The sequence below is a fragment of the Buteo buteo genome, chromosome 13 (genome assembly GCF_964188355.1).
Source record: "Buteo buteo chromosome 13, bButBut1.hap1.1, whole genome shotgun sequence".
NCBI classification, from domain to species: Eukaryota; Metazoa; Chordata; class Aves; order Accipitriformes; family Accipitridae; genus Buteo; species Buteo buteo.
Genome location: NC_134183.1, coordinates 13,023,988 through 13,095,433, shown reverse-complemented (window position 1 = coordinate 13,095,433; position 71,446 = coordinate 13,023,988). Strand labels below are relative to the sequence as shown.

At 41.7% G+C, this 71,446-nt stretch overlaps 2 protein-coding genes across 2 annotated transcripts; both read left to right on the top strand.

Moving 5' to 3' along the window:
- The first annotated feature begins 15,436 nt into the window (after positions 1-15,436).
- Positions 15,437-35,462, top strand: LOC142038890 (myosin heavy chain, skeletal muscle, adult-like). Its single transcript, XM_075044815.1, has 39 exons — positions 15,437-15,536; positions 16,445-16,682; positions 16,771-16,914; positions 17,008-17,164; positions 19,188-19,215; positions 19,314-19,428; positions 19,508-19,600; positions 19,714-19,777; positions 19,860-19,958; positions 20,064-20,167; positions 20,249-20,387; positions 22,247-22,365; positions 22,455-22,604; positions 23,242-23,412; positions 23,661-23,967; positions 24,323-24,399; positions 25,696-25,783; positions 25,879-25,996; positions 26,721-26,844; positions 26,930-27,066; positions 27,168-27,423; positions 28,410-28,652; positions 28,874-29,050; positions 29,136-29,281; positions 29,369-29,459; positions 29,549-29,938; positions 30,061-30,187; positions 30,418-30,536; positions 30,862-31,058; positions 31,470-31,653; positions 31,740-31,905; positions 32,077-32,201; positions 32,470-32,778; positions 32,879-33,082; positions 33,765-33,890; positions 33,986-34,156; positions 34,243-34,347; positions 34,582-34,677; positions 35,190-35,462. Exons 2-39 carry the CDS (start codon positions 16,479-16,481, stop codon positions 35,340-35,342), a joined length of 5,823 nt encoding a protein of 1,940 aa, XP_074900916.1. The 5' UTR covers positions 15,437-15,536; positions 16,445-16,478; the 3' UTR covers positions 35,343-35,462.
- A 13,673-nt stretch (positions 35,463-49,135) lies between these two features.
- Positions 49,136-68,955, top strand: LOC142038891 (myosin-1B). The gene is made up of 38 exons (XM_075044816.1): positions 49,136-49,354; positions 49,446-49,589; positions 49,934-50,090; positions 50,665-50,692; positions 50,791-50,905; positions 50,985-51,077; positions 51,191-51,254; positions 51,337-51,435; positions 51,541-51,644; positions 51,726-51,864; positions 53,537-53,655; positions 53,749-53,898; positions 54,543-54,713; positions 54,962-55,271; positions 55,898-55,971; positions 56,243-56,330; positions 56,417-56,534; positions 57,334-57,457; positions 57,534-57,670; positions 58,397-58,652; positions 60,188-60,430; positions 60,524-60,700; positions 60,782-60,927; positions 61,015-61,105; positions 61,195-61,584; positions 62,224-62,350; positions 63,273-63,391; positions 63,717-63,913; positions 64,325-64,508; positions 64,595-64,760; positions 64,932-65,056; positions 65,256-65,564; positions 65,666-65,869; positions 66,768-66,893; positions 66,989-67,159; positions 67,246-67,350; positions 67,634-67,729; positions 68,387-68,955. Exons 1-38 carry the CDS (start codon positions 49,151-49,153, stop codon positions 68,537-68,539), a joined length of 5,823 nt encoding a protein of 1,940 aa, XP_074900917.1. The 5' UTR covers positions 49,136-49,150; the 3' UTR covers positions 68,540-68,955.
- Positions 68,956-71,446: the final 2,491 nt, after the last annotated feature.

Here is a 71,446-nt window from a genome sequence, read left to right as displayed (position 1 = left end):
CTGTTCATCAAAGCTGATGGAGATGGAGAAGGGACAGGACCCAAAGCCAGGTTAAGTCAGCAGCAGCAGTAAGGCTGGAAGTTTCTGTTTTGCTGTGGTGGAAGCAGAGAAGCCAGCCAGCCCAGAAAAGATTCAGCCTGGGCAATGACTAGCATTGCCCACTCAGACTGGGCAGAGTAGAGAAGCTTCAGACCATACCAGTAAAGGGCGGGATCAGAATTTACAGCCTGGGACAAAAAGCCACAGAGGGAAACTCTAGGAGTCCAACAATAACATCAGACGTGGGAAAAAAGGAAAAAGCACTTAATACATTAACCAAAGAGAGCTTAATATAAGCTAGAACCCAAACACCAAAATGCCTCAGTGAGAATTTTACAGTTACAGAAAGTATTACTGTGGGCATACCAGAGCCTGCATGAGTTATTGTATTGCACTTACATATCATTAACCTTCACAGATTTCTTGCAGGTATTACAGTAATGCTGACTTTTCTGTCTTTGACGATCTAGTGTGCTACCTTAAAATCAGTGGGCAGTATTGGATGAGGAAGGTTGTATTGCTTATAAGTAAATGCTCCTTTCAGAACAATGCATTATTTGTATCAGTTATTCCTACTTCAAATGTAAACGTCACCTCCACAGCAGAATGAACAGGGGGAATATAATTTCTCTCAGGGGTCTTGGAAGGGGCAGGCCATAAACTGAGAATTTTGAGATAATTCAACTTTACTTTATCTGAACTGCTGAATTTACCTCTCTGTCCTTTCTGGCCCCTCTCAGCATGGGGGAAGGGAAGTCATATCATCGGAGCTCAGATAAAGTGAGGCAGCTGCCTGATCTCCATCTCAAGAAGGATCTATTTTCAGCATACCCAAACCCCCCCTCCTCTGTAGGGAATGTCAGCACTCCAGTGCCTTGCTCACACTGCATTTCTGTGCAGGATATTCAATATCCAGAGATGGCTTTCAATCAACCACTTTTTGGCTGTGCTGTGTTTTGCCTCTAGTGCCAGTGGAGTCCAACCCTGCACAGACAGAAACAGAAATGGCAGAAAGTTAATTATTGGCAGGACCCTGCTTGTTTCTCTTTTTGCATCCAAACATTGCTAGCTTTTTCAGGACTGTCCGCATCATCTAGCTGAATGTTGATTAGATATGGCACGTGGATTGTAAATTTCAGAGGCCATTCTGTATTTCTGTTCGTAATCGCCTTCTCTTCTGTAGGAACACTTTTTGTGTTTTGTGTTTTATTTTGTGGTTTGGGGTTTTTTGGTTAAAACACACAAACATATACATCCCCTCCTCTCTCCTAGGTTTGTCAACTTCCCTTGGATTGTACCTACCTGACACTAACCTGTGCACATTATTTTCACTTCCCTTTGTTGAATATCATAAGATTCCTGTCTTTCCATTTCTTCAGCTTGTCAAGGTCCTTCTGAATAGAAGCACACAATAAGAATATTCAATAATAACAATTCAAGCAACAGTCTGTGAGACCGATCAACAAACCCCCACAACAGAAGAAGGCTCAGAGATGGTAAGCAAGGATGATGTGCTCAAGAAGCTCAGAAAAGAATGTAGGAAGTGATCACAGCTATCCTAAAGGGAGCTGAACATATCTTAACACAAAGGGGACCTTTGTTTTAGATATACAGTTGTATCAGTTGAGCGGCACTACTGTTAAAGTAAATTATTTTTCCTAAAACAACCAGTAGAAAGTATAATCCTTCTGTGTCAGTCAGACCAGGCAGGAGGGGAGAAGGGGTGTGGGGGGTGTGGGGGAAGCCTGTATGTCGCTCAGGCCAACACAGAGTACAAAAATCATACAATAAGCAAAATGAACTTTGAAAAGAGCAATGGGCTTGGGTTGGCTTCAACCCACATATTCCTTCCCAGTAACTGGGGATGCCCAGCATCATGATACTGAGCATCTAGAGACTGGTAATGGGAATCACGTTTGTACTGTGATTCAGCTGTATATTGTAATTGCTGTATTATGTTTGTGTTGTGATTTCCATATTTTGCAGTATCACTCTGCTAAAACAAAATACTGTGTAATGTCAAATATCTTCAAATAGCTAAATCTGGTATTAAAACTTTAAACCCTCTTTGTCTGGAATATCCAAAAGAGCCTGGCCACAGAGCATTGGAACCTGACGGTCTGGAAATTTCCCTTTAAAACACTTTATTTAACAAAAGGGAAATTATACTTATTAAAGTGCTAAAGTAAAAAAAAAAAAGGCTAAAATTAGTCCTAAATGCCTTATCAAATTAACCTTCTTTTCAGGTTTGTTTAAAAAAGTGTTTCTGAATACTGGCTGTGATAGCAGAGCTAACAGAATCAAGCAGGTACATAGCATAGCATTCGGTGTGATACTCCCCTGGTGCTGGAACACAGTAACTGTTTTGCAGTTTTCCAGTTTTCCAGTTCATAGACCTCAGTACGATAAGGACTAAACTGCAGCTCACTACAGTGATGTGTATAGCATAATGAGGAAAGCATGTGTTGCTCTATGCTGCATTAGGATATAGGTGGTCTATTAAGTAGCTATATTGTCTGTCTGGAACAGATCCTGGGGCAAACTAATGTATCACATTCTGTCATAGCTGCCAGGCAGAGAGAACCACCTGGTGTGCTCCAGATTGGATTCTGTGAGCGAAGTATTGTGTCTCTATGTGTAGTCACATTGGAACAAAACAATGAGACATGCTGACAGTAACAACAATTTCAAAGAATTCCTCATCACGTCTGCTTGGCCCTGCAAAGAATAATGTGCATCTCCTCTAAAGTATTCGTCAGGTGTTGATGTGAAAGGTTTAGTATTTCCAGAGAGGAAAGACGTGATTGTGCCATGCTCCAGACTGAGATGAGATGTATAAGGATCCTAGGGATCCAAGGAGTGGAAAATAACATTGTAAAGATGGGAGTAAAGATGTGGTTTAACCCCAGCCAGCAACTAAACACCACTCAGCCGTTCACTCACTTCCCCCCGCCCCCCCAGTAGGATGCGGGACAGAATTGGGAAGAGAAGTAAAACTCATGGGTTGAGATAAGAATGGTTTAATAGAACAGAAAAGAAGAAACTAATAATGATAATGACAACACTAATAAAATGACAATAGTAATAACAAAAGAATTGGAATATACAAAAGATGCACAATGGAATTGCTCACCACCTGCTGATTGATGCCCAGTTAGTCCCTGAGCAGCGATGCCTCCACCCGCACTCCCGCCCGTTTATATACTGGGTGTGATGTCACATGGTATGGAATACCCCGTTGGCCAGTTTGCATCAGCTGCCCTGGCTGTGTCCCCTCCCAACTTCTTGTGCCCCTCCAGCCTTCTTGTTGTTTGGGCATCAGAAGCTGAAAAATCCTTGACTTTAGACTAAACATGACTTAGCAACAACTGAAAACATCAGTGTTATCAACATTCTTCTCATACCTAACCCAAAAACATAGCACTGTACCAGCTACTAGGAAGACAGTTAACTCTATCCCAGCTGAAACCAGGACAGGAGCTAACTGCAGGCTGGTTTAGATTGGCAGGCAAGATGGCATCCTGATGCTCCCACAGAAGAATCATTAGCACCAGCTCTGAATAGTCCCATGTTATGCATGATACCATTCTACGATTCTATGATATGCAGTGACATCCCTGAGATACAGAAGTTTGTCTGGGATACCCTAGTTTAACAAAAAACATTGGCACAACTGACAAAACTGCAAACAATATGCAATACAGGAAATACAGAAAAGATAGGTTTGATAGCATTTATCATCATCATTAACAAACTGGATAATGGACAGAACACACTCTCAGCAAGTTTGCACAAAATACAAAATTGGGAGGAGTAGCTGATAGGGACCTCGGCAGCAGACTGGAGGAAAGGGCTGACATGAAGTTCAGCAATGGAAAGCTTGAAGTTCTGTACCCTGGAAAGAATAGTCACATGCACCAGCACAGGCTGAGAACCAACCGTCTGGAAAGCAGCTTTGCAGAGAAGGACCAAGCAGTCCTGGTGGATAGCAATATGCCCTTGCAGCAAAGGTAGCCAAGAATCCTGAGCTGCATCAGGAAGAACTTCACCAGCAGATCGAGGGAGGTGATCCTTCCCCTCTGCTCAGCACTGGTAAAAGGGTAAAATAAACTGCAGAAAATATCAGAAAAGGGAATAGAGAGAAAAACAAAACAAGTCCTCAGATTTTTGCTGCATTGCAATATAAGTCTGTAACACCTGAATACAGTGGCTGTTCTTATCCATCATCTCAAAGAGGAGATAGCAGAACTGGATAAGGTCAAGAGAGACCAAAATAGTGGTTTAGAGATTTGAACAGGATGGTCCACCTGGACTAGTATGAATAATTGCTTCTGATGGACATATTCTCAAAAAATTAGTCTAAAGTTTTACAAAATTTAAAAAGAAAAACCAAACCACAAAAAACCTTGTTAATACTTTTTAACTCATTTACCCTTTGACCTTCATGGTGTTCTGTGGAAATTATTTCTAAGTTCAGTTGTGCACTCTAAGAAAAACTATTTCATTGGTACCGGGTGTTCCTTAGCTACTTTCCCATATTCACCTTTGCATGCCTGTCATTATTTTCTAGATTTTTTGAGACTTAGGTGTAATCAGCCACTTCCATTCCAGAGAAGAAGGTTCCTGTCCTATGTAGTGTCCTTTATGTGCAGGCCACTCCTGATCACTGATCACTCTCCTTTTTTGTTGTTGTTTCTACTAAATGCATAGGGTTTTAAGTGGAGTAATGACATAGACTCCTAGGCGAGGTGTGGGCCCAATCAATTTAATGGCATAGCATAGCAATGTTTCCTGGTTTTATATTCTATTAGTCAATTATTGAGTGCTGCCAAGTTCTGAGCTATTTTTTTCTTTTTTGAGTACCACATTTTTTACTTCCTTTTTCTAAAGTTTCTGACATGTCTGATTATGCAAGGACCCTGAACTAATAAAAATTTTGCAGCTGATCTGCACAAATCATTTTTGTAAGATGATGGAGTCAACACTATTATAGCACTATTATACCCCCAAACCTGATCCTACTATGAAGGACAGTTTGTAAGAACACAAAAACTTCAGAAACACACAGATCAGAAGCACAAAGATTTTATAAATATATGTCCACTATCCTTTACATCCCAGCCAGCTGCTTCTCCCATTTAGTGATTTTCAGATTTGCTGTGAACTCTCTGCAATCTGCTATAAGAACATGGGAAAAATACATCCAGAGTCAACAATCGTTTCATATACTGCAATAATTTACAACCTTGAGTGAAAGAAGCCTGGATAAAGAAGGGACATCGGAGTATTTGGGAAGTTTCTTCAGCAAGGACTACTTGTGGTCATGCTGAGGAGGGGATATCAGAGAAAGCTGTAGAGCTATTAAAGAGAAACTTTGAAGGAGCTGTGAGGACTATTTGTGGCCAGGTACAGTTAACAGGATGGCCACCAGTGTGGAGCTGCTGCAAGGGACCGTGAGCAAAGAACACTGGCCTGTAAATTGCTCACACATGTGGGTATTCATGTCCTAAACTCTGACTCCAAGAAATGCGGAGTCAAGTAATAGCCAGTCTCAAAAGAAAAAGGACACTAGTGACCAATTGTGCCCTTTCATGTATTACTCTGTTTTCCTATTATCTTTCCAATGATGCAGTCTTTAATTAAGCCTATTTCTTAATACGCTAGCAACAGAAAATAGAGGGTGCTCAGAGCAGCTGATCAAAGTTTCATAGGCTTCTGGGTAGGTCTTTGAGCTGGTGTTTTAATAAAGGTTCTTAGAACTCAAAGTTCATCTTTTTCCGCCAGTCAAGTCATGATGATAGGGCTATTGTTGCCTTTATCTATCCTTGGAGTTGCAGCTGAGCAAGAAAGTTTAATTAAAGACATTTTCCAGCAATTCTTATGGCCAAGGTATACTGATTTGCCTGCCTACCTCCAACTAGCAGGGAGTCAGTAACTACCTTACCAAAAATAAAAATTTATAGACTTCTTAAATTAAAGATTGAGACAATGTAGAAGAGCATGTAATTTGGGGTGAAGTCCTGCTGTCCTCTTTTCTGAAATGTCAGTAGATCTCCCAGCTGTCTTCACAAGCATCTGTTTTTAGACCAGATTATGTACTTCATTGGAAGGCATTGAGCATAACAAGAAAAGGTAAAAGAACTGTTCCAAAAACAATGTCTCACATGTAGTACATACAGTAACTGTGCACCTAAGGTTTGCCAGAAATTCAGCCCACCTGACAGAGTATACAGAGGCATACAGACAGCTGCAGAGTGCTGAAAACTAAGAAATATTGGGCAGGGTCTTCTTTGGGTAGAATATATGTAAATATGGCTATAAGGCGGAGATAGAGAAATGTAAATGATGGAGGTGGATGTAAGAAAGACATAAGGGTGAGAACACACACCTGAATTTCCTGAATTCTCATGATAGTTCATCCCCAATAAATGTCAGTGATGGATTCAAGCAGTTAATGATGCTGGGAATATAAGTACAGGTTCAAGGAACTAAGAAAAAGGTCACATATGCGCCAAGGAAAAGCACCAGGAGCAGAGGTCTGTGTCCTGCCTTCTCCACACAGCTAAAGGAAAGCCCTGTGAGAGACATAGAGACTGCCATCTCTCCCCCCAACCCCCCCCCCGCCCAGCACTTCCAGCTCTGGGAAGCAGCCAGGGAGCCAGGAGATCCAACAAAGGCATGGCACTGGGAAGGATATGGTCCAAGTGTCCCTAGCAAAATACATCAGTACACAGGATGGATGGTCATGTTTCCACATGCTGCAAAGGGCCCCATCCAGAATGCAACACCCATTGTCTCAGTTCCTCATTCCTCTCCCCTTAGAGCTCCCCAGAGGTGTAAAATGCCCATCAACATTTCTCACCTTTCTCTGTACCCCCATTATCTGTTTTTGTTATATATCACCCAGTTTTCTTAATTTACCTGCCCATCTGTTATGCTGTGGATGTTCTAATATACAACATCAGCCCTGTGGACAATCAGACATGCCTGTCTTGAGACAGTGTCAAGTCTGGCACGCCCATGATAGTGAAAAAATAGGATCACACAGTTGAGTAACAGGGAATATCTGACATTAATAAAAAAAACCTCACAGATTCCTGTCCTCAGGTATGTTGGAATAAAGCTCTCTAAGTACCTCTCTCCAGTCCTTCCTCTCTCAGACCCACCATTGCAGAAGAGAGGTCCTTGCTACTTAACACAGCATCAAAGAGCAAACTGCTACATAAAATGAATGAGGAGCACCATTTTCTAATACTGCACTTGATGCTTCACAGCTACTCCCACATCTGTGAAAGCAATTTTCCAACATGACAGAAAAAAAGCCTCAGGAGTATTTTCTGCAGACTCCTGGAGAGTAGGAGTATACAGCTTCACACTCTTTCCCCACTCCACACTCAAAAGCAGCATGGCAGAGATGTCTGACTGGTCTGTGGAATTCTGTGCAGGAATAAGAGGGGGCCTGACATTTCTGTTTACTGGACCTGACCAGTTTCCAGTCTGCAAACTGTTTACATTGGGTTGGCTTATCAAATTAAAATCAAAATCTGACAGTTAAGTAGCCTGTCTGTCTAGATTCCAAAGAACATCAATGTTCCCTGTTACTGAACATTCCGTGCTTCTTTAGGATTTTCCAGCTTTAGTTTGGAAATTCCTTAATCGTGCATTGCTTTGCCCTTGTCTGCCGTATAATGCAAATAATTAGTATACAAGGAAATACTTGAAAGTGCACTGTAGCAATGTTTTAACTTACAGCATTATCCACCCTTACATGTCGTTTGCTTAGTTTTCTTTCTAGAGTGTAACAGGTTAGCCCTGGCTAGCAGCCAAATGCCCACCCAGGCACTCACTCCCACACACATACACACACTCCCAGTGGGACATGGGGAGAAAACTCCACTTTCTTTGACCTTGATGTTCCCTCTGCTGTTTCTCGCTCCTTTTGGTCCTGCCTTCTCTCTCTTTCCAACATTTTCTACACTTTTTAAAATACATTTCCACAGAGCCACCACCAGCTTCACCGATGGGCTCAGCTGTGTCCTATGGTATGTCCATTGCAGAGCTGGCTGGAACTGTGTCCAGCAGGGAGGCAGCTCCTGGTCTGTTCTCACAGAGGCCATCCCTGCAACCCCTGCTACCAAAACCTTGCCACAGACACCCAATACACAGAATTACGTCACTCACCACGCTTTTTTTTCTTGCAGTAGAAAATGTGTGCTGTACATTTAAATAAAGATCATAACAAGAACCTAGAGAAGAGAGCTGGCATAAAGTTAATGGGGGATTTTAACCACCCTGATATCTACCAGAAGGGCAATACAACAGTGCACAAGCAGCCCAGAAGATTTGAAGTTATTTATGATAACTTCCTGACACAGGTGATAGAGGCACTAAAAAGGGAAGGTGCTCTGCTGTATCTGATACTTAGAAACTGGGAAGACTGGAATGTGGAGGTCAGGGGCACCTCTGGATGCAGTGACCCTGAGACGCTGGTGTTCAGGAGCCTGGGAGGAGGGAAAAAAAAAGCAAATTGTAGGATCACAACCCTGGCCTTCAGAAGAGCAGATTTTCACCTGCTTGGGAATCTACTTGGAAAAATCTCATGGGAGACTGCCCTGGAGAGAAGGAGGGTCCAGGACAGCTGGATGATTTTCAAGGATCACCTCCTCCAAGCTCAAGAGTAGTTTATCCTGAAATGCAGAAATTCAGGGAAAAATGGTAGTGGCATGGATAAGCAAGGAACTCCGGACTAAAATCAAACAGAAAAGAGCAGGCATACAAGAGATGGAGGCAAAGTCATGTGTCCCAGAAGGAATATAAAGCCAGTGTATAAATGCAGAAGTTTGGTTAGGAAAGCCAAAGCTGATCTCGAGTTGAATCTGGCAAAGGGATGTGAAGAGCACAAAGGGCTTCTACAGGTATATGAGCAGCAGAAAGACAACTAGGGAAAATGTGGGTCTGCTGATGAATAGGGCAGGGTACATGGTGGCAGGAGACATAGACAAGGCCGAGGTGCTGAAAGCCTTTCACTTTCATTTTCACTGGTAAGACATGTTTTCAGAAATCTTGGAATCCTAAGCCCAGTGGAAAAGTATGGAGCAATGAAGATATACCCTTGGTAGAGTACAATCAAATTAGACAACAATTAAAGAATTCAGACACAGTCAAATCCATGTGACCTTATGGTACGCATACACAAGTGCTGAAGGGGTTGGCTGATGTTATTGCAAAGTCATTATTGATTATCTTTGAAAGGTCATGGTGACTGGGGAGGTTCCATAACGTCAGGGAAGGAGGGGGAGGAGCTGCTCCAGGCACTGGGGCAGAGACTCCCCTACAGCCCATGGAGAGGACCATGGTAGAGCAGATATCCACACTTCAGCTTATAAGGGCCCCAACCTGGAGCAGGTGGAAATTTCCTCAAGGAACTGCAGCCCATGGAGAGACTATGCTGGAGTAAGGGAAAAGTGTAAAGAGGAAGGAGCAGCAGAAAGGAACTGTTACGGACTGACTGCAACCCCCCTTCCCCATCTACCTGCACCTATTGGAGGTGGGGGCAGAGGATACGTGAATGAAGAAGTAAAGTTGAATCTGGGAAGTGTTGGTGAGAAGGTGTTGTTTAATTTTTGTTCTTGTTTCACACTAACCCAATCTATTTTAATTGGCAAAAATTAAATAAATTTTCCTCAAGTTGAGTCTGTTTTGCCTGTGACAGTAACTGGTAAGCAGCCTCCCCGTCTTTATCTTGACCCATGATCTTTTCCATCCTATTGTTTTACCTTGTCCTGTCAAGGAGGGGAGTCAGAGATCAGCAACATATCATACCATATCAATGACTTTTCTCTGTGGTATGCTGTGAAGAGGCAATGGGCACAAATTGAAATACTGGGAAACCCACTTAAACATAAGAAAAAAGAATTTAACTGAGGGCATTCAAGTGCTGGAACACATTGCTGAGACAGGCAAAACCTGCAACAAAGTCCAGACTCTTATTTATTCCATGCAATACTATAACCTGTAGTTGCAACTCCAAGAAAATTTAAGTTACAAATTTTTTTATTATTTCAGGTATGACTTATCTGTTTCATCATTTTATTTCCGCAAGATGAAAATCACTTAAATCAGATTTTTAGAAAACAGAACATGACAAAATGAATATTAACCAGAAAATGTAATGAACCATGTAGTTGTTCCAATCTGTGTGAATTTCACTCCTCTACATCTAAGCAACATGAAAAACAATACAAAGTGGTGACTAGATTAAAAGTAGTTTCAATAATAATTTATAAATTACTTTCACTTCAAAATCGAATTAATTTTCAATTGTTGGTTATATGTTCCCCTCTTCTGCCTGTGGTTTTTTTTGTCCTCTGATCATTGCAATGTAGGGAGAATGAGTAGAGAAGCAGGTTTTTTATTCTTTTCTAGGTTTTTTTTACTTAATTTCTCTTTTTCCTCTCTGTAACTTTTAAAAACTTGAGAAGCCTTGAAAAGTTACAGGACACCTAGTGAAGTGAAGAAAGGAAGGAAGGAAAAATAATTGTGCTGGAAGAGATTGCTGCTATGATTAAATAAATAGATAGGGGAATGAGGGAAAAAAAAAGTGAACTTTAGTAAGGATTTTGACATTGTATCCTACAGCAATCTTATTCAGAAGAATGTATTTGACAGTTGGACTATTAGGTTTGTTGAAAATTGGCTGGACCCTTGAGTTCAAAGGATAATAATGAATGGTTTGATATTCAGTTAGCTGTCAATAACAAGGACAGTGGTTCAACACTGTGACGCATATTGTTCAATATTTTCATCAGCAACTTGGACAATGATGATATGGAGTGTATCCTTGGCAAATCTTCAGACGACAAATGCAAATATGAGGCACTTTTATTGTGAAGAAAAAAAAAACATATATTAGGCTACGTTAGGAAGAGTGCCACCATCAGATTGAAGGAAGTTATTATTTTCCCTCTATACAAGAAGGTTGTGGAGAAACTGGAGAGTGCAGTGATAGGCTACCAAGTTGGTCAGCACACACAACCTACAAGGAGTTTAGTCTGGCAAAGAGGCTGGGGAGTGATATAGCAGTCTATAACTACTTGACAATGCCATTAAAATTGATGAAGGCAAACTCTTCTTGGTAGTGTCTGATGATAAAACACAAGTGGCAGCTTGGAAGGTTCAGCCTGGACATTGTTTTTCAGTAAGAGGATAGTGCACCACAGAAACAGATTTTTGAGAGGTGGGAGGTTTTCATGACTTGAAAACATGGCTACGGACCTCCAGAGGTCCTTTACCACCAACAGTTCTGTGGTTCTATGAAGTTATTATTCTTTTTCTACTCCAGATAAATAAATTTGGGCAGCAAAAACCTGCAAAGCATCAAGCAGTAACTAGCAAAGGAGAAAGGTGAGTTGAAGATTGAGATCAATGACTTGGCCAGTAGCATGAAGTCCAACTCTACAGTCAATCACAGGAGAAGTAGAACCATCACTCCTTTGTATCAATTAATCTTTTTTCCATCCACAAGTGAAAAATTTTTACACAATCTTTTTCAAAACTTGAAAACAGCAGGAAGTGGCTGAAGTGCAAGTTGGCACTATACCATATGATTTTAATAAATTCTGTAAAAAGTCTTGAGTTTAACAGGAGCATGAGAATGTCACAAACATGAAAAATCACTCAGAAAATTCACAGAACATTAAATTGTCACTTTTTTTGGTCATAATAACTTGCTGTTTTCTTCTTTTCCACACATTGAAGATTACAGAAATTACTGCAAGCAATAAAAATCCAAATTTGAGGGTATACTGTGGATTGGGCCACTTTGACTTAGATTCTACAGATACTTGCATTATGATGTTGTCTACTATTGCCATAACATTTGTTCATTCTCTATTGCACCATTATGTTATTGACTGTGGGAAAAACTTCAATGTGCCACAAAAATAAAAAAGATGCTTGAGCTTGAAAAATTCCCAGACAGACTTTTGATAGTTGTGCCTTTCCACTTCACCAACTGTTTTAAACCCAGAAAGTATTGAGTGTAGGGTAGTGATATTGTTTAGGAAAGTGTTTATCTGACAATATCCTTGCTTCTCTAAGAGTCTCTTCAAGAGCAGGAAATTTGATATTGAAGACCAGAGCAGTGATTCCTGGCTGGGACTGAAGATGCCTTCTGTGACTGTCTTTCTTTGGTGTGTTCTGACCTGGTGTTAAGACCCCAGGCAGAATCATTTTCACTCAGCAGATGGCACAGGGAGTTTCAGGCCAAATCATCCTATGCAAAGGAGGAACAGCTCACTTACTGCTCTTTATCCCCTCAGCAGGCTGAGGATCAGGATAAGGGTAAGAGGAGCACCTCATCTCTTATACAGCAAAGTGAAGATAAATGCTTCTGCCTTGGCAAGACCTTTTTCCACACAGGTAATGGATAGAACCTCTTTCTAGACTTGTTAGTATCCCCATTCTCACTTTTCCAAGCTAGATGGAGAAGCAAGGCAATCCACAAGAACTTGGGGCCCCAGTATGGTTTTGGGACCTCATGGTGTACCCACTGTGGGGAGAATTTGTGTCAGGTCCTAATTCCTGAACTAGGCAGATAAAAGCCATGCATTGTAGAAGGTGGTCCTTTATTACCAGGTTTCTAGCAAGGGAAGTTAAAGACACAGGGAACAGAAAAACAAGTCATCTATCATTCCCTCTCAATCTACTGCCTTCCCAGATGATTCCTATTACCCTAAGAGGTGAAACACAATACAAGACATCAAACTGTCAGGGAGGATGATATACTGCAAGTATGATCTTTGAACCAGTGTACTGGAATCCAAGTCATCCTCTTTAATTAACATGTGCAGAGGACCCAAGAAGGAAGCTGAAACATAAAGAATCATTTTGCAGCTACTACTAAACAGACACATAAACACAGTAGTGACTGTAAAAGTGGATATTGCCAGTCACAGAGACTCTTAATCAGAATTAAATGGATTAGAGGTTTCTTACAGTTTTATGGGTTTCAGCTGCTAAGCTTTCAGTTCCTGCACAGCTTGGAAGTCACTATGTCAACAGAGACAAGTTTATCAAAAAACTACAGATCCAACTTAGAGCTAATTTCATGTGTCATATAAAGAACAGTCAAGTCTGTTCTTTGTTAAACAATCATATAACGTATTAAAAGAATAGGGGAAAATCTATCCTTTGTTTCTCTCCCTTTATCCTCTTTTGCACGCTGGAGGATTAATAAGACCTTTCCATTTTCTTCAATGATATTTCTACAAGTACTCAGTATTATTTTTCAAACAGAAATGATAAAATCTCTACATTTATTGTTCAGAAAGACATTGGCAGCCTCATAAAATAACACTTGATCTCAGATATTTCAGTTGTACATGCAGTGTTGGAAACATAAGAAAGTTCTTTAAAGCAGTGAGTTGAGAAGACTGGTCATCATCTCTGACCCTTCTTACAGTACTTCACCTCCCAGACTTTTGAGGGAGAGAGTGAGCCTCCAGAATATGGTACAGAATCACAGCACGTCATCCTAGCTCCATAGAAGAGCTTCAAATAGCAGATCATACCTAACTCTTTGCAAAGGAAATGACAGCTCTCTAGGACCCAGAAGGTATTCCCAGACACCTCATGAATCTCAAATTTTTATTATATAGAGCAGCTCAAGTGTTCTACTTGTGCCTTTTCTCCCTAAATCCTTCCCACAAAAGATGATACAAATTTTCTGCTGTCCAATGTGTATCTGTAGCACCAGAGGATAAGGCCACACCACGTTCCCTAAAGTGGCCATATCCTTAAAATTCCCTATGAATTGCTAAAAGCCATGTGAGTGGCTTTTTTTTCCAATTACTTAATGCATCTCTTCCCAGGTTTACCTAATGCTCACCTTCACCTGGAACCATCATGTTTAGTTTAAAAGCTATCTGCGCAGCTAAACTTATTTGTACATAGATAAATAACGTGCCTGTCTTAAGACACAATGCATTATCATTGATGTATCAGAACAAGTCAAGTGCTCTTCTTCCTCTATGTAAACAGCATCCAAAACCTTTGTGAATTTTGCTTAAACTAATGATTCTTTTTTGGTTTGGTTGGTTTAGAAATTACAAGGCATTTTAAGATTAAGAAAAAACTTCCTTATTGATCTAGATTTGTATTCTTAGGGTGAGGTTTAGGTTACTTTTGTTAATACTTTCTGTTGAACGAGGCTTCTGGCAGAATAAATGTACCTAGAATACCTAGGATTTGTACTGGGTTGCTGGGGGGGGCGGGGGGGGAAGTTGTGTCTACTTCCACAGGTTAGACATGTTAAGACCCAGAGCCTCCCAGGAGTTCTCTAAATTTCCGTGGAGATTGTGTTTGTGCTTGGGAAGGCTGGAGGAGGTATGTTTGTGGTCTAACCCCCATTCTTGCATTTGGTAACTATAGCCACTGTCCAAGGTCTCTACAATAGCAGCAAATTGGTGAGTTAAAACTGCCTAAACAATGAAAGACAGAAAATGCCAGTAATCACTGCTAATCTGACCTTACCGAAACTTCTGCTAGACATACATCAAGCAACTAGCACAGTCAGATGTAGAGAACAGCAAAACAATACCTTTAAAAGCCAGTTTCAAATTGTAGCCAATTGGCAATACTTCAGAAGAATGTAAAAGATGTAATTAAATGTATGAATCAAGGGTGATAAACAGTCTTCTCTGATCTTTTTAAAATAGCCAGCAAAAAGCTAAGGAGTTGTCAATAGGTGCAGTAACACAAGCACAATATTGCTGTCCAAACTTTTGGAATTAATATACTATACTAGAGTATACTAGATTGTTCCTATTCTTTATTTCCAGAATATTTCAGAATAGAGTCTCCCCAAAGCTCTTTGTAATAGTAATCCTTCTCAGTACTGCTGAGTCCTGAGGCACACAAATCTTATATGTCAAGCAGAAATTCACAGTCAGGAGGAGAGAAGCCAACAATTCCAAGTCCCAGTGTCCTGCTCAATTTGCTGGACAGCACTTCCTCCTTTCAGATTCCTAGTCAAAATATTTATAGGAGATTTATTCACATAGCTAGTAAGACTTCAAATATTTCTAAATATATCCACAAGCACGAATGGGAATCATGCAGTCAGTCAAGTTTGCCAAACAATGCTTTGCCAAAATTTTTTTTGCCTAAGAAAGAAGAGGAGGGAGTTGTATGTGCAAACCAGAACCTATAAAAGTGCTGGTAGGACAAGTCTGTTCTGTCTTCACGGAAAGATTCAAGGTAAGAGTATGGAGGGCTGGGTGCTGGCGAAATCCCACTGCATTCCTGCTACTTGTGGAAATGCTTTCCTCAAAGGACTGTCTGTATCAACAGATTTTCTTTCTGCTTTCAAGTCACTGGCATTTTTTTGCCCTGTGACTTATCTTTGGAATTCTGTGCAAAAATATGAAGGAAGCTGTCATTTCTGTTTTTCAGTATTGACCAGCTTCCGTCCTGAAAGCCAGCTGATATCAGAAGAGGTAAGACTCTGATTTACCTACTCCATAGGAATAGACTCTCCAAGATGGTCTTTTTATGCAGCTGTACGGGCACTTCCCATATCCCTTCAAATCCGTACATACTAATGCAGTGCAATTCTACTCGAGCTGTGCTGTCTAAACCAGCAAATTCCCTTTCATAACTGAATTGGACACATTTGTTTGGTACCTGCTGGGAAATAGTTGATCTCTTACCACACAGAACTGTTAACAGGAGATTGCCTGTAAACAGAAATCCATGAAAGTGAAGATGAATGAACAGCACATATATAGTTAAGAATTTGTCAAATCCCTCCAAGTGTATTTTAATGAGAAGATTTCCTCTTTTGGTAAAAGTTAATTTTAAAGGATCAGCTTGAACTGGAAAAGGGAGAACAACTGGAGAAGATAAACTTATTTCTAACTGAGGAAAAATCTTAGCACAGACAATTCACACCTGTGCTTCTGCTTACTCCACTCCTTTTTTCTTATCTTGCTCCTTCTCTACAGTTGATAAAAATTACATGGTTAAAATGTGCAAAAGAGAAAGGATGTAAGCGGGCTTTTGTAATTTTGATGACTTCCCTTGCTATCTCTGCTGCTTCATATAGAAAATGTTTATATTGTGCCAATCAATCCAATTTTTCTGTATAGCCTACTAAAACACTACTAGATCTAAAGAACGGAACATGTAAACTGGAATAAGGGAGAGAAAGTTAAAATAATCTAAATCAAAGACACCTATCTTCTTTAGGACCTAAATAAATTAAAAATTACCTAGGGTGAAAAGCAGATAAGACAGAGAGGAAGACTATAATAATAGGTAGAGCAGAACACTATAGAGAGTTAGGTGTGTGGTACAAAGGAATTCCTTCCTGCACTTAGCACTGTAGTGTGTCTCTCCACTTCAGCCCTGTGCTGTGCTGCACTCCATAAACTGCAGCCATGTCATCGGACGCTGAGATGGCCATCTTTGGGGAGGCAGCTCCTTACCTCCGAAAGTCAGAAAAGGAGAGAATTGAGGCCCAGAACAAGCCTTTCGATGCCAAGACATCCGTCTTTGTGTCCCATCCTAAAGAATCCTATGTGAAAGGTACAATCCAGAGCAAAGAATCAGGGAAGATCACTGTCAAGACTGAAGCAGGAGAGGTGAGTAAAATGCAAGATTTACAAACAGCATTTAATTCCCACTCCGGGCGCTTAGCTGACATGCATGTACCTTTCTTTCCTCTAACAGAGCCTGACCGTGAAGGAAGATCAAATCTTCTCCATGAACCCTCCCAAGTACGATAAAATTGAGGACATGGCCATGATGACCCACCTCCATGAACCCGCTGTGCTGTACAACCTCAAAGAGCGTTATGCAGCCTGGATGATCTACGTAAGTAGCAGCAGCAGTCTTCCTCTGAGTAGCTAGGAGGAACTGCTCTGCCAGGCTAAGTGGAAGCCAACGTGCTGTCTCCCTTCCTCGCAGACCTACTCGGGTCTCTTCTGCGTCACTGTCAACCCCTACAAGTGGCTGCCGGTGTACAACCCGGAGGTGGTGTTGGCCTACCGAGGCAAGAAGCGCCAGGAGGCCCCTCCACACATCTTCTCCATCTCTGACAATGCCTATCAGTTCATGCTGACTGGTGAGTGGCTGTCACAGTGATTCCATCAAAAAAGACATTTTAGAAGTAATCAGTTTCCCTGATTAATATGCTGATATTTTCTTAACACATCATTAGAGTTTTATTTCAGTCATAGCATTAATCACTGCTGATTTAAACAGGGTTTTTTCACATCAGTATTTCTAAAAAGGACGTATAGTACCACAGATAGTTAGTGTGTCAGGAAAAACAATAAGCCAAATGGACTTGGTGGAGCAAGGGATGTAATTATGTCTGTAATGAAATGGTGAACGTGAACAAGGTACGAAATCTATATGTGATGTGAAAATTCTGCCTAACAATGTGAAGTTAGTTTGTCAAAGGGCTACAGGAAACATCAATATCACAGATATTCAGATTTGTCTCGATAAATCCATGATGTGAAAACATGAAATAGAATTATATATTGCTGCTAGTTTTGCTTCTAACTTTTCATTCCTTTCTTTCTCTGTGCCACTGAGTTCAGAACTACTACCCGTGCTCAGGATTTCTTTGTCATGTGTCCTTACTATCCCTTTCTCTACTTCTGATCTAAACACAGTCTGTGTAGCAGAAAAATTAAAAAAAAAAAAAAAAAACAAAAACACCAAAACCAGAAACAATTTACTGTATGCAGGATAAAAAAGACCATAGAGTGCAGTAAGGAAGAAGCATATGGTCGTTCAAAGGATTTCAATGTTCATAGAAAAGCATTATAGAATCATAGAATGGTTGGGGCTGGAAGGGCCCTTTAAAAATCATGTTGTTCTTCCCTCTAGCATTGGGAGGGACATCTTCCACTAGATTCGGTTGCTCAAAGCTCTGTCCAGCCTGACCTGGATCACTTCTAATGATGGGACATTCACAACTTTTCTAGGCAATGTGTTCCATTGGCTCACCACCTTCATCATAAAATATTTCTTCTTTATATCCAATCTAAATCTACCCTTTTTTCAGTTTAAAACTGTTGCTCCTTGTCCTGTCACTACAGGCCCTAGTAAAAAGTCTTACTCTGCCTTTCTTATAAGGCCCCTTCAAGTATTGAAAGGCTGCAATAATGTGTCCCTGGAGCCTTCTCTTCTCCAGGCTGAACAACCCCAACTGTCTCAGCCTTTCTTCATAGGAGAAGTGTTCCAGACCTCAGATCATTTTCACAGCCCTCCTCTGGACCTGCTCTAACAGGTCCATGTCTTTCTTGTACTGGAGACCCCAGAGGTGGAGGGAGTATTCCAGGTGGGGTCTCACAAGAGTGGAGTGGAGGGGCAGAATCACCTGCTTTGCCTTGCTGACCATGCAACTTTTCATGCAGCCCAGTACCTGATTGGCTTTCTGGGCTGTAACTGCACATTGCCAGCCCATATCCAACTTTGCATCCACCAGTACACTCAAGTCCTTCTCTGCCGGGCTGCTCTCAAGCCTATCATCCCCCAGTCTGCACTGATATTGGGGATTGCCCCAACCCAGGTGCAGGACTTTGCACTTGGCCTTATTGAACTTCATGACGTTTCCATGGGCCACTCCTCAAGCCTGTCAAGGTCCCTGTGGATGGTATACTTTCCCAGTGGTGTATCAAATGCACCATTCAGCTTGGTGTCATCTGCAAACTTGCTGATGGTGCACTCAGTCCCACTATGTATGTTATTAGTGGAGGTATTAAATAGTATTTGTCCCAGCACAAACCCTTGAGAGACACGACTCATTAATCATTTGCACATTGAGCCTTTGACTGTAACTCTTTGGATACTGCCATCCACCTAATCCCTTAACCATCTAACAGCCCACTTATCAAATCCATATCTCTCTAAAATTTAGAGGCAAGACTGTTGCGGGTATCTTCAGAGGTAAGAATGTGGGGCAATTTGCTTTGCAAGGAATTGAAACTTAAAAAAAAAATTATTAGGAGTAAACAAAGGGAAAAAAAACATGCAGAATTTTTTTCTTGTCATAACTTACATTTACTGCATTAATTTTCAGTCTTTTTGTGTTCTTCATTTACAAAGTCTATTTGTTTCCACCTCCTTCACAGATCGCGAGAACCAGTCGATCCTGATCACGTACGTACACTCCCTGCTCGGGTCCCCGCTGGGCTGCCCTGTGCCAGGGGACCTCCTGCTTGACCACATGCTCTCTGCTTCTGTCTTTGGTTTGACAGCGGAGAATCTGGTGCAGGGAAGACTGTGAACACAAAGCGTGTCATCCAGTACTTTGCAACAATTGCAGCGAGTGGGGAGAAGAAGAAGGAGGAGCAGCAGGCTGGCAAAATGCAGGTGAGGTCCTAGGGGTAGGAACCTGCAGCTGTCAGATTTATTTATGAGCTATATCATGATAATAAGATTTCTGGTTTAGGGGACACTTGAGGATCAAATCATCAGTGCCAACCCACTGCTGGAGGCTTTTGGTAATGCCAAGACGGTGAGGAACGACAACTCCTCACGCTTTGTAAGTTGTTGTCTGGGACAAAATTACTTTTTTTGTATCAGCAGACTGACTCAAAAATTCTTGCAGTCAGGACTGGTAAAATAGATCTTGAGTTACTTTTCTGCTTCTTTCAGGGTAAATTCATCAGAATCCATTTTGGTGCCACGGGCAAACTGGCTTCTGCTGACATTGAAACATGTAAGTGACCCTCCTGGCCTGACCCCTTTCCTTCCAGCCTTCCTCAGTTCTTGTGCTAACTCTGTCCTACCATCCTTGCTAGATCTTCTGGAGAAGTCCAGAGTCACTTTCCAGCTCAAGGCAGAAAGAAGCTACCACATATTCTATCAGATCATGTCCAACAAGAAGCCGGAGCTAATTGGTAGGAAAGATCACTAACTTCTCCAGACAAAGGTCACGGAACAACATTTAATTCCTTTACGTGCCAATTACATTTGATCTGTATGTGTTTTGTCCTTCTTTTCAGAGATGTTACTGATCACCACCAACCCGTATGACTATCACTATGTGAGTCAAGGTGAGATCACGGTTCCCAGCATTAACGACCAGGAAGAGCTGATGGCCACGGATGTAAGTACAGCACAGACGTTTTCTTAGGCGGACTCTGACCTTTAACAGGCATGGTACTTACTCCAATGATTCTTTTGTTAGAGTGCCATTGACATCCTGGGCTTCACTGCTGATGAAAAAACAGCCATTTACAAGCTGACAGGGGCTGTCATGCACTATGGCAACCTGAAGTTTAAGCAGAAGCAGCGTGAGGAGCAGGCGGAACCGGATGGCACAGAAGGTACCAGCGCGATATATACCGGAGCGCAGTATACTCTGGAACGCTCACTAATACAGGCAGTAATTCAGGGTCAGAATCATTGACTCAGCCTGCACATTTCTCCAGATGCTAGTATTGTAGAATATAAGTGTGTCCTAACCAGACGACTTTGCTGGAAGAACACACCCCAGTGGAAAATGCAGATTATTTTGAACTATGTCAAGTATAAGGTCCAGTGAATCCTAAGGCACTGCTATACTGCATGGCAGCTTCCCAGACCTGGGACAGAACCGGGGGCCACTCTGCCCACTGACTTAAGTTTATGTACCCAGGTAGCTACTACCATTTACCATCAGCTGTAGCCACCTCCTAATGGTATTGTTTCCAGGTGACAAGAAGCCAGAATCCTGAAGCTGCTCTGCTTCAAAGCCCATATTCTGGAGACAACTCATAATGCCTGAACTGAGAGCATTGTTCTACTTCATTTTGCATGGGGGGGTAAAAAGGAGCATCAATTAATACTGCAGCTGTGGCTCTTATGTTCTACATTTTCTGTACAGTCTCAGCATATCTCCAGGACTTCTGTTTGAAAAATAGTCATCTAAGATATGTCTATTGCATTTGCTTTGCCTAGAATTGTTCAAAAATGCATTCCTTTAAAAGCTCATGGAATTATTTCCATGAAACCAGTTAGTCGCATCTATCATAAACTTGTACTATTACGGGCTTTTTTTCTGGAGTTGTTTTTGTGTGTGTGTGGTTTGGTTTTTTTTAGGAAAGTTAAGACATAAATGAAAATGACTGCAAGGAATACAACTGCAAGGAATCTGATAATGATGAATACTAATAGTAGAACAGGCTACAAATAATAGTCGTAACTTTACTTAAGTGATGGTATTTTGCTGACCAAATCTTGGAAACATTTGGAGCACTGTACATTAACACTGATTCCATTGAAATCAGTTCTGTTGCACTGACACTGTTATCCTCTTCTGAGGATTACTCTGAACCTGTGAACAAATTTCTCAGTGTGGCAAAGTCATCTTCTTTTTGCTAATTTTATTTGCTTATAAAGCTGGGAGAGGACTGTGGCACTTCATCTTCTCCACCTCCTGTGGACTCCATTCACTGTGCAATCTTTCTTTCTTTATCTATTCCAGTACTTCACTATCCTTACTCATTGGAATTTTTTCGCTGATTTCTAGCCTAAATATCTCTTGACACAATTTCAGACTGTTAGATCATGTCTAATATTCATGCAGCAATCTGCTATACTTTTTTGTCATGATTCCATATGAATTAAATAAGTGTTCTTGAACAAATAATTTTGTATACTGTGCCTGCTGGCAGAGTTTGAATTCAGTAGTAAAAGCAATAGCAGAAGGTAAAATGCTAAGCTTTTTGTTTGAGGATGCTCTTCTAAAAATAACACTTCAACTCATAAATTTAGCCATAGATTCGTTAAGGCATAATTTACACTTATGCATTGTGCTCTCTTGAGTTTAAAGTTTCCCTACCACAAGTCACTGAAACAAATTGCACTGTGTTTGCCTGAGAGGCTCTGTAATTGTCTGCTGCCTGATGATCATCCCAGGCTTATGTTTTCTTTTCAGCATTTATTACTGAGAAGTCTGCACCTAAATGTCTCTAAACTGAAATTTCATTCAAAACTCAAAATAAACTAAGAATAAGTGAAGAAAAAATAGCCAAAATAAATGCTTCATAATTACTGGGCAATGTTGCTTATGATGAACTACAAAAACCTTACTTTTTTATCTTAACTACTTTTGTTATCTTTACTAGAATTGCCTTTTGATACTTGTTTTAAAGGAACACTAATGCCTGCTAGTACCTTAACAACTGATTTTTTTGATCTTTAGTGGCTGACAAGGCTGCCTACCTCATGGGTCTGAACTCAGCAGATCTGCTCAAAGCCCTCTGCTACCCCCGAGTCAAGGTTGGGAATGAATACGTGACCAAGGGTCAAACTGTGCAGCAGGTAACAAAAATCCCTGTTTTGTTGACAGATCTCTGGACTTCCTCTTTTGCTCTGCATGATAACTACAAGCCTTCTGGTTTTTGTTTTAGGTATACAATTCAGTAGGTGCCTTAGCAAAGGCTGTCTTTGAGAAGATGTTCTTGTGGATGGTTATTCGCATCAACCAACAGCTGGATACCAAGCAACCAAGACAGTACTTCATTGGTGTCCTGGACATTGCTGGCTTTGAGATCTTTGATGTAAGAACAGTGTTTTATTACCATGTTTTTAGAGGTAACTCTACTGTGTGCCTAACTGCTTAAGACGGAATGATTCCTTTTATTTATTTATTTATTTTTTTTACCAAAATGGTTTGATCCTTTCAGATTGCAACTAAAGCATCATAATTCCCACAGGTTTTTAGTTGGGAACAGATTTTTGTGTTGCACATATGACAATGGAAATCCATAAATTTAGTTTTTTGACTGATTACAAACAGTAGACTAACATGGTATTTGGTATCTAATGCAGGGACACCAGTTCCATAGACACAATTTGTGCTAAAAAGGCTTTGGACATGTTTTGAAATCAGCATTTGGAAATGTTGGATAAACTGTTGCATTGTGGACTCTCCTGTAACTGAATTAGCCCAGTCTAGCAGATATCAAAACTGACAAGTCTGAAATATTAAAGTGGCCTAAGCTTCTAGGGGACATAAACATATGCATAAAGTTTAGTTTGACAAAAGAGACACTGAATGAAGTTCCAAGCCCCTGGCTGAGTAAAGGAGGAACACTCTCAGATCATCCTGCAATTTGGTACAAAAAGCCAGCACTCTTCTTTATCCCTAGCTTTCTAAATTTACATTAATAATAATCTCTATTTGTAATTCTGCAGTTCAACAGCCTGGAGCAGCTGTGCATCAACTTCACCAATGAGAAACTGCAACAGTTCTTCAACCACCACATGTTCGTGCTGGAGCAGGAAGAGTACAAGAAAGAAGGAATTGAATGGGAGTTCATTGACTTTGGGATGGACCTGGCTGCCTGCATTGAGCTCATTGAGAAGGTATTTGTGTAAATCACAATGTCTAATCTTTTCAGAAATGCATTAATTTTTTATATATTTATAAATGTTGCTTGAAAGGGTAAATGTGACATTGTAAATACATAAGTTCAGATTATTTTACAATTTACTCTGCTGAGCAGAAGAACAATCCCTGAGAGAGTTAGTATTGTCTCACTCAGGAAGCTATTTCTTTATCTGTGATTCTTTCTGCCTTTTCACCTCTTCCTCCTTCCTTCTGCTTCTTCCAGCCCATGGGCATCTTCTCCATCCTGGAAGAGGAGTGCATGTTCCCCAAGGCAACTGACACCTCTTTCAAGAACAAGCTCTATGACCAGCATCTGGGCAAGTCCAGCAACTTCCAGAAGCCCAAGCCTGCCAAAGGCAAGGCTGAGGCCCACTTCTCCCTGGTGCACTATGCTGGCACGGTGGACTACAACATCAGTGGCTGGCTTGACAAGAACAAGGACCCCCTGAATGAAACTGTTGTGGGGCTGTACCAGAAATCATCTATGAAGACACTGGCCTTACTCTTTGCCTCTGCTGGCGGAGAGGCAGGTCAGTTCTGTGAAATTCATATTTTCATTTTTATTTACTGGCTCTGCCAGAGCCATGAATATCAGCTCAAGTGTTCTAAAGAAACTGCATGTTGTGCAGAGTGTCCCATGGCTTGAATTTATTAATAAAGGAAAAGATCACATGTATTTCAGGCCTTCCACTCAGCCACGATAATCCCTTGGATTATCACACACTTTTGGTCCTGTGTTCCTTTAGACTGAGTGTTGACTCTCTTTCCCACTGCATCTTAGGTACCTTTCTTAGCCTGATACATATGAAAAAGCTTCTTGCAGTCTCATAGAGAAAAATTTTACAAATCAAAGTTGTAAAACCATCTTTTTTTGGTGTTCTTCAGAGAGTGGTGGTGGTGGTGGCAAGAAGGGTGGCAAGAAGAAGGGTTCTTCTTTCCAGACAGTATCTGCTCTTTTCAGGGTAAGTACAGAAGTCATTCTCTCTATTTTTTTCCTCTTTTCTTTTAAGTTGAAGATTATTAAACCTCACACTAACTCCAACAAGGCCATTTTACTGCACCTATTAACATTTTTCTGCATCAAGAACATCTCTTCAGTTATTCATAAAAGAGCTGACTGCAAGTCAGCTGAGGCCAGCTGAGGAAGTTACATCTTGATCTCGCTTTTCTTTGGGTGTTGTAAGAAGTACTTAGGTCAGGCTAGTTTCATTTACTCATGAGTACACCAGCTGGAAGGATCAAGCTCTTCCCTCTCTCCCTCTGCCTTGGGAGGACAATGGTGGATGTGGCTACCTGCCTCTGGGAACCTCAAGTCTGGATCAGCACATATATATATGTGCGTTTGCACATGATAATACATAACACATAATTGTTTGCACATGATTATACATATGAAGACAAGGCAATAGGGAAATGCCAAGGCCAGTTTCTTTTCCACCAATGGACAGAGCTTAAGGCAGATGGAAACACTCTTGTTTCAGAACCTGTGGCATCTAGCTACCATCTGGTATCCTGAACAGTTTTTCACACTGTGAAAGAGATAGCTGTCTGAGCAGCTTTGCCCTGCTCCAAACCAGGGCTGAACTGAGAACTGTTAGGACCTCACTAGTAAAAATGATTGCTAAAATCAGAGCTAGTTCATGGGATTGCTTTTAAAAACAATTCTAGAAAGGGGTGCTGTCAGACCTGCCACTCATGCCTTTTTTTTTTTTTTTTTTTTTTTGGTAAAGAAATCTACAACTTGTGACCCCCATACTCAGTGAATAGGGAGTCTTTCTTGTCTTCCTGTGCTCGACTGTTGTCAAATATATCCTCACAAGCAGCATTTAATGCCATTAAGCTTCCCTTTCCCAGCATTCTCTGCAAACTTGGTCCTTGGCCCTCTTCCCTTTTGTCCTATTTTTGGTTTTGCTTCTGTTCTCATCAATAGTCAGTGTCTTCCATAGCGTGAGAATCAGGTTATTACAAAGAATCATCTTTCACTCAGAATTACGCCTTTTGCCAGGAGCTTCTGGTCACCATTCTCCATAGGTGTCCTGTCTGAGTGGATGTATCCCTCAGTCTCATGAAAACACATTACACAGTTTTGTGACTTTCTCTCATGCTCAAGACTGAAAGGCAGAAGAAAACTCAAATTGGGATGGCTATAGGTGGGAATAATAAATTCATTATTTCTTTCCAACACTTTTCTAACATCTGACAGTATAACTGCAGAGGTACCATTTGTTAATGAAAAATCTTTGCTCATGAACCCACAGGAGAACCTCAACAAACTGATGACCAATCTACGGAGCACTCACCCCCATTTTGTCCGTTGCATCATCCCTAATGAAACAAAAACACCTGGTAAGAACCTCAAGTAGAGAGAAATCATAGTGTGATGCATCCATTATTCTCTATGCTTTATCATGAAGTATCAAATAATTGTCTTATTCACTCAGGTGCTATGGAGCATGAACTGGTGCTACACCAGCTGCGGTGTAACGGCGTGCTGGAAGGCATCAGAATTTGCAGGAAAGGTTTCCCAAGCAGAATCCTCTATGCAGACTTCAAACAGAGGTCAATCTCCTTTCTGCTCTCCATCCTGTCTTTATGGCATAAGTTGTACATCTTCAGTTTTTTAACATTTGTGGTTATTTTTTGATGCCAACTCTATCTGATTATAACTGAAAGAAGGGGAAAATGCTGGAATGCATAACCAAAGGCAACATGTACGGCTAGCAAAAAAGAACTTGTTGAGAAATGAAGAGATAAGTCAGGTGTCCTCACTGGCTGCTGTTCATCAAACAGTCAAACTTTGCCAGTGTCTCTGAATATGGAAGCACAATAGAGCTACCCAAGCCAATGCTTACAAGATTAAAAAAATGCAAATTGGGATGTGGGTACAACACATTCTCAGACAAAAATGACAAACTCAGATAGAGTGCTTTGGCCATTGTATCAGTTGCAAGTTTCAGGGGAAGATGCTTTCCTCCTATACACAAAGTGGCGATGTTCCTCTCTAGCAACTTTCTACAGCATAGTTTAAGTGAAGAAGGCATCGGACTGAAATGGCTGGAGATCAGTGCCCTCTCTTCATCTATGACTGATCACCTGAAGACAGTAAAAGTTTCCTTAATTTTGTTATCAGATTAGGACTTCATTGTAACGGTGTCTCTAAACAAGGGATGAAATTCCAACTTCCTCAGCCTCATTCTGCTGCAAAGACTGTGGTTAGTCTCAATAAACAGTGTTGACTTATGACCTGAGATTGCCTTCATTCATAGTTCCTCTCACTCCACAGATACAAGGTGCTTAATGCCAGTGCTATCCCAGAGGGACAGTTCATTGATAGCAAGAAGGCTTCTGAGAAGCTTCTTGGGTCAATCGATGTGGACCACACCCAGTACAAATTTGGCCACACCAAGGTACAAACCCTCCTTGACTCACTCACTGCATGTCTGTGCTTTGCGCTACGTGACAGTGATGGGCTGCAACATTCCCTTTCGCAAGGTGTTCTTCAAAGCTGGGCTGCTGGGACTCCTGGAGGAGATGAGGGATGAGAAGCTGGCACAGCTCATCACCCGCACACAAGCCATGTGCAGGGGCTTCCTGATGAGAGTGGAGTACCGGAGAATGGTGGAGAGGAGGTAGACATTCCTCATCCTCAGTCAAAGTCACTGTACTTGGGGGAAAGTGCTGGCACTTGTCATACTGAAAAAATTCAATGTACATTGTAATTATGCTTCAGGGAGTCCATCTTTTGCATCCAGTACAATATTCGTGCATTCATGAACGTCAAGCACTGGCCCTGGATGAAGCTGTTCTTCAAGATCAAGCCCTTGCTGAAGAGTGCAGAATCTGAGAAGGAGATGGCCAACATGAAGGAAGAGTTTGAGAAAACCAAGGAAGAGCTTGCAAAGTCTGAGGCAAAGAGGAAGGAGCTGGAGGAGAAAATGGTGAAACTGGTGCAGGAGAAAAACGATCTGCAGCTCCAAGTGCAGGCTGTGAGTAACATTATTCTACGTGTTTGGTTGGTTGGTTTTTATAGGGGAAATGAGTAAATAAGATCTAACTCTTCTCTCATACTACAGAACTCTCACACTGCACACTAAACTGCCTTACAAAATATTTTAAGCTGAATACCATGTAACTAGAGGTAAAATTCAGGCCACATTCTTTCCCCACTCAGTCTCAGTATTACAAAGTGGAGATCAAGCTAAAGAATGACTTTTTAGTCTTAATGCCTACATGTACATGTCTCCGTGTGAGTTCATGACATAAAGCCTGTTATAGTCACTGTAGTGTATTTAGTGGAGTAGGGACAGTGATTCAATTGACCAGCTACTCTGCCTTAGTTCAGTGGTCAAAATGAAGAGTCTAGTGCCATTTCTTATGGCATATCTCACCTGAGCTCCTGTAGCTACTGCTCCCAGAAGATGCAGATGCCCATTACGTCCTACAACACAAGTGCCAGCCTTGTACGCTTGTCTACAATGCCATTTGGCCTCTCAGAAACTCAGGCAACATTTAGGCAATACCCTGGAGTTGAAGTGTCCATTTCAGGGAAAGATGAATCTTGTTCTAGCCTCCACTGACTGTATTGGCTGGGTATAAATCAGGAATGGGAGCTTCAAATATTTCCTCAGCGGTAGAATTATTTACCTTTCTCAATACTTCCACATAAATTTGAATATGGCACGTTATAAAATACACTCACTTTCCAAAGGAGAAAAGGAAAACATCGATTAAATCCAAGTAACCCACCGACATACCTGAAATAAGCAAGGTAAAACGTAGCGGAGCTAGACACAGTATCTGATGACAAAAAAGGTCATAAAAAAATAAACCTGATTAAAAACATATTCTAAATTTGTAATTTTTAATGTAATTGTGCAGTAACCTTTTCCCCAAAAAGTAATCTCCAGAAAGGTCTTACTGATGCACACCTGTTCCTTAGCACTAAATAAGCTTTCCTGTATTTTCCCACCAGGAAGCTGATGCTCTAGCTGATGCTGAGGAAAGGTGTGACCAGCTCATCAAAACCAAAATCCAGCTGGAAGCCAAAGTAAAGGAGGTGACTGAGAGGGCTGAGGACGAAGAAGAAATTAATGCTGAGCTGACAGCCAAGAAGAGAAAACTGGAGGATGAATGTTCAGAGCTGAAGAAAGACATTGATGACCTTGAATTAACACTAGCCAAGGTTGAGAAGGAAAAACATGCCACCGAAAACAAGGTACACACATGGGGAGTCACATAAAGGGCCAAGACATCACTGACTCTCAGAGTTAGAGCCTGCTACCGTAAGACACCTTGGCTTTGGACAATTCTGAGATGGGCCTTGTCTGAGCATCCAAAGGATAAATGAAAGACTTGGCAAAACAATGCAAAGTGAAAATGTCACCATGCCAGTGAACCTGTTTTCTACCAAATTTTGACTCTTGCTCATATTTGTAGGTGAAAAACCTTACAGAGGAGATGGCAGCCCTGGACGAGACCATTGCCAAGCTGACAAAAGAGAAGAAAGCCCTCCAAGAGGCCCATCAGCAGACACTGGATGACCTGCAGGCAGAAGAGGACAAAGTCAATATGCTGACCAAAGCTAAGACCAAGCTGGAGCAGCAAGTGGACGATGTAAGCACACAGGCATACCTCAAGAACAGGACAGGTACGGAGTTAAACCTGGCTGACGGAGCGCTGATGGTCTTGTTTGTTTTAGCTGGAAGGGTCCCTGGAGCAAGAGAAGAAACTGCGCATGGACCTTGAGAGAGCTAAGAGGAAACTCGAGGGAGACCTGAAGCTGGCCCATGACAGCATAATGGATTTGGAAAATGATAAGCAGCAGCTGGATGAGAAGCTGAAGAAGTAAGTGGGGCTGTGGCGCACCTGAGCACTGTGCTGGTGCACCTGTCTTTTTGCTTTGAGCTCTGACATGGTTTGCTTTGCCCAAAGGAAAGACTTTGAAATCAGCCAGATCCAGAGCAAAACTGAGGATGAGCAAGCCCTGGGCATGCAATTACAGAAGAAGATCAAGGAGTTGCAGGCAAGTCTTTGTTCCTTCCCCTCTCTCACCCAGTCTCAGGTCAGGTAGGAGGAGGGCATGGGTGTGAAGGGTCTCCTAATGTTCCCCAGGCTCGTACTGAGGAACTGGAGGAGGAAATTGAGGCTGAACGTGCCTCTCGGGCAAAAGCAGAGAAGCATCGGGCTGACCTCTCGAGGGAGCTAGAGGAGATCAGCGAGCGCCTGGAAGAAGCAGGAGGGGCTACCGCAGCTCAGATTGAGATGAACAAGAAGCGTGAGGCAGAATTTCAGAAGATGCGCCGTGACCTCGAAGAGGCCACGCTGCAGCACGAAGCCACAGCTGCCACCCTGCGGAAGAAGCACGCGGACAGCACAGCTGAGCTTGGGGAGCAGATCGACAACCTGCAGCGAGTGAAGCAGAAGCTGGAGAAGGAGAAGAGTGAGCTGAAGATGGAGATTGATGACTTGGCCAGTAACATGGAGTCTGTCTCCAAAGCCAAGGTACACAAATACCTTATATGTATTTCTGCCCCAATGGAATTCTATAAAATGCAACTTCTTGCACCTGCTATTGTTAAGAGTGTGGACAGTTAACCCCTCACCTTCTGTATGTTGACACAAAGGCAAATCTGGAGAAAATGTGTCGTGCACTGGAAGACCAGCTAAATGAGGTTAAGACAAAAGAAGAAGAGCATCAGCGCATGATCAATGACCTCAATGCTCAAAGAGCTCGTCTGCAGACAGAGTCAGGTAAGACATACACATCTGTGACGTGCATATGAATAATGTCAGAGAGTTAATGCAGAAGTGACCCTTCTGGGCACATGGTCTGTCCAACGTGCTTTCTCTCCCCTGTAATGCATGAAACAGGATCATAAAGTTCTGCAAGGTCTGCCAAATACCTAGTTTTACAGCCCTAAATGTCTACAACACTGTCATCAATGGCTGTAAAAGGCTTGTGTATCTGCAAACTTTCCCAGGTGAATATTCACGCCAGGTGGAGGAGAAAGATGCTCTGATTTCTCAGCTGTCAAGAGGCAAGCAGGCTTTCACCCAACAGATTGAGGAACTCAAGAGGCACCTAGAGGAAGAGATAAAGGTGAGAAGGCTTTCCAAATTCTGTCTTATCCATTGGAATCCTCCTGTCTAGGAGGAGCTTCAGGTACATATGAAATCACAGAATCAAAAAGGTGAGAGGGAGAGAAAAAATGCTTAGGTAATTCAGTGCAAGTCTTCCCATATTAGCTTTGCTCCCCGTTCCCTGCAGTCTATCCATTAACTCTTTTACAGATTCCTGGCTCTTCCTTTCTCATTCAGTAGCTTGCCATCACCCACAGCAGAATAATCCAGTGTCCATCAACATTTCAGTCAGGAGATTTCCCAGGGTATTTCCATTCATTTTCACACTACTATTTTTCCCCCAGGCCAAGAGCGCCCTGGCCCATGGCTTGCAGTCTGCTCGCCACGACTGTGACTTGCTCCGGGAACAATATGAGGAGGAGCAGGAAGCCAAGGGGGAGCTGCAGCGTGCCCTGTCCAAGGCCAACAGCGAAGTGGCCCAGTGGAGAACCAAATACGAGACGGACGCTATTCAGCGCACGGAGGAGCTGGAGGAGGCCAAGTATGTGGGGAAAGTGGGGAAGACAAAAAAAGGGGTAGACTAACAAGGGAAATTTGAAGACACAACAGCAATATTGTCATAAAAAGTTAAAGCTGTGCTTTGTGGCAGGGTAAGGACTGATGTCAAGTACATCCACCAAAGGGTGTGGTTTAGAAAATGTAGAGGAGAATATTCCCCTGAATGAGAGAATGTTTGCACTTGTGGACAGTAGAGACAGAAGGCACAGTGGTTGTTCAAGGCTGGGAATCAGAACTGGGAAAACAGTGACTGGCTGGGAGAGGGTCTTCACTGTCTGTGCGTAGGATACATACTCAATGAATGGGTAAAACGTCCTGTTGTGAAAGGCCCATCAGCCACACACCACACCTCCCCTTTGCTCTCAAACCATGAGCTGTGCTTACCGCCTCCCAGGAAGAAGCTGGCACAGCGCCTGCAAGATGCAGAGGAACATGTCGAAGCTGTAAATGCCAAATGTGCCTCCCTGGAAAAGACAAAGCAGAGGCTGCAGAATGAAGTGGAGGACCTGATGATTGACGTGGAGCGATCAAATGCTGCCTGCGCAGCTCTGGATAAGAAGCAGAAGAACTTTGACAAGGTCTTTTGGTCTCCGGGCCTGGGGTTCCTGGGCAGAGCATCCTCTCCTGATTGCCACATCCACACTGAGGTCCTGTTTCTCTTCAGATCCTGGCAGAATGGAAGCAGAAATATGAGGAAACGCAGGCTGAGCTGGAAGCCTCCCAGAAGGAGTCTCGGTCTCTCAGCACAGAGCTGTTTAAGATGAAGAATGCCTATGAGGAGTCCTTGGACCACCTGGAAACGCTGAAGCGTGAGAACAAGAACTTGCAGCGTAAGTCCCTGGCCCTCTGCTCCTGGCTGGGCTTTCTCACTATCCAGCACTACCACCTTTCCGTATGGGTCTGTGCCTGCAGGTTGGCAAAGCTGCCTGTCACCTTGGTGTGGCAGGGCCCTGTGCATTCTGCTCTGTGCCTGACCATGCTGTTGCTCTTTGTTCCCACAGAGGAGATTGCTGACCTCACGGAGCAGATTGCCGAGGGAGGAAAGGCGATTCATGAGCTGGAGAAAGTCAAGAAGCAGATTGAGCAGGAGAAATCTGAACTCCAAGCCTCCCTGGAGGAAGCTGAGGTACAGCCTTCTGTTCTTAATTGTTTACTTACAACACAGTTTAGCTACCTCAGATACCATTTATGAAATTTATGCATTAAAAATAAACTGCAGGCACAGGAAAAAGGGATTTGGGACATCACTGAAGTCTTTGGATACAGAGCAATCCTTTTATGTCCTTTCTTGTAGTCTCAGATTTCATGCTGTACATTATTCTTCAAGAGAATAGTTCATGTAAGGTTAATGACATTGTTATTTATATAATTAACTGATTTTTATATTTTTTCAGGCTTCCCTTGAACATGAAGAGGGGAAGATCCTGCGCCTCCAGCTTGAACTCAACCAGGTGAAGTCTGAGATTGACAGGAAGATAGCAGAGAAAGATGAGGAGATCGACCAGATGAAGAGAAACCACCTCAGAATTGTGGAGTCCATGCAGAGCACCCTGGATGCTGAGATCAGGAGCAGGAATGAAGCCCTGCGACTGAAGAAGAAGATGGAGGGGGACCTGAATGAAATGGAGATCCAGCTGAGCCATGCCAACCGTGTGGCTGCAGAGGCACAAAAGAACCTGAGAAACACACAGGCAGTGCTCAAGGTCTGTTCGGCAAAGCTACAGAAAGAGAAGAGCCTTCGCTGACATTTTTGGCACCCAAGCACACACTGCCACCTTGCAAATTCTCTTGCCTCTTTTACAGGATACCCAGATACACTTGGACGATGCTCTCAGGACACAGGAGGACCTGAAGGAGCAGGTGGCCATGGTGGAGCGCAGAGCAAACCTGTTGCAGGCTGAAATTGAGGAACTACGGGCAGCCCTGGAGCAGACGGAGCGGTCGAGAAAAGTGGCTGAGCAGGAACTGATGGATGCAAGTGAGCGTGTGCAGCTTCTCCATACCCAGGTCAGTGTATAAATATATTTCGTATTTATACTTTTGCTCCATGCATATAAAATAACTCAAGACTGGCTGAACTGTAACAGTATTCTGTAAAATGCATTGTAATTTTCACAATATGGATAACAAATATTAAAAGTGACTTTTTTACTGCAGATATAATATGAATTTCACAAGACTATAGTGGGCATACCTTAAAAGTGATAAATTCAGAGAGATAAGTGATGTTCTTACTCTACAACTTAAATTGAGTTCAACAGCTTTCACATTTACATTTGAGACTGCAAAGTCAAACTTAGGTTGATCATTAACAAAATAGGAATACACTAATACTGTCATTAACATAATTTATCAATGTCATTATAAGTGTTCTATAGCACCATTTAAAATTTTTACTGCCACTAGATTGAAAATGGTAAGGAAAGATTATGTCTTTTTTCCTTATAAGTCTAAATTCCTTCTCTGGTGACTGAGAAACAGTGAGGAAAGACTTTATGGAGGATGTTCTTGAAATATGGAAGCACTTCATAGCTGAGAAACTAACAGCTACCACAGCAGTTCCTTTAGAACAGAATCCCATGTGACCTGATGGCACAATTTACATTAAAAACCAACATTTATGCAATGTTCTTGATATGATATTGCAAGCTAACAAAAAAAAAATTGTTATATTGATGCTTTTCAACAGAACACCAGCTTGATCAACACCAAGAAGAAGCTAGAAACAGACATTGCCCAAATTCAGGGTGAAATGGAGGACACGATCCAGGAGGCCCGCAATGCTGAAGAGAAGGCCAAGAAGGCCATCACAGATGTGAGTTAGGGGCTCCTTTCACTGCTTAAGATATGTGCCTTCCCCCCCAGAACATCTCCAGCCTGAAAATGGCTTTGACCTTTTGCTCTCATCAGGCGGCCATGATGGCAGAAGAGCTGAAGAAGGAGCAGGACACCAGCGCCCACCTGGAGAGGATGAAGAAGAACCTGGACCAGACGGTGAAGGACCTGCAGCACCGTCTGGATGAAGCCGAGCAGTTGGCCCTGAAGGGAGGCAAGAAGCAAATCCAGAAGCTGGAGGCCAGAGTGCGTGGGACTTTTCTTTGTGCATGAGTGAGCATGTCCCTTGGAGAGATACCAGGGAAGCTCCAAAGATGGGCTTCTCATTGCAGGTGCGGGAGCTGGAAGCGGAGGTTGATGCTGAGCAGAAGCGCAGTGCTGAAGCCGTGAAGGGTGTGCGCAAGTACGAGAGGAGGGTGAAGGAGCTGACCTACCAGGTAAGGCAGGTTTCTTTGTGTTGACACACTCTTCTTCCAGGAAGTCAAAATGTTGGCACATTGCCTTCCAAAGGGCTTTCTTTCTATACTTCAGTAAGTGACACAGTCAACAGGATTTTGGCCTCTGTCCTTTTGGACAGCAATGCTCCATAAGGAAAGTCACTCTGTTTCACATATATGAAATTCAGAGAAAAAAGGCAAACAAGGGTTTCTATTACTTGCCATTCTCTGTAGTCTGAGGAAGACCGGAAGAATATTCTCAGGCTCCAAGATCTAGTGGACAAGCTGCAAATGAAAGTGAAGTCCTACAAGAGGCAAGCTGAGGAGGCTGTAAGTACCACTCTGATTAAGCTCAGACTTCCTTCTGGTCGAGGTGGAATTCCGTGCTGGTGTTTAATTCTGTCCCAAGTTTTTGAAACCTTGACTGTTCTGATGCATTTGCTGCTACATGACAATGGGGAGTGTAAGAGTAAGAATTGCTGGGTTTGGGAGGAACTATACTTCCCCAGATCTATTTGTTTTGCTCTAAGCCTCAGTTCCTGCCTGTATTTCTTCCTTCCTACCCTACCCTGGGTGTCAGAAGCAGCTGCTAGTATGTCTGTTGAGGACTCTGCCATGAATTTCACCTACACAATGCTCTGTGTCATGTGGCCATGGCCTTTTTGACACTCTGATGTTCTTTCCTCTACTGGAACACTTAGCACCCTGAGCAGCTTCTTACCTTGGTTTTGAGCCTTACGTGCTTGCCCAGCTGTGGCATTTAAATTTTTATTTGCCTGGTATTCAGATATTAAATGTCCACACACTGCCTGGTGTTTTCACAACTCCCTCTCCCTACATAGGAGGAGCTGTCCAATGTCAATCTCTCCAAGTTCCGCAAGATCCAGCACGAGCTGGAGGAAGCTGAGGAGCGGGCTGACATTGCAGAGTCGCAGGTCAACAAGCTCCGAGTGAAGAGTCGGGAGTTTCATAAGAAGATAGCAGAGGAGGAATGAGGATCCCAAGGCTAAAAAGTGACCTGAGGCATGCATAAAATGTAAATCTCTGTGCTGCTTTATTCTGTAATTATCATTTATGTCTAGGTAATAAAGACAATAGAGACCTTTGCATATGAACAGTGACTAGCATGCTTGCTTTATTTATTCTAGCATCCATTACTTTTGGAGTACATGTACACAGTTCACATTCGCACCTAAAAGTATGATAAACAGCAATAAATTTTTACATTTACATTTTTAAAAATGCATGAGGAATAATAACAATTATATTGCTTTGCTATTCATCTTGCAATGAGAAATATGCATTTCTTTGATAGACTAAGTCTAGGTTCTTTCAAGTTATTCTGATGAATTATTAGGGAAAAAAAAAAAGAGAAGAAAAAGAGATTCCTGCAACATTTCTTTTAAAATATGTTATTTTTTATTAATTGAAAAATGTTGCTTATTTGGTTAGGTTTAAGGATGTGAGAAACTCAAATTTCTACTTTGATTCAGGAGACTGACGTTCACTCCAAGCATTGATGAGCAATCAAACCAACACAGTGAGATAGTGTCATGAAGAGATATCCTTACTCTATTTCTCTGAAGATGTTTTGTTTCATACATAGCACAAAATGATAGCCAGCTCACAGATGGGGTGAGTGACAAGGACCTACAGTTAAAAGACTAGAGAAGAAAGAATAGCTAAGGCTGCAGATTCCTGCACATAGGTAAAACTGAGTATTTTACGGACAACTGAAAGAAAATTACACATATATTAAGACAGATAAAGGAGATGGAGTGTTTTCTTTTTTTCATTATAGCTACAATATAATGCAAAGAACTAATGTCATAGATAAAAAGAACAAGTTTAAGTGAAAATCACTTTCAAGAATGTTAACAGTTTCTACTGAGGTATCAGGAAAGTCTGCTACACTTATCAGAGATCGGGTTTGAATATGGATAGTTATTTCTATATCCTAAAAAAGAGAAATATTTCTGGAAATTGTGTTCTCATGTTGATCTCCTCCATAAAGACTGAAGATCAAACACGATTGTGGGGTGTGGTGGGTTGACCCTAGCTGGATGCCACGTGCCCACCAAAGCTGTTCTATCACTCCCCACCTCAGCTGGGCAGGAGAGAGAAAATATAACAAAGGGCTCATGGGTCGAGATAAGGACAGGGAGACATGACTCAACCAATTATCGTCATGGGCAAAACAGACTCAACTTGGAGAAAATCAACTTAATTTATTGCCAATCAACCAGAGTAGGGTAATGAGAAATAAAACCAAATCTCAAAACACCTTCCCTCCACCCCTCCCTTCTTCCCGGGCACAGCTTCCTTCCTGGATTTCTACCTACCCCACTCCAGAGGCGCAGGGGGATGGGGAATGGGGGTTATGGTCAGTTCATCACACGTTGTCTCTGCCGCTTCATCCTCTTCAGGGGCAGGACTCATCACACTCTTCCCCTGCTCCAGAGTGGGGTCCCTCCCACAGGGGACAGTCCTTCATGAACTGCTCCAGCATGGGTCCCTTCCACAGCGTGCAGTCCTTCAGGAGCACACTGCTCCAGCGTGGGTCCCCCATGGGGTCACAAGTCCTGCCAGAAAACCTGCTCTGTGGGGTCCTCTCTCCACAGATCCACAGGTCCTACCAGAAGCCTGCTCCAGCGCGGGGTTCCCATGGGGTCACAGCCTCCTTCGGGAACCCACCTGTTCTGGCGTGGGGTCCTCCATGGGCTGCAGGTGGAGATCTGCTCCACCATGGACCTCCCTGGACTGCAGGGGGACAGCCTGCCTCACCAGGGTCTTCCCCACAAGCTGCAGGGGAATCTCTGCTCCGGCGCCTAGACCACCTCCTCCCCCTCCTTCTTCACTGACCTTGGTGTCTGCGGGGTTGTTTCTTTTACATGTTCTCACTCCTCTCCGGCTGCCATTTCTGTGCTCACTGCAACTTTTTTCCCTTCTTAAATATGTTACCACAGAGGCGCTACCACTATCACTGATTGGCTCGGCTTTGGCTGGTGGTGGGTCCATCTTGGAGCCAGCTGGCGTTGGCTCTATCGGACATAGGGAAAGCTTCTAGCAGCTTCTCACAGAAGCCACCCCTGTAACCCCCCCCGTTACCAAAACCTTGCCACACAAACTCAATACATGGGGTTTTGTATTTTTCCAGCAAGCTGTTTGTGGACCATGAGGAGTTCACAGTCTACCATTGATTTTGCTAAGTAGCAGTATTAGAAGCAAATATTTAAGTGCAGGATAGTCATCTCATAAGTGATAATGGGTTGATTCAGTTTAGAAGAAAGGATACACAGAGTCTACCTAAATCACCTTTTTAGACAATAAGGAAATTTTTAATATAAAAATTGAAGGACATAAAACTTTAGAAAGTAAGAAGTACAGCAACTATCAACAGTAGATGGAGATCTCTTAATTCTTTTTATGTGCTTATATTTAAAAACTCCCTTCTATAGAAATCAAACGTTGTTTCATAATGAAATATATGTTCTGGGTGAGATTCACCTGTCATATTCTGATGCAGAGTAGACACCTATCAAAGAGTTTATCTCATCTCACTGCATCATTTCACTATTCCCTGCATGGTTGCTTGCTGTAGGGAGACCTGCAAAAGAGTCTCTTTGAAAAGCAAACATACTCTTCAGGGTTTTCTATATTTTCCACATTCTGATGTGCACAGACAATTTGTCTGTGCTTGGACATCAAGAGGGATGAAGGAGTATCTGCCTCTCCTGGAAGAGCAGGACCAAGAGAAGGAAGTCCTGTATTACAAGAAGTCCCTGAAGAAAGATGACCTGTGGAAATGAGAGGAAGATAGAACAGGTCTTCCCTGACAGGTCAAGCCCAGCTAGCCAGTGTTGCATGCAGCAGCCCTGGGAGAAGATGGACTGTTAGGTACAGAATACTGCTTTCCTCATCTGGCAGTAAAGGAGAGAGAACAGTCACACACCTACACTAAACTTTACAGGTCTAAATCTTGGGAAGGGCCCTATGGTCAAGAACACTACAAGAGATCACCCTTCAATAAGATCCCCAAATATACTGACAATCCCCAGATACAATGACATGAGGAAATGGAATGAAGCTGCATCATCAGAAATTCAGATTGGACACAGGAAAAGATTCTTCACTGAGAGGGTGATCAGTCACTGGAACAGGCTCCCCAGGGATGTGGTCAAGGCACCAAGCCTGTCAGAGTTCAAGGAGTGTCTGGAGGACACTCTTAGTCATATGGTTTAGTTTTAGCTAGTTCTGTGAGAAGCAGGGATTTTGACTCAATGATCCTAATGGGTCCCTTCCAACTTGAGGTATTCTATGATTCTATGATTGACAATGTTCTGCACCTCATGGTTGAGGAATTGCACTGATCATCTTCAGGAACCTCACTGACCCAAAATCTGATGGTAAAGACAGGGCAAAGACAGCCCAGTTGGGGTACTGAAGAATATGATAAGGGAGAAGTAAGCTGGAAGATCACCAGAGCCAACACTGGCAGATTTCCGCATTGCAACAGAAACTCTCTAAGACAGCAAAAAATACCTCTCGTCCTAGCTAAGAACACGGCCTTACCCCTCTTTCCCTATATGCATGCCCCTCTGCTCCATGACCATTTCTCAACACAGGCCAAGTCCTGACCAACGTCATATATACTCCTAAGCAATTCCAGCCAAAGTTCAAGGAATCTTATGCAAAGCCCTAAGAAAAACAATCCTTTCTTCAAGCTATTGTATGATAGTAATGTCCTGTAATGTTGGACAGAAGCACAGCTGGATGGGCAGCTTACTGGGACAACTGTGTGAGGACTATGGAATATACACACTATATATCTCACATGTAGTAGTGTACCTGTACCACCAAAGCAGGGAAAAGGTGCTCAGTGGAGAACTATCTTGTACTGTTCAATTGTGAGAGGAAATCACCATGGCTCATAATCCAAAAATCATAAAGTAAATCACACAATCATTATGGCAATATGTTTTGGCAGTGAGCAATGCTGTCTTAGAAGAACATGTCAGAGGAGGAAAGTACCAAGGGGGATTCCTGGGAGCACATCTGGTCTCTGAATAGTCTCTACAAGCAGAATAGTCACTTGAAGGAGATCCCTGCTCAGGCCAGTCTCCTAAAGGTCTCCTGCTCTCACAAACCAATGCCTTTGCTCTGAAATATCCTGTGTTGTCCAGAACATAGGGGACTGGCAGAGACTGGATTCTCTGAAGGACAATATAAGGGACATTGTGACCATGTCTGGAGGCTCTTTCTACCATGCATTGTGTGGGAACACAGCAGAACCAGGCTGGATAAAGGAGTTATACTTGCCACAGCCTCTGGGTTCAGATCCCTTTCACCACAGGGAAGACTCACTGGGTGAATAAGAGGCAGAAACCACAGGGTGATTTTCCTCAAGCCCCTCATTTGTTTGTCACACTGCATTGCCATTTATTTCACAAGCTCCTTAGAGGACTGAAGGGTGTCCTAGAATTGGTGGGCATTTGGTTTAGCCATCACAGTATATTTAATCTATTTCTAATTTGAGTCAAGCCCTCCCCTACCTTTCTAGAAGTCTTTAGTCTCTCTTTCTGTCCAGGGAGTCTATTGAAGAGACATCCAAGAATGGGCCTAGTAAACAGTGGTTTTACCAGTGTCCAGATCCATAGCAAAGGTATAGCTGCCTCCTCATAGAAGAGTGACGTGGCAGTGACTGTTGCTGTTGATCATTCGCTTGCAGATGAATATGCCAGCCAAGCAACCTGGTCCTCTCTGTCAGATGCAACGCCATTGTCTTATCACACAGGTCCACTGCAATATTCTTGCCTACACAACAGACTCCAGGGCAGGGAAGCCTCCAGTCTGGGCATTTGCCTAACAAATTTAGTTCCTTTCCCTGAATGATTAAGGCAAAGCCTTGACACCAGATGGAAGGAATCTATACTCATTACCACAATTTGACAGCTAAGGCCACCACTGTGGCCAGATGTACCATGCTGTAGGAAATGTTAGGCTTCCAGCCATCCACAAGAAATCAGGTGGTGAGAAGGGGATGATGCATTCATTACCCTCATAGCAGGTAGAGGAGGCTGCTGGACTATGCCAAGATCCTCTACAAGCAAAATGAACTGACCCTTTACTCAGCCCACGGGCCCACTTCAAGCCTTGGGACTAGTGGCTCTGCCTGTCCTAATCAGGTCCACCAAGTCTCCTGCCTTCTCTCTCCCCTCCTCTCCTCACCCCTTCTGCTCTCCTTCCTCTGTCCGCATGCTAACTCTCTTGTCTGTTTATTGTCATTCTCAACATATTGGTTCTGTTCATTTTCATGAGATTATTAGCACAAAACATAACATTTTGCATTAAGCTGAACTAGACATTCAACATTTACATGTTGATTACAAATGTAACATAAGATGAAATACAACATTGATTGTGTGAGGTGTGTAACTACTGATGACACTTTATAGATGGGTAAGTAAATTAGATGGTTTGGGAATACATTTAATGTGTATAAGGGCTCTGGTAAATTAGAAGTGAAGCTGTATAGGGACTTCTGTTACTGTTAAATAAATTTGGTTTTGCCAAGTCACAGAGAAAGAGTGTGAGATTGACTTGGCTGGTATTTTTGGCATATGCAGCAAGCTTTAGGAGCTACCTCAAACTTGCTGTTTATTTAAAGCAAGTGCTGAGCATCTTTGGCCATGCTGTCAGAATTGTCAATCCCTAGCTGACCTTCATGTGTCCTTTTTGGATATCCTTTCTAATCCTCCAGTCAGCTTTCAAGTGCTGTAAGAAACCACTGCCTTCAAATGTTAAGGCTTCTTAATAAAACATGTAAATAATATTTGGGCAGCAGAAGACAGCTGGAGTTAGGAAGGGATGCTGCTCCATCCATTTTAGAAATGTTAGTTCAGGATCCACCATAGCTGAGCATCTCTGGTGCTTTTAGTGCCCCCTTGAACCCTATGGGTTACTGTGGCACCCTTTATACGAGCAGCACTTGTTTTCCCTGTGACATTGGTAATGCTAAACACAACCCAACTGCAATGAGAAGAAGCATCACCCATCGCAGGATTTCTAACTGTACTAACATACACCCTGCTGTTCTAAGGGTTCATCAGAGACCTCCATTAATGCATCTCAGTTTTTGGTACCGGCTACATTTCAGAAAGGGTGGCAGGAGGTGAACAAACTGTTCTGCTAATACACTTACTCTTTTGGCCGTGCACCAGGAGAGAGATCATTTTTATTTCCCCCTGTAGGTGCTCACCTATGTCCAGCTCCTCTACCACAAAAGCAGGGCATTGGAGGAGAGCAGTGGGAGGCAGGCAGCTGGTGGTTGAACACAGCAGGAGAGATGGGAAGCCTCCATCAATACCTCACGTCGCCATCTCCTGTGGGGCAACGGCCACCACCCTGGCTGGCTCCTGAGGACAGGGTCCCTGCCACAGGAAGTGTGCAGGGAGGTAGGTCAGTGAATGCCAACTACAAGCTGGTTTTAAAACCCCTTTTGGTGGTTGTTGTGGTTTAAACCCAGCCGGCAACAAAGCACTGTGCAGCTGCTCACTCACTCCTCCCCGCCCTCCTCCAGCGAGATGGGGAGGAGAACCAGAAAGGAGAAAGAAAAAAAAAATTAACTTCATGGGTTGAGATAAGGACAGTTTACTGGGACAACACAAGGAGAGACGTTACAACAACAGCAGTGGTACTAATAAAAGAATATACAAAATGAGTGATGTACAGTGCAACTGCTCACCACCCAGAACCCGACGCTCCGCCACTTCCTACACCAAGAGAGAGGGACTCCCCCCAGCCCGCTCCCCAGTTCTATACTGACCATGGTGTCACATGGTATGGAATAGCTCCTTGGCTACTTCAGGGCAGCTGTCCTGGCTGTGCCCCTCCCAGCTTCCTGTGAAAACTAACTTTATCCCAGCTGAACCCAGGATAGCGGTCTATTCAGCTCTCTGGGAATTGCAGTAGTTCCCTTTCTCTTTTCCCTATTTTTTCAGCCTCAGTCACCCTGTGCTCTGCCCCTGATGCATCACCCCCTGCCTGAGCTCTGGCCTGGTCTCCTCACCTGTGGCACAGCCTGCTGCAGGCCCCGTTAATGCCAGGCCTGTCCTTGTGGCACGGCAGCATGGATGCTGGTCACACTGCTGGAGCCCCACAGGCCATCCACATTGCAGACCACTCTGGGGTCTTCTGCTTAAACATGGAACCCGTCCAGGTTGGCTGCAATGTCTGCACTGGGGCAGCAGGGTGAGGGAGGGAAGCATGGGGTGAGCCTGTCAGAGGTAGGGGATGAAGAAATATATTGTGGCATGATGCTTATTTACTCTTTTCTTCTACCAGTCAGAAATGACATTGCCTATGTAGTACTGGTGACGGTAGATAGGAAAGTATCAGTGACATCAGTAGACACCCAGACAACTTCTGGAGTATACCTAAAATGGGAAATAATTTATTTTGTCCTCTATATGCATTTATTCTTCTTTCTGGAATGTACCATATATAAACTAGTCTTTATGCCCATTCAGTTTGTAGTAGTTTGTTTAGTCAACGTTCAACAGCGATCATTTGCAATTGATCTTTGGCTGACGTTTATCAGGGATCATAATCTACCATTGCTGACTTCTTGGAAAGCTGCACTGTTAGCCCAAACTGAACATGTTATAAAGTTAAAGCATGGACTAGTTATAATACAAAGATAATTTTTTATTGGCATAGTTTTTGCCATTATGTTCAATATGCAATATTTGTCCTTTATAAGTGCCTCAAACATTTTCCTTTTGAAGAAGCCACCACTTTTCAATGGGTCTGAGTGCTGGCTGAAGGGGCTGCTCAGGGTTCCCATTTCACTGCAGCCTCTCTAGAAGGATTTATAGGTTCCTCTGTGCTCAGACAACCACTGCTTCCCCTTTCTCAAGCAGCAGTGCAGCAATTTTAGCTTCAGTAACTGTTGCCAGTGTGGACACCCTCAGAATGAATAAAGGGGCAAAATGAGCAGGAATTGGATGCAAGGAGAGAGGAATTTCAGTGATGGATAGATGTGCAGTACTAGGTTTGAGTTGGTTACATGTGTGGGTGAGATTCAATTCCAAACTCAAATACCTACATTTAGTCATCTTCATGCTTAAATGAATATGTAGGTGAGTGAGCTGAATGTCTAAACTCCCATTGTAGACACTACTATTAGAGTCAAGCAAATGTTTTGGTTCACTCTAAGGTAGGCAACCATATTAGGACAACTGAATCATTCTCCAGACTCCATTAGCTCAAGCTCCATCAATGATAATGGGATCTCAGACACTGAGCTCACAGGTATGAGAGCATGTCTGCATATAGTTTGTTGTGAATGGTTGCTGTTAATGGAAGGCTTGAGCAAATGGGGACTGCATGTATACAGTAGGAGAGCTATACTTGTGCAGGTAGTAGAGGGAGTTGCAGTGGATTTGGTAGAGAAGGGGAGGCCCTGAGAGAATATTACAGCTGGCAAAAAAATGCTAAAATGCCTTTGTGGAAGGCTGTGAAAACTTGTGGCTGTTTTCATTCTGCTTGATTGAAACAAACCCATTGTATTACAGCAAAAGCTTTCCTGACGTTTTGGAGGAGGAAAAAATGCATTTTTTGAGCTGATACAATTACATTTTTTAATTTTTTTTTTTTTTTTTTTTACTATCAAAGGTAGCAAAATAAATTATATACAAGGCTTAATCCCCCAGACACACATACACACACATGTACACATTTTTTTCTTGAACTCCAGGTTTTACTTGGCTGGATTTTTTTTCCAAGTTTTTCCAGTTCAGAAAGTCATAGTTTCAGTTTTTCTCTGATAGCTACAGAGTTTTTCCAAATTAAGAAAACTTTGCTCACAAAAAGGAAAAAGCAAAAGCAAGAATACATGCAGATAGAAAACCAATAGTCACATTGTATTCTGTTATATTGACTAGCAACATAAATGCAAACAAGAGCAAGGCAAAAATATAAGTGAAAACAGACCAAGCAAAATGTTACAGGTTGTGGAAATTTTCTATTTCAATGTAATTTTGAAAAATACTTTGGAAAAATTATTTCTTATAAGTCTTTTTGAGTCTTTAAGAAGTTATGGATTATTCTTTTTCTAGTTGAAAAATATCTTGCAAATAAAGGCTTTTAGCTAGCTATCAGACAGAATTACATATGACTGTAGGAAAACCATTAGGTTTCTGTTTGGGTTTTGGGGTTTTTTTGTAGCCAGTTTTAATCCAGGTCAAAACCGCATGCACCAGCAAAATGAGACAACATACAAAGTCATTGAAATATCTGAAATTTGCAGTGAATTCCAGTTCTCAGATAATGTAATTACACTAGAGTCATGAAAGAAGTGCTGTTTTATACTCAGATGAGGATCTAGCTGTTAGGGTTAAACCATAGGCCTCAGTCTTATTCTTCATTGTGAATTTACTCCACATGTGAAGCTGACCTGTGCCAGTTTCCTTCCCACCCCCAGGATTACAGTGCCATCACAGAGACACAGTCAGCTGAGAGAAGAGGAGGAAGGAATTTCCTCACTTTCTTATCCAGACCTCTGAGTAGGTGATGCTGAGAGGGAGTGGAAAACAACAGGTGCTGTAAGTGGGGAGGCAGTATGCTATGGGATCACGTGAAGCTGCTGAGATGTGATTCAATTCAGATTGCCTTTTTTGTCATAGGAATTGTAATTTGGAAAGTGAAGACGAACACATGAAAAAAAATCAAGATCTGTTGCATGAGAATGAAATTGTTTCTCAATAAAGTGAAGGGTTCTACTGCCCTCTTCATCACTCCCCTTCTTGTGCTGTTGCAGAACACATGTAACTCCCTCCTTAATCTGGGTGGGAACATCCCAGGGACGAGCACAGTAGATTGGCTTTTTTCACAAACTAGTATGGGGTTCACCTCCTCCTAAAAATAACTGCCTCTCTTCCAGACTAGCATAGGACATGACTGTTTCTCTGCTAGAGAATGTAAATTTATTAATTCTTTCCCTTCATCTAGCACACTTATACTGCAAAAGTATTGCTGAGTGACTCCCCTATGTTGAGACAGCACCTATTTGTCCTGCTTCCTGTGGGATATATGTCTCAAGTTCAGTACAACGGTTCCATGGTCCTGTTCATATGATCTTTGAAACCCTTCAGCCCCAGAAACAAGAGTTGAATTTCTATGCCTTTCCTCTGCCATCTAACTTGGTGACTTCAGTCTTAGAAGCTCCTATCTTCAACTCTAGACTTAACTTTTTTTCCCCTTGTATTGGTCTTTGTGTCCATCGTGACTTGCTGTTATCCCCTTGGAATCACACCCCTATTTACTTCCTCTTTCCTAATCACATATCCTTCCTTATCACTACCTTCAGACTCATCATTCCCCACTTCTCTTGCTTTGGCTTTGGTCCATTTTACTACTTGGTCATTCAGATCGTCCCTTGATTCTCACTCCTGCAACTTCAGTTCCTATTCAGATGCTTCCTCCTGCATTGGGATTTCCCTGCTCTAACAATGACCCTGCATCTCAGTAGAACCCCTTGTGCTTTCCCACGTTGCAGGCTCAGATCATCTGCAGCATTCAGGAGCCTGTGCCTTCACCTCTTCATCCCTACATGTTTCCTATTACAATACACTGGCTCTTACTCTTCACTTTGTCTGCTCAAGTCAGCATTCGATGGATTACAGTACCAATGTAGCCCCTTTCATCTGCTTTAGCACACCCTCCTGCTTCCTCCTCTTCTCAGGCTCTCTTGTCAAATTATTTATAGGACATTGATTCAGAGACCTGTTATGTCTAATTATATCTATTCACTTCTAATATGAATGGCAATTCTGCTAGGAGTTAAGATTGCCAAAAATGTTTTGACCTAGGAAAGAGGAGGTGGTGGCTACATATGCAGATCAGACCCTATAAAAATACCCTGGGATCAGTGTGTCTTGTCCTTCCTCAGAAATCTCTAAGGTAAGAGTGTCAGAGGCTTTGGACTGGGGAGGTGGGGGATGAAGGGAAACTGGCCCTGCATTCCACAAGCACCAGCACATTCCTACAGACGCTTACATTCATTCAATGGGGGACTGCCAGTGTCAGCTGGGATTTTCAGTCTGCTTTCAAGGGATCCATATGTTTTCTGTCTATAAATTTTCTCTGGAATTCTGTGAAGCAGTAAGAAGGAAGTTGCTAATTCTGTTTTACAATACTGACCAGCTTCCAGTCTACAAGCCATTCATCTTGTCTCACAAAAGGTAAGAACTTGATTTAGTCACTCTTTAGGGACAGATAAAGATGCTGTAAGGTAGGACTTATGCTGTCAGTCCCTGTATTCCTTATATTTATGTCCATTGTATAAATATAGTACGAGAATTGGTCTGGATTGCCAATATCTTTTCCATAAGATTCTCAAAGACAGCGGTCTTAAAAGTACTGATCACTGCTGCATTGCCTACATCCTCCTCCAGATTCATCTACAAGAGAGCAGTTTCCTACATTAACAGACATTAGGTCCTAAGCTTAGGAGAAACTGTCTTAAGAAGAAAAACCCCATCAGGAAGTAGTTTCCAAATACTTGTCCATAAATTAAATATATTCTTGAAGGAAATAGTAACTTTTTTTTTTTTTACATTTACATCAAAATTCAAGGGTCACTGGCACTAGCTGTGAAGCAGCAGTAAAAGACATACATACTTAAATAATGTTAATATTTTCTTTTTCATAGGGAAGCTTGGGGAATGGGGTTAGAAAGTTGTGTATCAAAACATAAAAGTGCTAAAATAAAGCATTTCAATCTGAGCTTCCTTTTATGCTTGTTTGTGCCTATGAAAATAGTGCACAACTGTGATATAATTATATAAGCAAATATTAATAATCACAGGGAAATGAAGAAAGGATGATACTTACTTGGATAACTAGAAAAAGAGAGATGGAACAGCAACTAAATTCAAAGTTTTAAATATTTACACCCAGGAAAATTAACTGTTCATATTCATTTTTTACATTACTTTATATTAAGTTTGTCAAATATTGTCACTGGAATATAACACTCAAAGTTATAAAATGTCAACAAGCTGTCATGGGTCAAGAATATAACTAGCATGCTTTGAATAAGTGGAGGAGAGTTAGGAGATCATTGGTTTCAGAAAAAAATCATATAAAACAGTCAAAAGAAAATAGTCATCAAATACTTTAAAAAGGCAATCTACTGACATATATATTATATGCTAACATAATGTATACTAACCTCCTATATATACTATACATTGTAATAATACCATAAAGATACATTGTAATAATAGCATACATCTATACAAAAATTAAATATACACTATATATGCAATATACATAATATACACTAACATACTATAATATATACTAATATATGCTAACATAGTATATACTAATGTATATAATATGCTAGTATTATTCCTGTTAGGAATCTTGTAAGAAAATGTTAGATATTATAGGCAATGATAAAACTGCTGGTGAAAGACTGTGTCCATTTTACAACCTTATGTAATTGTTTTGTGAAATGGTCTCATTTGATTAATAACACTTTAATGAAGTGGAAAATCACATAGTTAGAAACAAAACCATCAGTCAAGAGATTGTACGCATGCCTTTGAATTGATAACACTAAGTTGTGTCATGAAGTTTGTCTTTGCTAGCTAAGAAGGCAAAGCAATTTTTTCACATGTAAGCAGTGGAATACTGAGTGGAATTAATTTTATAATGTACAAAAATACTGTGATCATTATTAAAATATTTTTTCTTTTAGTCTGGCCATACTGCAATAATGAGGTTGCTAACTGGTAAAGGGTTCTGAAAAGAGTTTTAAAAAGTATTCTAAGTTCAGAATGACTCTCCTGCAATCAAAGTGAAACTGTACCTCAAGGAAAAGTTAACCAGTTATTTGATATTCACCTAGAGGTCTGCCATAGGTGAAAGTATTGACAGAGAAATGAGCTTCTTAATTTATTCAGAAAAGCTATACAAAATCCAAATTGTAGGTGACGAACCTAGATAAAATTAGGCTAAAAAAGAAAAGGATAAACTTGGAACAGTATTAATTTGGGAACAATATAAATAAATTCCAGCTTCACAATTGCATGAAACTTCAAGACAATTGTTTGGCAATAATAAACACAGTTACTGATTTATTTTTTTTTTTTAAATAGTAGTGAATAAATGCAAGATTACTCAGTTTCTGTTACAAAAAATACCAAAGTGGAGAATATCAGCTTTGTTTGTTAGCAGATGGATCTGTGGAATAATTGAAATATTTGACAACTTGGGCTATTTCATCCCAAGGGAATGTCTTTAATGAGAAGTGCTAATAATATTAGTTCTCTGAATATCCAGTGTACTGCACCCCTTCCGGTATTTTACTGTAAACAAATCTCATAGTTTGAAAGGTGCTAAACACAAAAGACATGAGAGGGCTTTCATAACTCCAATCTTGGAAATATCTAGTCAGTGCAGTGTTTGGAACCTTGGAAAGGATCTGTTTATCCTGTTACTTCAACAAATGAAAAAAAACCAACAAATCCAACATGGAAAGAATTTACATTCCCCTGTAAATGCAGCCATCCAGTAGGCCTAGATATCTGACTACATCAAACAGAAATAAAGGAAAGAAAATTATAGAACAGAGCTCTGAATTAGCAGAAAAATGAGAGTCAATTCAATCAGTTGATACATACAGCAGAGCACCATCTAATCCACTATTCTGTAGCAGTGTTTCTTCCATCTATTGTAATGTATTTTCTACCCTCACAGATACTTGCTGCATTACAGTTAGTAAACAGCAGCCATGTCAACAGACTCTGAGATGGCCATCTTTGGGGAGGCAGCTCCCTACCTCCGAAAGTCAGAAAAAGAGAGAATTGAGGCCCAGAACAAGCCTTTCGATGCCAAGTCCTCTGTCTTTGTGGTACATGCAAAGGAATCCTATGTGAAAAGCACAATCCAGAACAAAGAAGCAGGGAAGGTCACTGTCAAGACCGAAGGTGGAGAAGTGAGTAAAAATAATTCAAGCCTTGAGAATACAATTTAATCCTGCTGTGGGATTTTAGATGGCAAATATAAATCTTTCTTTTCTTTGGCAGACTCTTACTGTGAAGGATGATCAAATCTTCTCCATGAACCCTCCCAAGTACGATAAAATCGAGGACATGGCCATGATGACCCACCTCCATGAACCTGCTGTGCTGTACAACCTCAAAGAGCGTTATGCAGCCTGGATGATCTACGTAAGTAGCAGCAGGAGACAACTACTGCTTTTGAGTAGTTGAAGACACCCTTCAATCCCTCTGAAGAGCTTCCTGACTTCTTGCCACCTTCTTTCCTCATTTTTCTCTTTCTTCTTCGTTTCTTGCATGTGTTTTCCTCTTGCTGTTTACATCCTCTCTCTCTTCTTCCTTCCTGCTTTTACCTTTCCTTGTCATATGCTATATCTCACCCATTCTCTGGTAGGTCATTCCTCCACTTTATTTTCTTTCACTGCCCTGGTCTCCCTAGAACATTATTCACCTCTGCCTTATCTGCAACTCTCCTCAACTCTCCAAAATCAGCATCCTGTCTCCCTTCCTCGCAGACCTACTCGGGTCTCTTCTGCGTCACTGTCAACCCCTACAAGTGGCTGCCGGTGTACAACCCGGAGGTGGTGTTGGCCTACCGAGGCAAGAAGCGCCAGGAGGCCCCTCCACACATCTTCTCCATCTCTGACAATGCCTATCAGTTCATGCTGACGGGTGAGTGCTTGACGTCCCTCACAGCAATCTAAACCAAAAAGCCGCACTGATCTCACTGGAGCATGTGACAAGCCAGCTAAAAACACGACGGAGCTGTATGACTGAGAACTTGATTGAGTTGTGCAGGAATTAATTTCAAGTGAAACTGACCCAGACGCATGCATGGACTGAGCACTCTGTATTATTTGCACTATATTGTATAAAATTCTATACTCTCCCACTACAGAAATACTATTTGATTCAGTTTGCTGCTTTTTTTCACTGATAGGTCAGAAAGAATAATTATTTCACATAACCCCCTATTTGGAATACAGATAGGGACTTTGATTAGAGTTCTTGATGAGAACTGTGTGAAGGGCAAGTGGGTACACAGCTTGTGCGAGGACCACATGCCTCTGACAGCTCTATACATCCATTTCAGCGGTTGGGACCTGGAAAGGAATCGAGTAGTCTTGGACTACTACTCTTGGACTTAGGAGAAGCCACAACTTCCATTTACAGCTTTACTTCTTATTCAGCTTAGTATTACTCAGAACAACTGCTAATACTATCTTTCATACCACCTCCTTCACAGATCGCGAGAACCAGTCGATCCTGATCACGTATGTACACTCCCTGCTGGGGTCCCCGCTGGGCTGCCCCGTGCCAGGGGACCTCCAGCCTGACCACACGCTCTCTGCTTCTGTCTTTGGTTTGACAGCGGAGAATCTGGTGCAGGGAAGACTGTGAACACAAAGCGTGTCATCCAGTACTTTGCAACAATTGCAGCAAGTGGGGAGAAGAAGAAGGAGGAGCAGCAGGCTGGCAAAATGCAGGTGAGGTCCTAGGGGTAGGAACCTGCAGCTGTCAGATTTATTTATGAGCTATATCATGATAATAAGATTTCTGGTTTAGGGGACACTTGAGGATCAAATCATCAGTGCCAACCCACTGCTGGAGGCTTTTGGTAATGCCAAGACGGTGAGGAACGACAACTCCTCACGCTTTGTAAGTTGTTGTCTGGGACAAAATTACTTTTTTTGTATCAGCAGACTGACTCAAAAATTCTTGCAGTCAGGACTGGTAAAATAGATCTTGAGTTACTTTTCTGCTTCTTTCAGGGTAAATTCATCAGAATCCATTTTGGTGCCACGGGCAAACTGGCTTCTGCTGACATTGAAACATGTAAGTGACCCTCCTGGCCTGACCCCTTTCCTTCCAGCCTTCCTCAGTTCTTGTGCTAACTCTGTCCTACCATCCTTGCTAGATCTTCTGGAGAAGTCCAGAGTCACTTTCCAGCTCAAGGCAGAAAGAAGCTACCACATATTCTATCAGATCATGTCCAACAAGAAGCCGGAGCTAATTGGTAGGAAAGATCACTAACTTCTCCAGACAAAGGTCACGGAACAACATTTAATTCCTTTACGTGCCAATTACATTTGATCTGTATGTGTTTTGTCCTTCTTTTCAGAGATGTTACTGATCACCACCAACCCGTATGACTATCACTATGTGAGTCAAGGTGAGATCACGGTTCCCAGCATTAACGACCAGGAAGAGCTGATGGCCACGGATGTAAGTACAGCACAGACGTTTTCTTAGGCGGACTCTGACCTTTAACAGGCATGGTACTTACTCCAATGATTCTTTTGTTAGAGTGCCATTGACATCCTGGGCTTCACTGCTGATGAAAAAACAGCCATTTACAAGCTGACAGGGGCTGTCATGCACTATGGCAACCTGAAGTTTAAGCAGAAGCAGCGTGAGGAGCAGGCGGAACCGGATGGCACAGAAGGTACCAGCGCGATATATACCGGAGCGCAGTATACTCCGGAACGCTCACTAATACAGGCAGTAATTCAGGGTCAGAATCATTGACTCAGCCTGCACATTTCTCCAGATGCTAGTATTGTAGAATATAAGTGTGTCCTAACCAGACAACTTTGCTGGAAGAACACACCCCAGTGGAAAATGCAGATTATTTTGAACTATGTCAAGTATAAGGTCCAGTGAATCCTAAGGCACTGCTATACTGCATGGCAGCTTCCCAGACCTGGGACAGAACCGGGGGCCACTCTGCCCACTGACTTAAGTTTATGTACCCAGGTAGCTACTACCATTTACCATCAGCTGTAGCCACCTCCTAATGGTATTGTTTCCAGGTGACAAGAAGCCAGAATCCTGAAGCTGCTCTGCTTCAAAGCCCATATTCTGGAGACAACTCATAATGCCTGAACTGAGAGCATTGTTCTACTTCATTTTGCATGGGGGGGTAAAAAGGAGCATCAATTAATACTGCAGCTGTGGCTCTTATGTTCTACATTTTCTGTACAGTCTCAGCATATCTCCAGGACTTCTGTTTGAAAAATAGTCATCTAAGATATGTCTATTGCATTTGCTTTGCCTAGAATTGTTCAAAAATGCATTCCTTTAAAAGCTCATGGAATTATTTCCATGAAACCAGTTAGTCGCATCTATCATAAACTTGTACTATTACGGGCTTTTTTTCTGGAGCTGTTTGTGTGTGTGTGTGTGGTTTCAGGGTTTTTAGGAAAGTTAAGACATAAATGATAATGACTGCAAGGAATACAACTGCAAGGAATCTGATAATGATGAATACTAATAGTAGAACAGGCTACAAATAATAGCTGTAATCATTGCATGAATATAACCAAAGGAAAGAGTTTTAGAAGCATATGATAGAATTAGATGACTAATTATTAAAAAAGAACTCTACAAAATTGAAATAAAAGTTCCAATTTTGTTCTTGTTTCATACCTTACTCTTTCTAGTGATAACTGTACACTAAATACTTAGTTGTAAATAATATAAACAACAGAAGCAGCTTGAAATTAGCATCTGTGTATATATATTCTATAATGAGGTTTGGCTTTCTCACATTGAAGGACTCTGTAATAGTACTGGTGCTTGCTATCATCTTTGTGAGAAGATACAGGCAGCAAATTGGAAAGGTGACAGAGTCTATCCAGTGGAGACCTGGAAAAGACCTATGTGTGTGATATTTATCCTGAGGAAGAATGTGGTCCCACTATGAAAGTTGTATGAGATATCTTATTCATACTTTTGGCATAATTCTCCACTAATCTCTCTCATTAGAGTTTCACTGACTGCAATTTTCGATACAGTGTATTTCAATACCAAGCAGTTTCCTTTTCTGTTTATTCAGAAATTGTGACTTCTTTGACCTGCCATTTTCATGGCCCTTTTGTCTGTCTAGTCACCTGTTTCAAAATTTGCATATTCATTGTAAAGGCATTTGGAAGAATCTTTACATTTACAAATCATGTAAATTAAATGGGAAAAAATCAGTAAATCAGGAAAAATTACAATATTTTAAAGTATGTGAAAAATTATATGTGGCTTCTGCAGAAACAATTCTGAATTACTACACAGTACATCTACTGAAGAGCTAATATTTGATCCTGCTGTATGCTTGTTTCCTTTAGTTGCTGATAAGGCTGCCTATTTGATGGGTCTGAACTCAGCAGATCTGCTCAAAGCCCTCTGCTACCCCCGAGTCAAGGTTGGGAATGAATATGTGACAAAGGGTCAAACTGTGCAGCAGGTAAGAAACAAGTTATGAGAGAAAACAAATTACATTAATTAAAAATCTCAAACTTCCTCTTTTGCCCTGGATGGTAACATTTGTTTTCTTTAGGTGTACAATTCAGTGGGGGCCCTGGCAAAATCTGTCTTTGAGAAGATGTTCTTGTGGATGGTTGTTCGCATCAACCAACAGCTGGATACGAAGCAGCCCAGACAGTACTTCATTGGTGTCCTGGACATTGCTGGCTTTGAGATCTTTGATGTAAGAGGAAGATCTTCATACAAGTTTCCTGGAGGGGCCATTAAGAAACTGGAATAGTTTGGGGTTTGGGGTATTGTTTCTTTTTTAATTATGGAAAATTTTTTTATTTATTAGATAATCCTGCCATTCCTGTAGAATGGCACTCTCCTGGTTCTCATAGTATGTATTATCCCACAAGGGCTGCAGATTTTTACAGATGTCTGTTGTTGCATCCAGAAGTGAAAACTGCATTGAAAACTGATATGAAAATGTTGAACAACTGATAGGTGATAGCTGAGACAGATTTTGAAGAGGTTAAAATATGCCATCTTGAAGGAAGATTTTGTTAATGCTGAAGCCAGATTCCCTCTGAATACTTGGGAACAGACTGGCAGTGTACACAAATTCAAGAAGATGAAAAGGTAGACATGGTCTAAGCTTTGCAACTCTTTTCAGCGCTCAGAAATATGTTGAGACAGTGCCAGCACCTGGAAGGGTAGATATATTAGAGGATGGAATATGCCAGTCACTTGTCCAGTCCCATGAATAGAAATTCAGGAATCCAGTCATAGAGACCTTAATGGGTTGAAAATAAAACCTATTGGAAGATGGAAAGTGTTCCTGGAACTGAACTTTGCAAGTAAGTAAATCTCTGCATTCTGCAGTTCAACAGCCTGGAGCAGCTGTGCATCAACTTCACCAATGAGAAACTGCAACAGTTCTTCAACCACCACATGTTCGTGCTGGAGCAGGAAGAGTACAAGAAAGAAGGAATTGAATGGGAGTTCATTGACTTTGGGATGGACCTGGCTGCCTGCATTGAGCTCATTGAGAAGGTATTTGTGTAAATCACAATGTCTAATCTTTTCAGAAATGCATTAATTTTTTATATATTTATAAATGTTGCTTGAAAGGGTAAATGTGACATTGTAAATACATAAGTTCAGATTATTTTACAATTTACTCTGCTGAGCAGAAGAACAATCCCTGAGAGAGTTAGTATTGTCTCACTCAGGAAGCTATTTCTTTATCTGTGATTCTTTCTGCCTTTTCACCTCTTCCTCCTTCCTTCTGCTTCTTCCAGCCCATGGGCATCTTCTCCATCCTGGAAGAGGAGTGCATGTTCCCCAAGGCAACCGACACCTCTTTCAAGAACAAGCTCTATGACCAACATCTGGGCAAGTCCAACAACTTCCAGAAGCCCAAGCCTGCCAAAGGCAAAGCTGAGGCCCACTTCTCCCTGGTGCACTATGCTGGCACAGTAGACTACAACATCACTGGCTGGCTGGAGAAAAACAAGGACCCCCTGAATGAAACTGTTGTGGGGCTGTACCAGAAATCATCCCTGAAGACACTGGCCTTACTCTTTGCCTCCGTTGGTGGGGCAGAAGCAGGTGATTTCTTTGAAATCAGTTCTACTAAAATGTACAGGAAAAAAAAAAATCTTGCAATAATATTTACATTTCAAAAAGTGAAAACCCAAAACCACATCTACTTTTTGGAACTCAGTCACTCAGACTAATAAAGGATATTACATTTCCCTATAGACCTTAATAGATCTGTAAGTTTTAAGACAAGACAGCTGTACTACAACATTAACACAGGTTAGGTGGCAAACCAGATATCTGCATTATGGGGCATTCCCAAATACTTCAGGGAATACAATCAAATGTATCAACATGCTGCTAAATTTATGCATACCCTTAGATGTAAAGATACATAAAGACTGCATTTTGTGTATTCACTAGCAATTTAACTCCTTAAATATCTTACTATGCATAATGTTACATTTTATTTCCTGTTTGCATTTTCCTAACTTCAGCTTGAAGCCATTAGATTTCATCCTCTTTCATCTGAAAAAATCAAGTCTTGCATTGTAACTTTAAACACTGTATGCATTTACAAATTTTGATCATATTATTACATTTTCTACTTTTTAAAGATGAACACACAAAGTTCATCAGATTCTAACTGTGTGTTTTTGTTGTTCATTTCTTTTAAAAAAAATATTATTGTTTAGAGAGTGGTGGCGGTGGCAAGAAGGGGAGCAAGAAGAAGGGTTCTTCTTTCCAGACTGTCTCAGCTCTTTTCCGGGTACTGTAGTATAATCATTATAATTTTTACTGCATTATGAAGAAAATATTGAAAATTCAGTTCAGAAAAGCTTTAGATTGATCGAATGTACAAAATCATTATGTTAAGAAAGGATAAAGGCATGTGCTTCTTAATAAAGGATTCTCATTGAATCTGCCCAACAGTTCTGTAACAAAGAAATACTGATCATAGTTTTATTGCAGTGTTTTTACTCTATCTAATATTGTGTAAGTGACATTTTTAAACCCAAGTATTTACTCTTGCTCTTAAGGAAAATTTAAACAAGCTGATGAGCAATCTACGAAGCACACATCCCCATTTTGTACGATGCCTTATTCCTAATGAAACAAAAACACCTGGTAAGTTGTTAAAGTTCAAATATGAGATAAATCTGTTCTTCTCTGTGCAGCACAATGAAGTACCAATTCATTATGTCATTTATTAGGTGCCATGGAACATGAGCTGGTGCTGCATCAGCTGCGATGTAACGGTGTGCTGGAAGGGATTAGAATTTGCAGGAAAGGATTCCCCAGCAGAATACTCTATGCAGATTTTAAACAGAGGTCAGATTCTGTCATCTACCCTCCACCATATCCACCAATGCTGAATAATTTGCATTTCCTAATTGTTTTAACTACTGTGGGAGTTATGGGAGGGGTTCGATGTACCTACCTTTAGGTGTACAAAAGTTAATTGTTCAAGTTAGACATCTAGTTTCTTTCTATAGCTAACTAGAAGAACAGGCATTTTCAAAGGGCAATTATTTATTCCTGTCCTTGATTCATACTCTGGTATGGCATAAAGCATTTTTTAATTAACTATCCAGGAATGAGGTTGATTAGCTTAGACTTAGTTAACTTAAACTGAGATGACTTGCAGCCATCAGCACAGAAATGTGAATAAAGATATTCTAGACTAACTTGTTGGAAAACCAAATAAAATAAAACTATCTTGATTCTTTTTCTGTATCAACTGGAAAGTACTCAGATAGTATGTACTGCCAATATTGTGGATGAAGAATTGTGTCTCCTCTGCACATATCTTGCTCTTGCACACAAAGTTCTCATTTGGAGATAAGGCATTAGATAACGGGGCATGTAAAATATGTCAGCAGTTACCCATGGAAATGAGTACCTATTCTGTGTCAAGAATTTCTGGACTAAGCAAAGTGCAAGGTTTGTCCTAAAAACATATTTATGCATGAAAATGTGATTTCTAAACAATGGAACTGAGTTCAGTCTTATTCACCTGTCTACCACTCTTGTTCCCCCTTCAGAGAATCTTAACCATGGCATCAGTTGGTACAGGTTTGATTGAGCTTTCAGGAATCTGACCTTCTTCATATTCTATTTCCTCCCATAGGTACAAGGTGCTTAATGCAAGTGCCATCCCAGAGGGACAATTCATTGATAGCAAGAAGGCTTCTGAGAAGCTCCTTGGATCCATCGATGTGGACCACACCCAGTACAAATTTGGCCACACCAAGGTACAATTGCTGCTTGACTAATGTACTGTGCTTGCAATACCTGACAAATACGTACTGCAACATTCTCTTTCTCAAGGTGTTCTTCAAAGCTGGGCTGCTGGGACTCCTGGAGGAGATGAGGGATGAGAAGCTGGCACAGCTCATCACCCGCACACAGGCCATGTGCAGGGGCTTCCTGATGAGAGTGGAGTTCAAGAAAATGATGGAGAGGAGGTATTTACTTGTACTTATTTGGCCTGCTGGGCCAATCCTCATCAGATAGAAGTGACGTGGACAAAACTGAAAATAAGCTGCTTCTCACCAAAACTCATTTATTTCTCATTAATTCAGTTTACCAACATGGATGTATTTGGGAGTATACCCTAGCAGTAGATGAAGCAGTATAAAATTCTGATTTAGAAAAATGTCATTTTTAACTTATACCACCCTTTGTACTAATTTTTTGTTAAATTCAGTATATGGCTACATTATACTTATGTCCAAAACCCAGAAATCTAGTCTAAACTTATCATTTTAGGTCACCATTATAATCAAAGGTAAGAAACATATACTTCTAGCACAAGAGAAGTATCCTCTTCCCTTGGGTAACTTTCATGAAAGGGACTAAGTCAACTTCTGGAGGTGTTCCTTTTCTTTGACCATGAAAGTGAGCCAGACATCTGGATTTCAAAACTGCCCATACAGGTTGACAAACTACATCACACTACGGAGTTTTCTTCAGAAATATATGTATTTTATATATATTAAATATATGAAATATTATTAATAAATATATATTTAACAATATAGAATTAATATTTTTATACACACAGATATATAGAACTGTAACTATAAAGTATTACATGTAGAACTTCATATTATAGGTATCAATATATGTAATTAAATATGTATTATAAATTTAAAAATATGTAACATAATATGTTTTTTCTTACCTTTCAGAGAGTCCATCTTCTGTATCCAGTACAACGTTCGTGCATTCATGAATGTCAAGCACTGGCCTTGGATGAAGCTCTTCTTCAAAATAAAGCCCTTGCTGAAGAGTGCAGAATCTGAGAAGGAGATGGCCAACATGAAGGAAGAGTTTGAGAAAACCAAGGAAGAGCTTGCAAAGTCTGAGGCAAAGAGGAAGGAGCTGGAAGAGAAAATGGTTTCTTTGCTGCAGGAGAAAAACGATCTGCAGCTCCAAGTGCAGGCTGTGAGTATTGCTAATGTTTTTAGCTTGCAATGTCCTGGGTAAAATGATCCCAAATGTCTCAGTAACAGACACATTATCCCAAAACAGTATTTATTTCAAAAACATACACATATTTTATAAAATAGGAAGGAAAACCACATGGAAAAGCTAAACTGAAATCTATAAATATTAATAAATTTGCAATGAATTACTGCAGTTGGTTCCTTATACTTTTAAATCAAGAAAGAAGTAATTAATTTCCAGTTAGTAAATACTAGTTTACAGAATGACATTTTAAATCATACATGGCAACTTACAGCAGCAATTATCATGTCTTTATAAAACTTTATATACTATATAATTTTTATATGTTATCATCTGATCAATGAAGGTAGTCTGGAGATCCTATTAACACCTTTTATTTGGAGAATCACAAGTGGATTCAGGTGGAGTAGGAGGGGCTGAGAGTGTCAGGCATTTCTCCAGCATTTATGGTCCTTGTCTCCTCAGAAAAAACAATGATGAAAGTGGAGTCCTCCCCTTTTTCCCTGGAAATAAAAAGGTAGCAACAATAATCCCCTTAAAACTGTCTTTAACAACAAGGATTAGGATTCATCTGACCTCATTTTCATGTCTACAGTCTAAAAGTCTACATGTGAACTAGTAGCCTCAGGTTCTCTTCAGCAACAAGAAACTCATCCCTTCAGAGTATGATACAATTCATTCAAAAATGTAAATTTTTTTGGTTGAATGGACTGCATCTTGATATCATGGCAGTTATCTAAAACTACATGAGTCTAACCCCAACCTAGCTATCTTGCTGAGCTATAAAAAGTCTTCTGCCTGGATGGTATCATTGTTCTTCACTAGAACAAAGAGGAAAAGAACAAGCAGTATGTAGAAAATAAAGATTACTTCTTAGTAACTTGCATCTTAGAATGCACGCAAATTCAGGTAATTGATACTGCCCTGGTAAACAGCAGTGTCCCTTCCAAACTGTTCTTCTTGACCACAAGGGCTAGAGACATGACTGATTCAACTATTGCCTTTGAAACAGTGATCTTAACACAAAATTTTGCCAAAACTAATAATTAAATTCATTCTCAGTAAATCTTTTGGGAAGCGTTGTAATAACATTTTTCTCAGCTGAATGTTGGAGGTTTTAAACACTACGCTAAGAATTCTGCCTACATGGTTCTCTTCAGTAGAACTCTATGCCAGTTTCCAGTCCAGCCAAATGCAACGTAAGTAAAATGATTAAAAGATACAAGGGAGATACTGCCATGATTTCAGGCACCATCTTCAAATTAATGTTGCAGTTGCATGAACAGTTAAAGGGTTTAAGAAAAGAATGCTCAAAGCCTATATTTATAGTGCTATAAAATATCCCTTTATTTTCCAAAAATGTTTTCCAAAACAAATAGATACTCTCATAATAATGAGTTTTAAATACAAAGGTGTGTAAAGCTGTTTTGAAAATAATAATTCCTTCTTTGAAAATCAGTATGAAAAAATAATTATTTGAAAACTATTTTATTCAAATGAATCATGTGTAGGAAGCTGATGGGTTGGCTGATGCTGAGGAAAGATGTGACCAGCTCATCAAAACCAAAATCCAGCTGGAAGCCAAAATTAAGGAGCTGACAGAGAGAGCAGAAGATGAAGAAGAGATGAATGCTGAGCTGACAGCCAAAAAGAGGAAATTGGAGGATGAATGTTCAGAGCTGAAGAAAGATATTGACGATCTTGAGTTAACGCTAGCCAAGGTTGAAAAGGAAAAACATGCCACGGAAAACAAGGTATGAGGCAGAACCTGTCACTTGCACTCCTGTGCCATTACAGGACTTCTGTATCTACTTCCTTTATTTACACTAGCTCCCTTCTTCTCAAAGGTGAAAAACCTTACAGAGGAGATGGCAGCCCTGGACGAGACCATTGCCAAGCTGACAAAAGAGAAGAAAGCCCTCCAAGAGGCCCATCAGCAGACACTGGATGACCTGCAGGCAGAAGAGGACAAAGTCAATACGCTGACCAAAGCTAAGACCAAGCTGGAGCAGCAAGTGGACGATGTAAGCATGGTTTCCAGAAGAACAGGACAGGTATGGATTTAGACCTGGCTGGTAGAACACTGATGGTCTTGTTCTGCTTAGCTGGAAGGGTCCCTGGAGCAAGAGAAGAAACTGCGCATGGACCTTGAAAGAGCTAAGAGGAAACTCGAGGGAGACCTGAAGCTGAACCAGGAATCCATAATGGATTTGGAAAATGATAAGCAGCAGCTGGATGAGAAGCTGAAGAAGTAAGTGGGGCTGTGGGGCACCTGAGCACTGTACTGGTGCACTTGTGTTTTTTCTTTGATCTCTAACATGGATTGCTTTGCCCAAAGGAAAGACTTTGAAATCAGCCAGATCCAGAGCAAAATTGAGGATGAGCAAGCCCTGGGCATGCAATTACAGAAGAAGATCAAGGAGTTGCAGGCAAGTCTTTGTTCCTTCCCCTCTCTCACCCAGTCTCAGGTCAGGTAGGAGGAGGGCATGGGTGTGAAGGGTCTCCTAATGTTCCCCAGGCTCGTATTGAGGAACTGGAGGAGGAAATTGAGGCTGAACGTGCCTCTCGGGCAAAAGCAGAGAAGCATCGGGCTGACCTCTCGAGGGAGCTAGAGGAGATCAGCGAGCGCCTGGAAGAAGCAGGAGGGGCTACCGCAGCTCAGATTGAGATGAACAAGAAGCGTGAGGCAGAATTTCAGAAGATGCGCCGTGACCTCGAAGAGGCCACGCTGCAGCACGAAGCCACAGCTGCCACCCTGCGGAAGAAGCACGCGGACAGCACAGCTGAGCTTGGGGAGCAGATCGACAACCTGCAGCGAGTGAAGCAGAAGCTGGAGAAGGAGAAGAGTGAGCTGAAGATGGAGATTGACGACTTGGCCAGTAACATGGAGTCTGTCTCCAAAGCCAAGGTGCTGAAATATTTCTTTGTAGTAATTCAAACATAATCAAGTATCTATATTTTAATATAGAATTTTAAGTTAGTCATATTTTTAAATAAATAGTTGCATTTCACAACTTAAATTTTAGTTTATATATTTAAGCATTAGTATAACAATATATTATATCCTTTGGGTGAGAGCTAAAAAACTTCACCTGAAGCACCTAACCTAACTATAAGGTCTCATTGCTTGGTTCTGATTATTATTATAGTGAAATGAAAGATACTGGCCTTATCAGGTTTTTAGTTTCTTCTAAAATAGGAATTACTCCTACCCAAATGTCTCCTTTTTTTCTATTTTTCTTTTCCTCCCTGAAATATTTCAAAGACAGAATCATTAAGAGCCAACAGAAATTTAAAATAATCCCTCATGTTACAATGTCCCATCATCCTTTTTATCTATTGAAAAACTGGTGTGTACATTAATAAATTACACAAATGTTGGAATTAGGGGTGCGAATTTCTTAGAAGGATATATCAATTAACTGAGACTTTTTGACTTTACTTCTAAATCATTGGCTGCTTTTTTTGCCCTTCATAAGACTTCAGATTCTCAGTAACTATGTGTTGAACCACCAATCACCTTTCATTCTGTTCTTCATGCAAACAGGCAAATCTGGAGAAGATGTGTCGCTCCCTAGAAGATCAACTCAGTGAGATTAAGACAAAGGAGGAGGAACAACAGCGCACTATTAATGACATTAGTGCTCAGAGAGCTCGGCTACAAACAGAATCTGGTAAGACATTTGTGGTTTTTAAGAGAACACTGTATATGACATGGGGCTTTAAAAAAGGGGTCAAAAAAGACTTGGGGATCTTGGTAGAAACTCAGCCGAACATGAGCAAGAAATGTGCTCTTGTGACAAAGGTGGCCAACAGAATCCTCAGCTGCATTAGGAGAAATGTTGCCAGCAGATTAACAGAGGGTGATCCTTCCCCTTACTCAACACAGGTGAGGCCACACCTGGAGTGCTGTGTCCAGTGCTAGGTTTCCCAGTACCAGAGAGATACAGACATCCTGGAGCAGGACCAATAACATGTTTAAGGGACTGGAAAAACCAGTCACTGGAACAACCTCCCCAGGGGTGTGGTGGAGTCCCCATCACTGGAGGTTTTCAAGACACAATTGGACAGGGTGCTAGACAATCTCATCTAGGCTCCCTTTCCTATGAAAGGTTGAACCTGATGACCTTTCAAGATCCCTTCCAACCCGGATTGTTCTATGATTCTATGACTGGAGTTTGAAAGAAGAATTCATCTATCTTTTAACCTAGACTTCATCCTTCTGCTTCCCAGGAGACATTCAGGAGACAACAGTGATATAACTGAGCACGTACACCATAGCATACTCATTCTGTAAGCTCAAGGCTCAAAATGACCACTGCACTTAGTGCAAGCGTAGAGTAAGACTAGTCAGATATTGGACAAGGGGGCACGATGTGTCTCATATTGTACCTCTAAGACAAATACTTTGGCATACTTAAAAATATGGAGAGATATCAGTGATTAGGATTCCATGACAAAAATAAAATTTTGTTTAACTCAAAATATTTTTATGTGCATTTAATTGTCAAGGTTAACACTTTTAAATAAGTCATAAAAAGGTTCTTTTACTCATCAATGGCTGTAAAAGGCTTGTGTATCTGCAAACTTTCCCAGGTGAATATTCACGCCAGGTGGAGGAGAAAGATGCTCTGATTTCTCAGCTGTCAAGAGGCAAGCAGGCTTTCACCCAACAGATTGAGGAACTCAAGAGGCACCTAGAGGAAGAGATAAAGGTGAGAAGGCTTTCCAAATTCTGTCTTATCCATTGGAATCCTCCTGTCTAGGAGGAGCTTCAGGTACATATGAAATCACAGAATCAAAAAGGTGAGAAGGAGAGAAAAAATGCTTAGGTAATTCAGTGCAAGTCTTCCCATATTAACTTTGCTCCCCCTTCCCTGCAGTGTATCCATTAACTCTTTTACAGATTCCTGGCTCTTCCTTTCTCATTCAGTAGCTTGCCATCACCCACAGCAGAATAAATCAGTGTCCATCAACATTTCAGTCAGGAGATTTCCCAGGATATTTCCATTCATTTTCACACTACTATTTTTCCCCCAGGCCAAGAACGCCCTGGCCCACGCCTTGCAGTCTGCTCGCCACGACTGTGACTTGCTCCGGGAACAATATGAGGAGGAGCAGGAAGCCAAGGGGGAGCTGCAGCGTGCCCTGTCCAAGGCCAACAGCGAAGTGGCCCAGTGGAGAACCAAATACGAGACGGACGCTATTCAGCGCACGGAGGAGCTGGAGGAGGCCAAGTATGTGGGGAAAGTGGGGAAGACAAAAAAAGGGGTAGACTAACAAGGGAAATTTGAAGACACAACAGCAATATTGTCATAAAAAGTTAAAGCTGTGCTTTGTGGCAGGGTAAGGGCTGATGTAAAGTATATCCGCCAAAGGGTGTGGTTTAGAAAATGTAGAGGAGAATATTCCCCTGACCGAGAGAATGTTTTCACCTGTGGACAGTAGAGACAGAAGGCACAGTGGTTGTTCAAGGCTGGGAATCAGAACTGGGAAAACAGTGACTGGCTGGGAGAGGGTCTTCACTGTCTGTGCGTAGGATACATACTCAATGAATGGGTAAAACGTCCTGTTGTGAAAGGCCCATCAGCCACGCACCACACCTCCCCTTTGCTCTCAGACCATGAGCTGTGCTTACCGCCTCCCAGGAAGAAGCTGGCACAGCGCCTGCAAGATGCAGAGGAACATGTCGAAGCTGTAAATGCCAAATGTGCCTCCCTGGAAAAGACAAAGCAGAGGCTGCAGAATGAAGTGGAGGACCTAATGATTGACGTGGAGCGATCAAATGCTGCCTGCGCAGCTCTGGATAAGAAGCAGAAGAACTTTGACAAGGTCTTTTGGGCTCCAGGCCTGGGGTTCCTGGGCAGAGCATCCCCTCCTGATTGCCACATCCACACTGAGGTCCTGTTTCTCTTCAGATCCTGGCAGAATGGAAGCAGAAGTATGAGGAAACGCAGGCCGAGCTGGAAGCCTCCCAGAAGGAGTCTCGGTCTCTCAGCACAGAGCTGTTTAAGATGAAGAATGCCTATGAGGAGTCCTTGGACCACCTGGAAACGCTGAAGCGTGAAAACAAGAACTTGCAGCGTAAGTCCCTGGCCCTCTGCTCCTGGCTGGGCTTTCTTGCTATCCAGCACTACCACCTTTCCGTATGGGTCTGTGCCTGCAGGTTGGCAAAGCTGCCTGTAACCTTGGTGTGGCAGGGCCCTTTGCATTCCGCTCTGTGCCTGACCATGCTGTTGGTCTTTGTTCCCACAGAGGAGATTGCTGACCTCACGGAGCAGATTGCCGAGGGAGGAAAGGCGATTCATGAGCTGGAGAAAGTCAAGAAGCAGGTTGAGCAGGAGAAATCTGAACTCCAAGCCTCCCTGGAGGAAGCCGAGGTATACAGCATTATTTATTGCTCTCTTACATATCTTGGATCTCTATCTCATAAGCGCTGTGAAGTCATTCCCAGACACAAGAGGAAAAGTGTTTGTGTAAAAGTGTAGAGATATTACCCAAGTGTGGCATTAATTTTTACTCAGAGCTTCAGGTTCAACATATGTCACATAAAAAGTATTCTAATTTATTATTGTCCAGGCCTCCCTAGAACATGAAGAGGGGAAGATCCTGCGCCTCCAGCTTGAACTCAACCAGGTGAAGTCTGAGATTGACAGGAAGATAGCAGAGAAAGATGAGGAGATCGACCAGATGAAGAGAAACAACCTCCGAGTTGTGGAGTCCATGCAGAGCACCCTGGATGCTGAGATCAGGAGCAGGAATGAAGCCCTGCGTCTGAAGAAGAAGATGGAGGGGGACCTGAATGAAATAGAGATCCAGCTGAGCCATGCCAACCGCCAGGCTGCAGAGGCACAAAAGAACCTGAGAAACACACAGGCAGTGCTCAAGGTCCATTGAACAAAAGCTGCCTTCAGAGAAATATCTTACCTGATATTTTCAGTGCCAAGCATCTCTTAATCTGCTTATAATTTCCTTCAATTGCTCTACAGGATACCCAGATACACTTGGACGATGCTCTCAGGACACAGGAGGACCTGAAGGAGCAGGTGGCCATGGTGGAGCGCAGAGCAAACCTGTTGCAGGCTGAAACTGAGGAGCTTCGGGCAGCACTAGAACAAACAGAGAGGTGTAGAAAGGTGGCTGAGCAGGAACTGATGGATGCAAGTGAGCGTGTGCAGCTCCTCCATACCCAGGTGAGGTCACTTGGTGAGAAATGGCACTCTTGGTAAGTAGGAGAATACTTGTATGCTTTATTCCAGTTACCACTGGAGGCTCAACTTTGAAGACTAGAGTTGTCTTTTCTGAAGTAATCATCATGATACTAGAAGAGGTCTTTGCTGAAAAAGTGTGTACACTGGCTGTGTTCCCCGGTCGCACTCAATGAAACCCATGCTTCTACCTTCTTTGCATCCTAACATAATCTCCAGAGGAAAAACATTTAGTCACAGGGACCAGATTTTTTAGTTACCCATGCCAAATGGTCTGTCATCTGAGCAGTCAGAGGCTGAAACTCTGAGATGACAGCAGCATTCATTTCTTGCTCAGTCAAAATGTAGCACTAGGAAATCCCCATATTCCTTCTAAAAATGTGCTGTCCACGCTAGCAAGATGCAGCCCATGTCAAGCAGACTTTGACATGAGCTACATGTCACAGCAGTCATCCAGCAGTCAAGTGCTGAAATGTATGGGAAGTGTCTAGTTTCAAATGCTGAAAAGATTCTGGAAGGAATCTATCCTATCAACATTACAAATTTTTCTCTTCAGTTGATAAGAGTGGATTACTCTTCCCTAATTACATTGAAGAGAAGGTATTTCACTGACTTTCCTCACTCTATTTTTCTTACTTCCCCGCACCAGCCCTGGTGGATGAGATGTAGCACAGATTATATTTCTAAGTATGCTTTTTCAAATTAATAAAATTAATTATTGGAGAAAAAAAAAAGCATTATTCCCCAGTGATAAGAAATTTTACAGAAAAATCTGTGGTATAGATTTTTCATATAATTATGTCTGAAATTATTCAAAATCTTGTAATGTTCTTGATTTGAAATAATGAGCTAACAAAACCAAACGTCTGATGCTACTCAACAGAACACCAGCTTGATCAACACCAAGAAGAAGCTAGAAACAGACATTGCCCAAATTCAGGGTGAAATGGAAGAAACAGTCCAGGAAGCCCGCAATGCTGAAGAGAAGGCCAAGAAGGCCATCACAGATGTGAGTTAGGGGCTCCTTTCACTGCTGATGGTGGATGTATTCTCCTCCAATCTGTCTCCACTACCAAAATGGCTTTGATCCTTTGCTCTCATCAGGCGGCCATGATGGCAGAAGAGCTGAAGAAGGAACAGGACACCAGCGCTCACCTGGAGAGGATGAAGAAGAACCTGGACCAGACGGTGAAGGACCTGCAGCTTCGTCTAGATGAAGCTGAACAGTTGGCCCTGAAGGGAGGCAAGAAGCAAATCCAGAAGCTGGAGGCCAGAGTGCGTAGGGCTTTGGTTTGTGCATGAGTGAGCATGTCCCTTGGAGAGATACCAGGGAAGCTCCAAAGATGGGCTTCTCATTGCAGGTGCGGGAGCTGGAGGGGGAGGTTGATGCTGAGCAGAAGCGCAGCGCTGAAGCCGTGAAGGGTGTGCGCAAGTACGAGAGGAGGGTGAAGGAGCTGACCTACCAGGTAAGGCAGGAGGCCGCCTTGGGCTCACACACCCTTCTTGCAGAAAGGCAAAATGTAGTCCTTTAGGGATTTCTTTCTGCGTCCTGAGTCACACAGTTAAAAAGGACAAGACTGAGAACATCAGAAGAAATTATCTTTCTGGTCGTGTTAGGAAGATCCAGTTTATCACCTCTGTCTTACTGGACAGCAAAGATCTATAAGGAATGTTACTCTCTGTTTCACATAGAGGGCGATTAAAGAGGAGGGGCAAAGAGGTGCTTCTCTTTCTTGTCCTTCTCTTTAGTCAGAAGAAGACAGGAAGAATGTTCTTAGGCTGCAGGATCTTGTGGACAAGCTTCAAATGAAAGTGAAATCCTACAAGAGACAAGCTGAGGAGGCTGTAAGTATTGATGTGTGCAGGGTCAGTCTCCATCCAGGTGGAGACGGAATTCTGTGTTGGTGTTTTCCCCTGCATAGCTCTGTTCCAACACTTAACTTTTTTGTCTTTTTCTTGCTGTGCACTCAGGAATGAACAGCTGAATGGCTGTTCTGGCTGAACACCTCAGGGGTCTAGAGGGGTGTAGAATACATTTTCTGTGAGCATTATTGCATCACTGGGAAGAGCAGCAAAGGCTCAGGTCAACATTGTGGGAGTAGGTCTCTGCTTCCTTTCACTTATATTCATATTTCTGCCTAGCAGAAAAAAAAAATCTTCAAAAATTGTAATACATAATTTTATAGCAGTAAATAAATGGAAAATGATTTAATGGAAATAACTATAATTATATATAATTATTCAAAAATTCCAAAGTGCATTAACATTTTATATCCAGAGAAGGATTCCTGGTATATCTTATTAACCATCTAAGCATTTAGCATTCAAGCTATTTCTTTGGTTTCCCCCTAGAAGTAGTAGAGAGAATTACATACTAACTCACAGATTTTTTTTTTTTTCTATTATGTAAAGGCAAAATACCACAGCCTGTCCAGTGCAGTGTTACAGTAGGAACATTATTAAACATTTTAAAACCTATTTTATCTCTCTTCCCATCTCCAGGAGGAGATGTCCAATGTCAATCTCACAAAGTTTCGCAAGATCCAGCACGAGCTGGAGGAAGCTGAGGAGCGGGCTGACATTGCAGAGTCACAGGTCAACAAGCTCCGAGCAAAGAGCCGTGAAATTGGCAAGAAGGCAGAAAGTGAAGAGTAAATGCCTCCAGTGGTGCAAAGTGAAAGAGAATTGCACAAAAAGTGAAATTACATTACTTTGATTTTGTAATCACTGCTTAGTCCTTCATCCATCTCTGGATCATTACTGCCTAGATAATAAAAATTGTAGAGATTTTCCCATTGAAATAATGAGAAGTTCACTGTTGTATTTTAATCATTATCCTGAATTCTTACAAGGTTTACATTTTTCCTTACTTATTTAAATTCATTCAATTAAAAATCTTGCTTCAGGTATTTTCAGACTGTTTCAGCCACTGTTAAATTGGTCTATTCAGACATCCTGCTTCATTCTTACCCTGGAATTTCATCTAAGACTTCCGTAAGGGAGAAAATCATTATTTCTTTGCAACAGAATGTAATTATCCCTTATAACTTCTGCTTTAGGAATACAATAGAATTTAACTCAAAGGTTCTGTCCAAAGAATAAGAATTTATTGCATCTTCTATTATTATTCTATTAAATCACGGGTCTTATGTGCAAGATCTTTCTTCAGGTTCAACCTGTTCAGTCCTTCAAGCCACTTTGAAACATAGTTTAAAGGACATTTAAACCTAAAATGAGATCTACTTTTAACTTTCATTCATGAAATTGATGTGCAAACCAACAGTCCAAGGGCAGCACAAACAGCTACCTCACAGTAGCTTCTGTTTGTAGTTCCTTCATTTGGCTTCTTGTGAGAGGAGTGATCTAGTCCACAACCCATATGCCATTTGGCATTTAGACACCACTGTCTCAGACTAATCTTACAGCCATTGTACTTCTCAGTGAACACAGGTTAGACTGAACAATATTGCAGGTCTCAGAACTGATCATCATTCTAAATGGTTTGCCAGTCATTCACAATCCTCTCATTTCCTCTTGAAAAAAAGTTATTAAACTTCCTAACCACGGAGTGGTTAGGAAAAGACAGAATTATGACTAGTGTTCAGTATATCACAGTCACTTCTGATTATATATTAGTTTATATAACCTTTAGTTGTGTTCCACAGTTCTGATTCTTAATTTAAAAGACATGAAAGACAGCATTCAGTAACTGAGAGCTATTCAGTAAATTTTCCCCTTTGTTTCCTGTTTAATGAGTATTATTCAAACCAAAGTTTGAAGATAGAAATACTAAATTTCTCATAGGCTTTCCAAGGTTTTAAGATATGTGTGAAACATTACATATTAATGTATTTATGCATACATATCTGTGCATGTATATATACATACACATACATGTGTATGTACATACATACATACACACACACACATATATATAAAGTTTCCAAAGCTATTTTTGCAGCAGCAATCCAGTAACATGAAGATGTATGTTACTGTTTCGTCACTGATAAGTAATCAAGGTCAAAAGTAGTCACTATTTTTAGCATTCAGTTTCAAGGCTTTGATAAGCATTTTTACAGCTTTACAGAACAGCTTCCCCTGACTACAGTCCTAGTTGAGTGTCACCATATCTCCAAACCCATTCCCAGAGTCACATGTCAGACACCTGAGAAATTAAGTCTGTGGAATTAATTGCCATCTGTGAGAAGTATTGCGACCAAGTTCCTTCTGGAGGAAGAAAAAAGATGGCAAATCAGCATGCAGCCTTTATACTGTGTAGATAGCCCAGGTTTCATGTGTGCCACAGAAACAAAAAAAAGTAGAAATTCTCCTTGCTCAGAAACACCCTCACCTGCCAAAGGACTGTTCAGGCTTTCAGGAGCCCTGCTTCCTACTTTTCATGATGTTTTTTTCCTGCCTCTAACTCAAGCAGATCATATTTTTCTTTCAGGGAGTGTGTGGATTTCTAACTAGATTGTCTAAACAGTTATTGTCCACAGATACAAACTTTATAGGTAGTAGCTACCTTCTTTGAAAATAGCTTTGCTTGCATTCCAGAGTAAAGACAGGATTTTGCTTTTACACAGGCTCTTTCCTATCTACTTTGCAGCGTATGTACAGGATGAAACCCTGGATTACGTAATGTGGGCTGCAAAAGTCCTCTAAACTCTGGGATCTGTATCAGTTCACTACAGAAGCCAAGGTCGACAGGTCCATTTTATCAACATAACAGGGCAGCTCAGCCATGAGGGGGAGTTTGTAAGCCCACTGGCAGCAGCAGATAACATTACTCCTGTGGGGCAGACAACACCTCATCACCCACGCACGTCAGTTGGGGTGGTCACAGGGCTGTGCAATGCTGTGGCAAGTAGAGCAAATCTCTTCTGACTGTGGAGTGCTGCAGGTCATATGCACATTTCAGCTGTGTCTAACAGGCTGGCTGGGAGTAGTCAGACTCTGAAGAAGAGGCTGGGCAACAGCTTTTCCCTCTCTTTGTTAGCCTGCCACACCTTGCAGACACTGTGCAAAGACACTGGTGAGCTATGCTAACCAGAACAGTTGCAACAGACCTGATCTCTTCAGGTTCTGTACAGTATTGGGCCATTCAAGTGACACCAGTGGCACCAGAAAAAATGTGAAACCTGTCACCTGGCCTATCTGGCATCACAACATTCACAAATGGCACAACAACATGCTGATGACGCCTCAGACATTATGCTAACAGCAGTAAAAAGACCAAGTTTGACTCTTTCTGCTTCGCCTCCAAATGCATCTGTGACTTACCCCATCCCCGTCTGCCTCAAATCCACGTGATCACACCATAACTGTGTGTTACCAGCCCTGCCCTCATCCCTTTTTCCATGTTTGCTCACATTCTGTGTTCACAGAGCAGTGCTACCAAGCCTCTACACCCCTATATCAGCCTGGTACTGCCTTCTGTGTATCTGAGGTAGTTTGATAAGGGGACACTGTTTAATATCCCCTGAAGAGACTACTGCAATACCATACTATGCCCATTACAAAGCAGTGCCTTGCTGCAGCTAAGTCTTAAACCAGCAGCAA

What these genes read in the sequence shown, in the direction of transcription:
- LOC142038890 (XM_075044815.1), top strand. Translation starts at nt 16,479, where the DNA reads ATGTCATCGGACGCTGAGATGGCCATCTTTGGGGAGGCAGCTCCTTAC. An exon ending in AAGAGCTGATGGCCACGGAT is followed by an intron (nt 20,168 to 20,248) that starts GTAAGTACAGCA and finishes TTCTTTTGTTAG; the next exon opens with AGTGCCATTGACATCCTGGG. An exon ending in GAGGAGCTGGAGGAGGCCAA is followed by an intron (nt 31,059 to 31,469) that starts GTATGTGGGGAA and finishes ACCGCCTCCCAG; the next exon opens with GAAGAAGCTGGCACAGCGCC.
- LOC142038891 (XM_075044816.1), top strand. Translation starts at nt 49,151, where the DNA reads ATGTCAACAGACTCTGAGATGGCCATCTTTGGGGAGGCAGCTCCCTAC. An exon ending in AGCAGGCTGGCAAAATGCAG is followed by an intron (nt 50,906 to 50,984) that starts GTGAGGTCCTAG and finishes TTTCTGGTTTAG; the next exon opens with GGGACACTTGAGGATCAAAT. An exon ending in TAATGAAACAAAAACACCTG is followed by an intron (nt 56,331 to 56,416) that starts GTAAGTTGTTAA and finishes GTCATTTATTAG; the next exon opens with GTGCCATGGAACATGAGCTG.